The sequence below is a fragment of the Magnolia sinica genome, chromosome 14, assembly GCF_029962835.1.
Source record: "Magnolia sinica isolate HGM2019 chromosome 14, MsV1, whole genome shotgun sequence".
In the NCBI taxonomy this organism is placed as follows: domain Eukaryota; kingdom Viridiplantae; phylum Streptophyta; class Magnoliopsida; order Magnoliales; family Magnoliaceae; genus Magnolia; species Magnolia sinica.
Genome location: NC_080586.1, coordinates 51,951,955 through 52,024,043, shown reverse-complemented (window position 1 = coordinate 52,024,043; position 72,089 = coordinate 51,951,955). Strand labels below are relative to the sequence as shown.

Genomic DNA, 72,089 nt, shown 5'->3' with positions numbered 1-72,089 from the left:
CTCGACCAATTCAGCAGGCTTGACTCAAAGTCCAGCAACTAAATTGGGTACCACACGACTAGTCTTGAGCAGGACTCGACCGGTCGTGGAGGCCACTTTAATTAGCTTTTTTTACATTTGATTTTGTATTCTACATTCCAATCTTATTTGAAGAAGGGATTGAAGTTTTCACATTTCTTGGAATCAAAATCAAATCAAGCTAACCCAAAGTGATTTAATTTAAAAATCATTTAGAACTTAGAATTTTTTCATAAGTGTGGACATTGAACATCTACGCTAAACTTCTACTCCGAATTGGTTCTACTGGGCTGCATCAAAGGAGAATATCCAGATAAGTATTTTACAATTCTGTAAATCTATTCTTTTGGTTTCTTTGAGATTGTGCCAGGAAAAATCTCTTTCTTTTTAGATTATCGGAGGTGATTCAGAAAACTCAGAGTGTGGGGTTTTTGAATTGTGTAAGCCCACTTGAAAGACACAATTGTGAAGGTTTTAGGTGAACCTTGAAAAACCTATTTCTTACTGAACGCCAATATCCACTGTGTGAGGATATTGGGAGTGGAGTAGTTATGTGGCTATTTTTCTAAACAGTTGGTGTACACACAAGCGAACCACTATAATTTCTGGTCTTGTGCTGATTGTTTAATTGTGGAATTGTGTGGATGTTGTAATTTCCCTTTATACATTTGTGGAGAATGTTGTAATCCTTTTTATGCAAGTGTGAGAACGATGTAATAGCATAGTTATTTTCTGTGCTATTTTATTCTTTATTCCTCTGTATCAGTTTGGGATTTTGATACACAAACCGTTCTAGAAATCAGGTTGTCCTACCATAAGCCATTGATTTTTTGTATTAGGTTGTCCTTAGAACAACATTTGTATCAACCTCTCAATACTTGTACAATTGAGGTTGTTATTCATTTCTACATTATGGGATTGTTTAAGTGCTATCTTTATTTATATTTGTTTAATTCCATATTTAATTATTTAATTTGGCATAGTCCTATTCAGTCCCCCCTCTAGGACTCTTAGCTCTGCCTTTTCAAGTGGTATCAGAGCCTAATAGCTCGCTTTAATTATTTTTTGGATTAATTTCCTGAGCTAATCGATCTGAGATTTTTAAGAGGTCAAATTTTGATAGCCTTTTAGTCACTAGGCCTCCACCATTTGATGGCTCCAATTATGCCTATTGGAAAGCCAAAATGAAGATTTTCTTGAAATCCATGGATGAGAGTGTGTGGCATGCCACAGTGACCAATTGGACTCCTCCTACCACTGAAGTGACTGGTACCAATGGTTTTGTAACTGTAAAAGTAACACCTTATTTTACTTGGACCAGTCTTCAGAAAAGTAAAAGTAGAGCCAATACAAAGGCTCTAAACTATATAACTTGCGCACTGTCACTAGGTGAATTTAAGAGAATTATATCCTGTGATACTACGAAGCAAGCTTGGGATGTTTTGGAAATGACTCATGAGAGAACAAAAATTGTCAAGAAATCTAAAGTTCAAATCCTCACAATCAAATTTAAGAAAATTCATATGGAAGAAAGTGAAACTTTCATGGACTTCTATACAAGATTGAATGACATTGTCAACTTTATGTGGGGTTTCAGTGATAGAATCCCAAAAAGTAAAGTCTGTGTAAAGATACTATAATCATACCTGAACGATTCAATTCAAAGGTAACTGCGATCCAGGAACTTCGTGATACGGATAATATGAGGGTAGAAGAATTAGTTGGTTCCTTACAGACCTATGAGTTAAATGTTAAAGATCCTAAAGGTAAATCCATCGCCCTTAAATCTTCTAAATGTATTTCTCAAGAAAATAGTAATAATTCTGATTTGAAAAATTCTGAAGATGATATGGCCCTTTTAGCTAAAAAGTTTTATAAGATTTTCAAAAGTAAAAAGATGGTTGATTTGCAAAAACCTATTGAAAGGAAAAAAAATCTAAATCTAAAACCAGGAAATCTTTAAAAGACAGTCAATGTTACAATAGCAATGAATATGGGCATCTAGCAAACAAATGTCCTAAAAAGGACAAACCTAAAAAAGAAAGGTATGTTGGCTACTTGGGATGAATCTTCCTAATCTGAAACCTCTTCTAAGTCAGAAGATTCTGAAACCGAGTTGGGTAATGAAGTTAAAGCCCTTATGACTCTAGCCAAGTTCACATTTTCTGATAATGATGATTCAACTAGTGAAGAAATCTGAATAGTGATCATGAAAATGAAGAAGATCTTTAAGATGCTTATAATGCCCTATACAAGGAAAGTTGTAAAATTGCTGTAAAACTAAAACTTCAAAAAGAAAAGTTTTCAAAACTTAAAGAAAATTTTGATAATCTAGTCTTAGAAAAATCTCACATTTCAAACTGCTTTGAAAAAAATAAATGCGACTTAGATTTCAAAACTTCCCAAGTTGAAATATCTAAAATCTGAAAATGAAAAGCTAAAACTAGAAGTCTCTTCACTTTTGAGTTTAAAAGACACATAGAGGTATGCCCAAGGTGATCCTAAGTTAGAAAAACTCGTATCTGGATCTAAAAAATGTAGCGATTGATCTGGATTGGGCTACGACAAAAGTATTCCTTCCAAACATAAGAATACTCCACCCAAATTTGTAAAAGGGGAGTCCTCAAACTCAAAGGGGAAAAGTCTGACTCAAAATTATTCTAAAAATGCTAAAACTTTTCAAATCCTAAAACCTAAAAGCAACCATATCAACTATAAAAATCAGAATCATAATCATTTAGCTGAGAAAATTGTTGATTTACTTAAGGAGCTCTTAAAATCTAACTCAATGGGTCGGTCTTATAACAACTACAAATACAAGAAGACCAACTTTACTCATAAACCCAAACCTGTAATGAAATGGGTCCCTAAGGTTACGTGTTTGGTTGCCCACACCACTTTCAAAGCTTCGAGCCTTTCAAAGAGGTACTTAACAGTGGATGCTCCAGACATATGACAGGCGACAATGGTTTGTTCACCAATCTTAAAGACATGACTGATGGTTCAGTCACATTCAGTGATGGTAGCAACTGTAAAATTATTGGCCAAGGTACAGTTCAGCTCTTTAACCTTCCTCTGTTTGAGAATGTTTTATATGTTGAAGGGTCAAAACACAATTTATTAAGCATTTCTCAAATATGCGATAATAATCATAGTGTAAAATTTACTAACCAAGGTTGTGAAAATTTAAGTAAAATTGGTTCTGTAATATTAATTGGTCGCAGAACTTCTGAAAACTGCCATATTGTTTATGATTCAAGCTCATCTAATTTATCGTGCTACATAGTCCATACCATTGAGACCAAATTATGGTATAAATGCCTCAGACATGTATACCACCGCAACTTGTATAGATTGAGTAAAAGAGAGTTGGTAAGAGGTTTACCTAAATTACAGAAAGTAGAAAAAATATGTGGTGAATGTTAGATTGGTAAACAAACAAGGAGTACTCACAAAAAGGTGAAATCCAATGCCACATCTAAACCACTCGAATTTCTCCACATAGATCTCATCGGACCAACTAAAATAGAGAGTCGAGGTGGCAAGAAGTACATTCTGGTAATTATTGATGACTTTACCAGATACATATGGGTAGTCTTTTTAAGAGACAAATCAGAATCTCTCGATGAAGTAAAAAGGATACTTAAACATATCCAAATAGAAAAAGAATCACAAGTATCTAAGATCCGTAGTGATCATGGTTCAAAATTTGAAAATAGTAGTTTTGAGAAATTTTGCAGTGATTAGGGAAAATCACATGAATTTTCTACACCCAAAACACCACAAAAAAATGGTGTAGTAGAAGAAAAAATAGAGTGCTTCAAGAAATGGAAAATGTTATGCTAAATAGTATGAAGCTTCCTAAAAAGCTTTGGGCCGAAGACGTAAACTCTGCTTATTATATAATTAACCGCGTTTATACTAGAAAATCAAATGGTAAAACGACTTACAAAATTTGGTTTGATAAGAAGCCTACTGTCAAATACTTTCGAGTTTTTGGCAGCAAGTGTTACATTTTACGTGACCATGAAAATCTGAGAAAATTTGACACCAAAAGTGATGAAGGGATATTTTTAGGGTATGGTTAAAATAGTCGAGCGTATCAGGTTCTTAACAAAAGGACTGGTGTAATCCAAGAGTCTATTAATGTGGTTATAGACGATCACTTGAATACACCTGTCTCAAGTTCAGAAAATGATGAAGTTCTATTAATTGATAAACCAAACTCTTCATCAAGCCAAAACAACACTGAACTGAGGATAGTTAAAGACCATCCAACTAATCAAATCCTTGAAAACCCTCTCACTGGTGTGCACACTCATAAACAACTTGAAGAGATGTGTAACTACGTGTGCTTTACATCTCAGATAGAATTGGCAAACGTAAAAGCTCTTACTGACGAAAATTGGATTGTTCCGATGCAAGAAGAGCTCAATCAATTTGTTAGAAATGATGTTTGGTATTTAGTTCCAAGAATGAAAGATAAACATATTAACGGAACAAAATGGATTTTTAAAAATAACTCTAATGAACTTGGTAATATTATTAGAAATAAGGTTAAGATGGTTGTACAAGGGTACACTCAAATTGAAGGCATCGATTATGATAAAACCTTTGGCCTAGTAGCTCGTCTTCAATCAATTAGACTATTTATATCAATTACATGCTTTAGAAAGTTTAAAATATATCAAATGGATGTAAAGAGTGCATTCTTAAATAGCGATTTACATGAAGAAGTGTATGTTGAACAACCAACGGGTTTTGAAGACCCTAATAATGTTGATCATGTCTACCACCTAAAAGTGGCACTCTACGGTTTGAAACAAGCTCCCAGGGCATGGTACAAAAAGTTGACTAAGTTTCTTTTAAGTCATAACTTTATAATGGGAAGTGTTGATAAGACATTATTTGTAAAGAAACATAATGATCACACACTAATAGTACAAATCTATGTTGCTGATATTATCTATGGATCTACCTGTGCTAACATGACTGTTGAGTTTGCAGATCTTATAAAGTCTAAGTTTGAAATGAGCATGGTTGGAGAATTGAATTATTTCCTAGGGTTGCAAGTTAAACAACTACATGATGGTTTCTTTATCTATCAAACTAAATATGCTCTGAACTTAGTTAAAAAGTTCAGATTTGAGAGTGGGAAAAATTTTGATACTCCAATGAGTACTCTTTAAAACTCTCAAAGGACTCTACAGGTAAGAGTGTGGATCCTAACTTATATCGCAGTATGATAGGTAGTTTGCTTTATTTAACTGCAAGTCGACCTGATATTACATTTAATGTTAGAATTTACGTTAGATATCAATCTGACCCTAAAAAGTCACATTTAATTGTTGTTAAGCGGATTATGCGATATGTCGCTAGTTCAGCTAATCTTGGTCTCTGGTATCCACATGATACTAGTGTGTGATTAGCTGGTTACACGGATGCTGATTGGGCTAGTAACATTAATGATCGAAAATCAACCAGTGGTGGTTGTTTCTATGTAAGGAACTGTTTAGTTTCTTGATTAAGTAAGAAACAAAGTTTCGTATTGCTCTCAATAGTTGAGGCTGAATACATTGCTGTAGGTAATGCATGTACTGAGCTTGAATGGATGAAAATGTGCTAAGTGATTACGGAATTGCACAAGATACTATGATTTTATATTATGATAATTTAAGCGCAATTAATATCTCCAAAATTCTAATCCATTATTAGCAAAATAAACATATTGACATTAGATATCACTACATTCTTAAATTAGTGGAAGGCAAGACAATTTTTTTGGATTATATTCCAACTAAGACTAAACTTGCTGACATATTCATAAAACCGCTCGATAAAAGCAGGTTTGCTAAATTGAAATTAGATCTTGGTATGTGCAATATGAATTGATGCTTCATGTGTTTCTGTATCATAATGTATATATTAGTTATTTTAAATTTTATTAAAAATTGCACATTTTTAGTTGTGCACGACTAGTCGAGTACATACTCTCGACTCGTCGTGAAACTCGGGATTGCTCTTTTATTTGGTAAAAATCATTTTTTCTTCATTTGGGTTGTTGTCTCCAACGAGCCCTACGTCGACCAGTCGAACCTATCTTTGATTCCACCGTGGTTAGTGCATTGTTTTCGATTTTCTTGTAAATTCTAGTCCTTTGCACTTCATTATCTTCATTTGTGAAGTTTATTTCATGTTTTGTAATGGTTTTTGGGGTTTTCTACTCAAAAATCTGATCTACTAGAAATCTATTTTACCTCTTTTATAATCACTTTATTGTTTGATTTCTTTGTTGCAAATGGAAGGTAAAACCAAGAAGAAAGGATCTCGTGGTCCTTCTTCATCTCGTTCAACTCCTATCATCGTGTGCCACCTTCGGTCACCCGAGGATGATCCCCATTATGTGTGGGATTTTCGTTTGCGTAATGTGATAGTAGAACGGCCTGTTAACTTTGATCATTTGGCTTTGTTTGATCAGTATATAGGATGGGATAACATACTACATTAGGGTGGGTCAACATACCACTCCATTGCACAAACTATGTATGCGTGCATTACTGATTTTTCTACTGAAAATCAGAAATTTACTATTGCAACCAGAGAAGTCTAATTGATGTGGACCGTCATCTTATTTCTAGTCTAGTGGACCTTTTAATTAATGACGACGGTATTCCCATTAGTTCTCTAGTGGCAAAACCCTCTGAAACTGAGAAGTGAATGCTTTCAAGGGATTTATACAATATAGATGAAGAATGGAGTACTGGTAATGTGCTTGCCTCCAAGTTTCTATTACCTGATACAGAATCCTTCATAGGATTTTCATATCAAATGTTTATCCTCGATCTGGTAATAAAACTGACCTTATTACATTCATAGTTCGTATTCTTCATTCCATCATTTCTGAAATTTTTGTATGTCTTCCTTCTCTAATTTGTCATAGTATAATTCAATTCCATCTCCACTCTGGACACAGTGACATACCCTTTGCTTACCTTATGACCGTGTTACCCACCCATAGTTTAGTGGCTATACCTGTTGGAGAAGCTCTCATTCAACACCTAATGTTCAACAACTTTAATATTAACAAGATGAATTTAAAGTTGGCCCTAGGCCAAGTTAATGTAGGTGTTGGTGGAGCTGTTGTTGCAATGAAGAGGAGGGTGATTTGCCTCCAAATGACATCAATATGGATGATCTTTTTTATGAAATAGAATCCGATTCTGTCGCTGATCCTGATTATCAGCCATCTGACTTTGATGCACGTTTGCTCTCACTTGAGGAGAAGGTTGAAAGTATGAATGCGTCCCATGATATGCAATTTAAATATATGCGTAAGTATCTGAAGCACATTAACAAGGGACTTCATCAAATTGATCCTTCCATCCCTGCTCCTTCATCGGCTTCAGATTAGTATTTGAATGTGTTATGTAATAACTTTTAAACTACTTGAACTTCTCATGTTTTATGTGCTTAGACATGCTTGCTTATGAACTTGGTTAACTTGCTTATGAACGTCTCTTGATCATATATTCTCTTATTTCTCATTACTCTACTATTTACTTCCTCATTTATCTACTTCCATTATCCTTTATTTGTTCTTTCCTTTGTCATATTGTGACAAAAAGGAGGAGAATTTTTTATATCTTGGTTATTTCATTATGATAGTGTACGATTGTGGATAGGTAGGCAAATTTTTCAAGCAAATTTTTCCAAATTTTTCATTGTATGAAGTTGGTAGTGAGGGGGAGTAAGTAAGGGGGAGTATTGATGAGTATTGATTGATGATGCGTATTGATTTAATCAGGTTGTAACTGGTGCATAATTCTTTGTTCTGCATATATGGTGCATGATTCTTTATTAGGCGTGTTATGCTTATCTTATTTTAATGAAGTGTGTTTTGTCACAAATTTGACAAAAGGGGGGGATTGTAAGTTCTATGTTTTCTAGCTCCTATAATTGTCAAATTTTGTAGTAGTGCCAAAACCTCTTCGAATTTGTATCTTGTGTAGCTCATCTTCATGTTCAACATCATGCAATTCTTGTACAAGTTCAAGATGATCCATTTCAAGATTCCAGCATCACAAGTATAAGAGTTCAAGTACAACATCAACTGATATCAAAGCTTCCTATAAGTTAAGGCAATAGACTTTACTTTAGTACTCAAAGCTCAAGGTGAAATGCAACTCAAGTACCTCAAGTTCAAGCTCAAAGTATTTCAAGTTCAAGCTTCAAAATGTTTCAAGTTCAAGCTTCATCATTCGTCAAGATATCAAGCTTCGTGAATGTCAAAGATCAACTATCAACTGAAGCAAAAGATGTTTCAATGTTCAAACATCGCTTATAAGGTATGAATGACCCTAGATTGACCATAGGTTAGGTCATTGTTGATCACATACTTTAATTGGGTCACAACATAAGTCTATAGACTGTTTTTCAACTAGTCTTAGAATATGTTCGACTAGTCCTATTACTGGCTCGACCAGTCCAAGAAATTCCTCGACCAGTCCTACATTTGTTACTAATTTTTAAAATTTTCTATTATTACTTCGACCAGTCTTAGAGACTGCACGACCAGTCGGGTGAATAGTTCTCGACCAGTCAAGTAGGCTTGACTCAAAGTCCAGCAACCAAATTGGGTCTCACACGACCAGTCGTGGGTAGGACTCGACCAGTCGTGGAGGCCACTCGACCGGTCGTGCAGGCCCTTCGACCACTCGTCGAATGGACTTATCTTATCGTGTTCAAATTTTTAAAAGTTTGTTGGTCCTTCCACCAGTTGAGCTAACCTCTGGGCCAATCGATTGAGCAATTTCTGCACTTATAAATAGAGCACGATTTTCAGAGTTTGATATTCAATTCAAGCAAAATCAAGACACCACTCTGAGAGATAAGTTAGTGATATTCTTAAGCTTTTTAGTGCTCATTTAATATTCTCTTTAATTAGCTTTTTTGCATTTGATTTTTTATTCAACATTTCAATCTAATTTGAAGAAGTGATTGAAGTTTTCCCATTTCTTGGAATCAAAATCAAATCAAGCTAGCCTAAAGTGATTTAATTTAAAAATCATTTAAAACTTAGAACCTTTTCATAAGTGACCGTGGACATTGAACATCTACGCTAAACTTCTACTCCGAATTGGTTCTACTGGGCTACATCAAAGGAGAATATCCAGATAAGTATTTTACAATTCTGTAAATCTATTCTTTTGGTTTCTTTGAGATTGTGCGAGGAAAAATCTCTTTCTTTTTAGATTGTCAGAGGTGATTCAAAAAACTCAGAGTGTGGGGTTTTTGAATTGTGTAAGCCCACTTGAAAGACACAATTGTAAAGGTTTTAGTTGAACCTTGAAAAACCTATTTCTTAGTGAATGCCAATAGCCACTGTGTGATGATATTGGGAGTGGAGTAGTTGTGTGGATGTTTTTCTAAACAATTGGTGTACACACTAGCAAACCACTATAATTTCTGGTCTTGTGCTGATTGTTTAATTGTGGAATTGTGTGGATGTTGTAATTTCCCTTTATGCATTTGTGGAGAATGTTATAATCCTTTTTATGCAAGTGTGGGAATACTGTAATAGCTTAGTTATTTTCTTTGCTATTTTATTATTTACTCCTCTATATCAGTTTGGGATTTTGATACACAAACTGTTCTAGAAATCAGGTTGTCCTACCATAAGCCATTGGTTTTTGGTGTAACGTTGTCCTTAGAATAACATTTGTATCAACCTCTCAATACTTGTACATTTGAGGTTGTTGTTCATTTCTGTATTATGGGATTATTTAAGTGCTATCTTTATTTATATTTATTTAATTCTGCATTTAATTATTTAATTTGGCATAGTCTTATTCCCTCCCCCCCTCTAGGACTCTTAGCTCGGCCTTTTCAAGTGGTATCAGAGCCTAATAGCTTGCTTTAATTATTTTTTGGATTAATTTCCTGAGCAAATCGATCTGAGATTTTTAAGAGGTCAAATTTTGATAGTCTTTCAGTCACTAGGCCTCCACCATTTGATGGCTCCAATTATGCCTATTTGAAAGCCAAAATGAGGATTTTCTTAAAATCCATGGATGAGAGCGTGTGGCATGCCACAGTGACCAATTGGACTCCTCCTACCACTGAAGTGACTGGTACCAATGGTTTTGTAACTGTAAAAGTAACACATTATTTTACTTAGACCAGTCTTCAAAAAAGTAAAAGTAGTGCCAATGCAAAGGCTCTAAATGCTATTACTTGCACACTATCACCAGATGAATTCAAGAGAATTATATCCTGTGATACTTCAAAGTAAGCCTGGGATGTTTTGGAAATGACTCACGAGGGAACAAAAATTGTCAAGAAATCTAAAGTTCAAATCCTCACAACCAAATTTGAGGAAATTCGTATAGAAGAAAGTGAAACTTTCATGGACTTCTATACAAGATTGAATGACATTGTCAACTTTATGTGGGGTTTCAGTGATAGAATCCCAAAAAGTAAAGTCTGTGTAAAGATACTACAATCACTACCTGAACGGTTCAATTCAAAGGTAACTGCAATCCAGGAACTTCGTGATACAGATAATATGAGGGTAGAAGAATTAGTTGGTTCCTTACAAACCTATGATCTAAATGTTAAAGCTCCTAAAGGTAAATTTATCGCCCTTAAATCTTCTAAATGTATTTCTCAAGAAAATAGTAATAATTTTGATTTGGAAAATTCTGAAGATGATATGGCCCTTTTAGCTAGAACATTTTATAAGATTTTCAAAAGTAAAAAGAGGGTTGATTTGCAAAAACCTAATGAAAGAAAAAAAAAATCTAAATCTAAAACATGGAAATCTTTAAAAGACAGTCAATGTTACAACTGTCAAGAATATGGACATCTAGCAAACAAATGTCCTGAAAAGGAAAAACCTAAAAAAAAAGGTATGTTGGCTACTTGGGATGAATCTTCCTGCTCTGAAGCCTCTTCTGAGTCAGAAAATTCTGAAACCGAGTCAGGTAATGAAGTTAAAGCCATTATGACTCTAGCCAAGTTCACTTGTTTAGATAATGATGATTCAACTAGTGAAGAAAATCTGAATAATGATCATGAAAATGAAGAAGATCTTCAAGCTGCTTATAATGCCCTATACAAGGAAAGTTGCAAAATTGCTGTAAAACTAAAACTTTAGAAAGAAAAGTTTTCAAAACTTAAAGAAAATTTTGATAATCTAATCTTAGAAAAATCTCACATTTCAGACTGCTTTGAAAAAACTAAATGCGACTTAGATTTCAAAACTTCCCAAGTTGAAAATCTGAAATTTGAAAATGAAAAGCTAAAACTAGAAGTCTCTTCACTTTTGAGTTTAAAAGACACTTAGAGGTATGCCCAAGGTGATCCTAAGTTAGAAAAACTTTTATCCGAATCCAGAAAATGTGACGATCGATCTGGATTGGGTTACGACAAAAGTATTCCTCCCGAACATAAGAATACTCTACCCAAATTTGTAAAAGGGGAGTCTTCGAACTTAAAAGGGAAAAATCTTAATCAAAATTATTCTAAAATACTAAAACTTTTCAAACCCTAAAACCTAAAAGTAACCATATCAACTATAAAAATCAGAATCATAACCATTTAGCTGAGAAAATTGTTGATTTACTTAAGGAGCTCTTAAAATCTAATTCAGTGGGTCGGTCTTATAACTACTACAAATATAAGAAGACCAACTTTACTCCTAAATCCAAAACTGTAATGAAATGGGTCCCTAAGGTTACGTGTTTGGTTGCCCACACCGCTTTCAAAGCTTTGAGCCATTCAAAGTGGTACCTAAATAGTGGATGCTCCAGATATATGACGGGCGACAAGGGTTTCTTACCAATCTTAAAGATATGACTGATGGTTCAATCACATTCGGTGATGGTAGCAACTGCAAAATTATTGGCCAATGTACGGTTCAGCTCTTTAACCTTCCTCTGTTTGAGAATGTTTTATATGTTGAAGGGACAAAACACAATTTATTAAGCATTTCTCAAATATGCGATAATAATCATAATGTAAAATTTACTAACCAAGGTTGTGAAATTTTAAATAAAAATGGTTCTGTAATATTAACTGGTAGCAAAACTTTTGAAAACTGCCATATTGTTTGTGATTTAAGCTCATCTAATCTATCATGCTACATGGTCCATACCAATGAGAACGAATTATGCATAAACGCCTCAGACATGTTCACTACCACAACTTGTATAGATTGAGCAATAGAGAGTTGGTAAGAGGTCTACCTAAATTACAGAAAGTAAACAAAATATGTGGCGAATGTCAGATTGGTAAACAAACCAGGAGTACTCACAAAAAGGTGAACTCCAATGCCACATCTAAACCACTCAAACTTCTTCACATGGATCATGTCGGACCAACTAGAACAGAGAGTCAAGGTGGCAAGAAGTATATTTTGGTAATTATTGAAGACTTTAGTAGATACACATGAGTAGTCTTTTTAAGTGACAAATCAGAAACTCTCGATGAAGTAAAAAGGGTACTTAAATGTATCCAAATGGAAAAAGAATCACTAGTATCTAAGATCCATAGTGATCATGGTTCAAAATTTGCTAATAACAGTTTTGAGAAATTTTGCAGTGATCAGGGAATATCACATGAATTTTTTGACCCAAAACACCACAACAAAATGGTGTAGTAGAAAGAAAAAATAGATTTCTTCAAGAAATGACAAATGTTATGCTAAATAGTATGAAGCTTCCTAAAAACCTTTGGGCCGAAGACATAAATACTGCTTGTTATATAATTAACCACGTCTATACTAGAAAATCAAATGTTAAAATGGCTTATGAAATGTGGTTTGATAAGAAGCCTACTGTCAAATACTTTCAAGTTTTTAGCAGTAAGTGTTACATTTTACGTGACCATGAAAATCTGAAAAAATTTGACACTAAAAGTAATGAAGGGATATTTTTAGGGTATGCTCTAAATAGTCGAGCATATCGGGTTCTTAATAAGAGGACTAGTGTAATTCAATAATCCATTAATGTGGTTATAGACGATCACTTGAATACACCTGTCTCAAGTTCAGAAAATGATGAAGTTCTTTTAATTGATAAACCAGACTCTTCATCAAGTCGAAATAACACTGAACTGAGGATATTTAAAGAGCATCCAACTAATCAAATCCTTGAAAACCCTCTCACTGGTGTGCGCACTCGTAAATAACTTGAAGATATGTGTAACTACGTGTGCTTTACATTTCAAATAGAACCAGCTAACGTAAAAGAAGCTCTTACTGACGAAAACTGGATTGTTGCGATGCAAGAAGAGCTCAATCAATTTGTTAGAAATAATGTTTGGTATTTAGTTCCAAGACCGAAAGATAAACACATTATTGGAACAAAATGGATTTTTAAAAATAAGTTTGATGAACTTGGTAATATTATTAGAAACATGGCTAGGCTGGTTGTACAAGGGTACACTCAAATTGAAGCATCGATTATGATGAAACCTTTGCCCCAGTATCTCATCTTCAATCAATCAGACTATTTATATCCATTGCATGCTTTAGAAAGTTCAAAATATAACAAATGGATGTAAAGAGTGCATTCTTAAATGGCTATTTACATGAAGAAGTGTATGCTAAACAACCAACGGGTTTTGAAGACCCTAAGAATGTTGATCATGTCTACTGCCTAAAAAAGGAACTCTACGGTTTAAAACAAGCTCCCAGGGCATCGTACGAAAAGTTGACTAAGTTTCTTCTAAGTCATAACTTTATAATGGGAAGTGTTAATAAGACATTATTTATAAAGAAACATAATGATCACATACTAATAGTGCAAATCTATGTTGATGATATTATCTATGGATCTACCTGTGCTAACATGACTGTTGAGTTCGTTTGATCTTATGAAGTCTAAGTTTGAAATGAGCATGGTTGGAGAATTGAATTATTTCTTAAGGTTGCAAGTCAAATAGCTATCTGATGGTTTCTTTATCTCTAAAACTAAATATGCTATGAACTTAGTTAAAAAGTTCAGATTTGAGAGTGGGAAAATTTTTGATACTCCAATGAGTACTACATTAAAACTCTCAGAGGACTCTACAGGTCAGAGTATGGATCCTAAGTTATATCGTAGTATGATAGGTAGTTTGCTTTATTTAACTACGAGTCGACCTGATATTACATTTAGCGTTGGAATTTGCGCTAGATATCAATCTGACCCTAAAAAGTCACATTTAATTGCTATTAAGCGGATTATGCGATATGTCGCTAGTTCAGCTAATCTTGGTCTCTGGTATCCACATGATACTAGTGTGCGATTAGTTGGTTACACAGATGCTGATTGGGCTGGTAACATTGATGATCGAAAATCAACTAGTGGTGGTTGTTTCTATGTAGGGAACTATTTAGTTTCTTAGTTAAGTAAGAAACAAAGTTTCGTATCGCTCTCAATAGCTGAGGCTAAATACATTGTTGCAGGTAATGCATGTACTCAACTTATATGGATGAAAAGGATGCTAAGCGATTATGAAATTATGCAAGATACTATGGTTTTATATTGTGATAATTTAAGCGCAATTAATATCTCCAAAAATCCAATCCAACATTCACGAACTGAGCATGTTGACATTAGATATCACTACATTCGTGAATTAGTGGAAGACAAGACAATTTCTTTAGATTATATACCAACCGAGACTCAACTTGCTGACATATTCACAAATCCACTCGACAAAAGCAGGTTTGCTAAATTGAAATTTGATCTTGGTATGTACAATATGAATTGATACTTCATGTGTTTTTGTATCATAATGTATATATTAGTTATTTTAAATTTTTAAATTTTAAATTTTATGAAAAATTGCACATATTTGGCTGTGCACAACCAGTCGAGTACATACTGGACCAGTCGTGGCATGACCAGTCAAGCATGTACTCAACCCGTCATGAAACACAGGGTTGCTCTTTTATTTAAGAAAAAATCACTTTTTCTTCATTTGGGTTATCTTCTCCAACGAGCCCTACATCGACTGGTCAAACCCATCTTCGATTCCTTCGTGGTTAGTGCGTTGTTTTTTATTTTCTTGTAGATTCTAATCCTTTACACTTCATTTTCTTCATTTATGAAGTTTATTTCATGTTTTATGATGGTTTTTAGGGTTTTCTACTAAAAAATCTGATCTACTAGAAACCTATTTTACCTCTTATAAAATCACTTTATTGTTTGATTTCTTTGTTGCAAATGGAAGGTAGAACAAAGAAGAAATGATCTCGTGGTCCCTCTTCATCTCGTTCGACTCCTATCACAGTGCACCACCTTCGGTCGCTCGAGGATGATCCCCATTATGTGCGGGATTTTTTTTGCGCAATGTGATAGTAGAACAGCCTGTTAACATTGATCATTTGGCTCCATTTGATATCCTTCCTCTCCTTTAATTTTTAGAATGGGATAACATACTACATTGGGATGGGCTGGCATACCTCTCCATTGCATAAGCTATGTATGCATGCATTATTGATTTTTCAGCTGAAAATCTGACATTTACTATTATGACCAGAGAAGATCCAATTGATGTGGACTGTCATCTAATTTCTGGTCTATTGGACCTTCTAGTTAATGACGACAGTATTCCCATTAGTTCTCTAGTGGGAAAACCCTGTGAAACTGAGAAGTGAATGCTTACAAGGGATTTATGCAATATAAATGCGGAATGTAGTACTAGTAATGCGCTTGCATCCAAGTTTCTGTTACCCAGATACAGAATCCTTCATAGGATTTTCATATCAAATGTTTATCCTTGATCTGGTAACAAAACCGAGCTTACTACATTCATGGTTCGTATTCTTCATTCCATCATTTCTGAAATTTTTGTATGTCGTCCTTCTCTAATTTGTCATAGAATCATTCAATTCCATCTCCACCTAGGACAGTGATATACCCTTTGCTTATCTTATGACTGTGTTAGCCACCCATAGTTTAGTGGCTAAGCCTGTTGGAGAAGCTCCCATTCAACACCTAATCTTCAACAACTCTAGTATTAACAAGATGAATTTGAAGTTGGCCCCAGGCCAAGTTAATGTAGGTGCTGGTGGAGCTGCTGTTGCAATGAAGAGGAGGGTGATTTGCCTCCAGATGACATCAATATGGATGATTTTTTTTATGAAATAGAATCTGATTCTATCACTGATCCTGATTATCAGCCATCTGACTTTGATGTGCGTTTGCGCTCACTTGAAGAGAAGGTTGAAAGTATGAATGTGTCTCATGATATGCAATTTAAATATATGCGTAAGTATCTGAAGCGCATTAACAAGGGACTTCATCAAATTGATCCTTCCATCCCTGATCCTTCATCGACTTCAAATTAGTATTTGAATATGTGTTATGTAATAACTTTTAAACTACTTGAACTTCTCGTGTTTTATGTGCTTGGACATGCTTGCTTATGAACTTAGTTAACTTGCTTATGAACATCTCTTGATCATATATTCTCTTATTTCTCATTTCTCTTCTATTTACTTCCTTGTTTATCTACTTCCATTATCCTTTATTTGTTCTTTCCTTTGTCATATTATGAAAAAAGGGGGAGAATTTATTCTATCATGGTTATTTCATTATGATAATGTACGATTGTGGATAGGTAGAAAAATTTTTCAGGAAAAAATTTCCAAATTTTTCATTGTATGAAGTTGGTAGTAAGGGGGAGTATTGATGAGTATTGATTGATAATGCATATTGATTTAATCAGGTTGTAACCGGTGCATAATTCTTTGTTCTGCATATATTGTGCATGATGCTCTATTGTGCATGTTATGCTTATTTTATTTTAATGAATTGTGTTTTGTCACAAATTTGACAAAGGGGGGAGATTATAAGTGCTATGTTTTTTAGCTCCTGTAATTGTCAAATTTTGTAGTAGTGCCAAAACCTCTTGGAATCTGTATCTTGTGTAGCTCATCTTTATATTCAAGATCATGCAATTCTTATACAAGTTCAAGATGATCCATTTCAAGATTCTAGCATCACAAGTATAAGAGTTCAAGTACAACATCAACTGATAGTGCATGCTTCCAAAGCTTCATCTAAGTCAAGGCAATAGACTTTACTTTCATACTCAAAGCTCAAGGTGAAATGCAACTCAAGTACCTCAAGTTCAAGCTCAAAGTATTTCAAGTTCAAGCTTCAAAATGTTTCAAGTTCAAGCTTCATCATTCGTTAAGATATCCAGCTTCATGAACATCAATGATCAACTATCAACCAAGGCAAAAGATGTTTCAATGTTCAAACATCGCTTATAAGGTATGAATGACCCTAAATTGACCATAGGTTAGGTCATTGTTGATCGCATACTTTAATTGGGTCACTACATATGTGTATAGACTATTTTTCAACTAGTCTTATACTATGTTCGACTAGTCCTAGTACTAGCTGGACCAGTCCAAAAAATTTCTTAACCAGTCCTAGGTTTGTTACTAATTTTTAGGATTTTCTGTTATTGCTTCAACCAGTCTTAGAGACTGCTCGACTAGTCGAGTGAACAGTGCTCGACCAGTTGAGCAGGCTCGACTCAAAGTCCAACAATTAAATTGGGTCCCACGTGACTAGTCGTGGGCAAGAGTCGACCGGTCGTGGAGGCCACTTGACTGGTCGTGCGGGCCCTTCGACCAGTCATGGAACGACCTTATCTTATCGTGCCCAAATTTTTAAAAGTTTGTTGGTCCTTTGACCACTGAGCCAGTCGAATAAGAAATTTCTGCACTTATAAATAAAGCACGATTTTCAGAGTTTGGTATTCAATTTAAGCAAAATCAAGACACTACTTTGAGAGAAAGTTAGTGATATTCTTAAGCTTTTTAGTGCTTATTTAATATTCTCTTCAATTAGCTTTTTTGCATTTGATTTTGTATTCCACATTCCAATCTTATTTGAAGAAGGGATTAAAGTTTTCCCATTTCTTGGAATCAAAATCAAATCAAGCTAGCCTAAAGTGATTTAATCTAAAAATCATTTAGAATTTTGAACCTTTTCATAAGTGATTGTGGACATTAAACATCTACGCTGAACTTCTACTTGGAATTGGTTCTACCGGGCTGCATCAAAGGAGAATATCCAGATAAGTATTTTACAATTCTGTAAATTTATTCTTTTTGTTTCTTTGAGATTGTGCCAGGAAAAATCTCTTTCTTTTTATTTTGTCTAGGGTGATTCATTAAACTCAGAGTGTGGGGTTTTTGAATTGTGTAAGCCCACTTGAAAGACACAATTGTGAAGGTTTTAGGTTAACCTTGAAAAACCTATTTCTTAATGAACGCCAATATCCACTATGTGAGGATATTGGGAGTGGGGTAGTTGTGTAGCTGTTTTTCTAAACAGTTGGTGTACACACAAGTGAACCACTATAATTTCTGGTCTTGTGGTGATTATTTAATTGTGGAATTGTGTGGATGTTATAATTTCCCTTTATGCATTTGTGGAGAATGTTGTAATCCTTTTTATGCAAGTGTGGAAATGCTGTAATAGCTTAGTTATTTTCTTTGCTATTTTATTCTTTATTCCTCTATATCAGTTTGGGATTTTGATACATAAACCGTTCTAGAAATCAGGTTGTCCTCCCATAAGCCATTGGTTTTTGGTGTAAGGTTATCCTTAGAACAACATTTGTATCAACCTCTCAATACTTGTACATTTGAGGTTGTTATTCATTTATGCATTATGGGATTGTTTAAGTGCTATCTTTATTTATATTTTTTATTTCCTCATTTAATTATTTAATTTGGCATAGTCCTAATCACCCCCCCCCCCCCCCCCCTCTAGGACTCTTAGGTCGGCCTTTTCACCATACCTCTCCCATTCCCAAAGTCAACTCTCTCTCTCTCTCTCTCTCTCTCTCTCTCTCTCTCTCTCCACCCATCCCTTCCTTACACCTATCGCCCATCACTCCACATTTTCTTTCCATCACTTCTCTCTCTCTCTCTCTCATTTCTCTCTTCACTCCCAAGCAACTAAGAGACCCAATGTCCAAGCTACTCCAAAGAGCTAGGTGCGGCCCACTTCTTCCCCCCCACATCTGACCATCTACCCATCCAAATTTCATCATCCTCCATCAAAGAAGGAGCTTAGGAGATTGGCAGTCCATGAGCTAAAGAAGAAGGCCAATAGGTGAGTGATCCACCGTTGATTTTCATTTAAGGGCACACTTATGATGGGACCACTTTGATGTATGTGTTGTGATCTAAGAGGGTCCCATAGTGGTGGGGCCCCTCCACTACTCGATCTCTCTCTCTCTCTCTCTCTCTCTCTCTCTCTCTCTCTCTCACTCTCTCTCTCTTGTTTTCCCTGTTTGTGGCCCACCTTGGCGAATGGATTAGATCCACACCATCTGATCATGAGGCCCACCTTGCTGCTGCCCATTATGGGCAGACCCTGGATGAAGGGAAATAATATATATTAGCTTGATCCGTGTGGGGTGGCCATGTGTGGACCCCCCCTACCCTGACGTATGTGTTGTATATCCATGTCATCCATTCCTTGGACGATGGGACCCACCCCACGTGTGGGGCCAGCATTCATCTAGGCCGTCCTAGGCCTAGATGCTATGTAGTTAAAAATATATATATATATATATATATAATATAAATAATAATATAATATTATATTATACATATATATGTATGTGGTGGGCCCTATGTGGGACCCACCTGCTAGACGGATTGGTTGGGATCCCCATACCGGCTACGTCTGATGTATTGATCCACGCCAACCATCCATCTTGGGCCCTATCATGAGGTATGTGTTAAATCCATATCGTCTAACATCCTGGACGGGTGGGACCCACCCCATATGTATTGTATCATCATCGTCCAATCTCTGGACAGTGATTGGTTGGACCACCTCACACCAACTATAAAGCTGGTACATTGACATGGTCCTACCTAAAATTTGGATCTATCCCCATCTCTTGAATGTGTACGTGGGACCCCCCCCCCCCCCCCAATATAAAGGTTCTATCCTCACCGTCCAACTATATGGACGGTGGGATACACCATGATATATGGGTCTTATCTCCACCATCCAGTGGTCTGGATAGTGGAAGCCACCTGTGATGTAAGTGCTTTATCTACACCATCTATCCGTGGACCCCACTAGATGTATGTGTTGTATCTGCACATCATCCATCCACAGTGGGAGCCCACCTTAATGTGAGTATTGTATATCAGCACCGTCCTTCACTAGACGGTGCTGCATGGGGCACACTTTGATGTATGTGTTACATCCAAACGGCGAGCTCGTTTTAAGGCCTGAGATTAAAGATGAGGCAGATCTATCAGGTGGACCACATTGCAGAAAACAATGGAAAATTGAACGACTACCATTGAAATCCTTTTCGGGATTACAGAAGTTCTAGATCAATATGATATTGGTTTTTCCTCTTAATTCAGGACTTTGTGACCGTATGAACAGATTGGATGGAAAATAAATGTTATGGTGGGCCCTGTGAAGTTTAACAATGAAAGCCATTATCTCCACTGTTAATTGTGGTATGGCCCAGATGATCTTCTGACATGATCCATTTTTTGGGTAACACTTTAAAATGATCTCTAAAACAAATGAATGGTGTAGATGGTGCGGTCCACTTGATGTATACAAGGCCTATTGGTGCGGCCCACTTTGATATGTTTGTGGCCCATCCGTGAGGCCCACCTTGATGTATTTTGTGGCCCATCCATGAGGCCCACTTTGATGTATTTGTGGCCCATCTGTGAGGCCCAACTTAATGCATTTGAGGCCCATGAGTGAGGCCCATCGTGATGTGTATTAAGCCCAAGAGTGAGGCCCATGGCGATATATATTAGACCCTTGTGTGAGGCCATGGGCCCACTACATGTGTGGCTCTATGTGGGCCACTCCTTGGGAGCAATGTTGGTTAAATGTCCACATTGATGGGTAATGATGGAAAATGTCCACATTGTGACCTTCCCTTATGCCTTGATAAGCTCATTCTCATCATTCTCTTAGTGGGTTAACCCAAATTATTAGACTCCATTGATGTTGCATGGTTCATCCTCGCCGTAGACTCCATGTTACCGGAATTGATATATCCATGGCTGAGGGTCGATCTTTGTATTATGGTTTAGATCGGCTGTTCATCTATGGACCCTGCCTTGCATGTAGGACGATTGTCGATGCCGATTGTCGGTGCCGGTTATTAACACCGATTACGAGTGTGCTTAGCATATCATCATGATACATGCCCATACGCATCATCTGTATGCTTGATATGAGACGTGGTTGACCATTACATATGTCATTGGGCAGGTTGTTATGGGACTCCCTAATATACGAAGATTGTCTCACATGAGCATACAGATTGCGCAGGATTGATGCATGACTGGATTGTATGACTCATGCATCTTACATTATGTGTTGTGATTATTGTACGCCCTAACGACATCAGGGCCGTAACGTCCACAAGCACATCGTGGATGGCAGGATTGGACACCGGAAATACTATTATTAGCATTAGGGCGCTATAGATGTCCCTGGGTGAAAATTCCTAAACCTGATGGTACCGGAAGACGCTCCAATGTCGAGACCGAGTGGATACATGAGCGCACGAGGGCCGAATACCAGGAGGCCGCATCTCCCACTATCATGGTCGGTTGGAAGGGGGTGTGGCCTTACCCGCCTGAGGATAGGGGGAAATTGCTAGGCTGAGTATGACCAACTCATAAATGGATCCGCTATCGACACGTCGGATAGGTATTGACAAGTTATTGGCTAGGCTGATAGTGAGGTTTCTTATGCCCACTTGGATTGCGCGCCTGAGGAAGGGGCAGTGCCATTTGGAGTATACTAAACTCTAGTGATTATCCACTGAGAACTATGTTGATATAGGATGCTCTAAAGATGAGCTGGATTGATACGTGGATTGGTATGCTTGAGTTGCATCTTACACATGACATTGGCTATGTAGGCCTTGTATCATATGACCTTGGTGTGGCTGATATTATTCATGCCTTACATCACATAGCCTTGGTATGACTGGTTGCATTCATGAACTCATCAGCATGATTCCGCATTACTCTGATATTACATTCTAAACGTGCTCATATTGCGCATACACTTACACCATCCTCTAAGCTTTCTATAAGCTTATGCACGATTGATGCGTGTAGGTGACGTTAGGACACAACCGTAGCTTAGTAAGAGTAGGAGCGTGCAGTCGAGCTTCAAAAGCTTCTTTCATTATTATCATTGTATTTCCCTTTATACGTATTGTACCTTAAAGTTTTTTATCATAGTAGATTTTATGATGGTGTCTTGATTATTATTCGTGGGTTATGCTTATTACGAATCAAATTCATATTAATAATCCTCCTTATAGAATCCCAGGATCAGAACCTGGTATATGGGTGCCGGGAGCCGAGAATGGGGTACTACGGAGGTTCTCGGCACTGGATTTGGCGATCGAGAATTTTGTGAGCCTGGTTTCTGAGTTTGGGGCGTAACACCTTATCCTCATCCTTCTTAAGTTCTATGGCCTCGAGTTTCCTTATGAGACTAGCCACTTTAGCATTGATATCATCTTTCTCTTTCAAAAGATATATTTCACCTCTCTCCTTTGATTGAGTAGGCTTAGATGTGATGCTCGTTCTTGAGGAGATGTCCCATAATTGTGCAGTTTCAGCAAGTTTATCAAAATAATCCCACACTTCATCAATATCTTTGTTCAAAAATTTCTCATTACACATTGTCTCAACAAATTGGCGCATGGAAGATGTTAGTCCTTCATGGAAGAAATTTGTTATGCGCCATGTTTTAAAACCGTATTGTGGGCATGAATTGACAAGATCCTTGAACCACTCCCGACATTAGAAAAATGTTTCATCTTCCCTTTGGGTAAAGTTCATGATCGACTTTCTGATGGTGTTCGTTTTATGATATGGGAAGAATTTCTTTATGAACTCCCTTGTCATGTCATTCCATCTACTAATAGATCATGGACGTAGTGAGTGTAACCACGTCTTAACCTTTTCTTTTAAGGAGAAGGGAAAGAGTTTCAGCCTGACCGTGTCCTTAGACACATTAAGAAAGTCTAAAGTGGCTATTATCTCATCAAACTCTTTCAAGTGTAGATATGGATTTTCAGATTCGAGTCCATGGAATTTTGGAAAGATTGGATCACTCCCGGTTTGATATTCATATGTCCTGCATTCTCTGAAAAAACCATATAGGAAGGTAAGCTCAACCCGCTAGTTGTAAATAATCTCATAAAGTATGAGGTGGGGATGCTTGATGCACCTCATTCTTATCCTAGATTTCCTCAACCTTAGGTTGGGGTGGATTTGGCGGTTGATTGGCCAGTTGATTTACAGCTATAACTTTGGTTAACTCTGTGGATCTCAAGTGGTGTCTAATTCTGCGATGGATAGATAACCCTTCAACCATTCCTCCTTCACTCAAGAGACATCGAGTATTGTCATGGATCCACTTGGGCATGGACTCAACCCTCAATTTCAAAATCTAACCTAAACTTAAAAGGAAAAAGGGAAATAGAAATCTAGAAATAGAAAGTTAGAGAATTAGAAAGAAGTTACCAAATTAGAAGTTTATATATTAAGATCCTGCAAAAGAACTCCCCCCGCCCCCAAATATCTCAACCATCAGATCGACATGACTGATCTACACGCATCTCGACCATTAGATCAATATAATCGATCTGCAAATATAGCCAACATATGTCGTATGATCTACTAAATTAAAGACACAAAGCACAGTAAATAGGAATTAACCAAAAGGTCCCTTTTTATTGATATACAGAATATTACATAAGTTTAAAAAAAGGAGATAAAAAGAGGCTAATCGCGCAGGGGAGTTTGCTCGATGCCCATTGAGGTTAGTTGTTCAAATTTAACAAGAACTAGGCCCTTGGTTTCCGGAAGGATCAGGTCTTCAGTGGGGCTACCCTCGAGGGGGGTCAGATCAAGCTCGGGATATAACCCCCTCACATCCTCGAAGCATTTCTCGTACCCGAGGTTGTAGAGCAGGTCCTTCTCCTCTGTCAATTCCTTGGAAGCTTTGAACTCCTCCACCGCCGCCGCTCGAGCTACCAGGATAGATACCTCATCTTCCTTCAGTTTTACTTTAAAACTAATCTTCACCTCAACCAGCTCAATCTTCCCCTAAGCCTCCTTCAGAAGCAAACCTGTCGCTTCCAACTCGGCCTTCGTTTGAGCCTCCTTCTTTCGAGCCTCTTCTGCCTAAGCCTTCATTTGGATCTTCAGAGTTGTAAGCTCCTCTCCTATCTCCTTCAAAGTGGATCAGAGTTGTTCAGACTCGGCGGTCTTCTTCACAAGACTCGCATCTGCCTCCTTAAACTCCTCCGTGGCATGTAATATTTCGCGACGAGTAGATAAGACAACAAGGGCGAACTGAAAAGAAACTCACGTCAAAAAATCTAGGTACAAAAGGCAATTACTACGAAACAAAGGAAACATCTTACCTTGTAGAAGAGTGCATCCACCTGGCCAATAACAATAATTGAGTGCGTCTCCATCACCTTAGTGAACTCGGCATCAGGAACATGCCGAGCTATCCATTTTAGGAGGCCCTCTATCACAATGAATGCAGACCTAAGAACCGTTAGGCCTTACCCTCTTAACGATCAGTTGAACTACTCACCTAAGCTCGGGTTGTGGGGGATGAGCCTCAAAGATAGGCTCTGCCCGAACCTCGGAGGGTTGGGCTTTGACGACAAGGGCTGCCTCCCTTGTTGGGGCGACCTCAACCACTTCTGGGACCACTGGCGAGTCTGAAGTAATGGTGGCAAGAGTGGCAGCAAGGTTTGTAGCCAAGCTCGACTAACATGTCATGGATGAAGGGGCGGTTCCCCTCCTCTTCAGGGGCATTTTTTATTTTTTCTGAGCCAGTTCGGCCTCAAAAGGAGCACGACATTTGAAGCGAGGTTGGTCGGCCATCCCTACACAACAAAAGTAAACGATCAACAATAGAAAGAGATAAAATGATTTTCGACTAAGTCAACCTGGATATACCTGATATAGACGGGGTAAAGATTAGTAGAGCAGCTCGGACGTGATCAACTGCTTCCAAGATCTCGACCTAGTGTCCACAAATCTCACCTCGGCAATCCGATCGTGCTCCGACTCACTCACTACGGAAGGGTACTTGGGAAAAACTGCTAATGACCACTATAGTCAAAAATGAGATAACAAAAAATAAGCTAAGGGAAGTGTCAGTTCAGATATACCCAACCTGGATGAGCAAAATAGGTCAGAACCGAAGGTCATAGCTCGAAAGTCACTGAAGCCTCCCAGTCTCCTGACGCCCATAACCATTTACTCTTCTAGTTCTTATTCGAGGTCGGGGCATTCGTAATGATGGTCCTACCCATGTTCGCCCAAGCTGAAAAATAATATTAACCCTCATGGTGAGGGTTGGACTTCACCTAGTATAGGTGGGGGAATTCATTCACAGTCAGCTCAAGTTGTTCAATCTAGAACCATAGAATGAACGACCCCACCAAGGCTCTTGAGGCATTTAGAATTATCTTCCTAGGAGCCAGCCCCAGGTGCAAGAGAACCTCCCTGATTATGCGATAGAAAGAGAGTCTCAAGCTCTACTACAGGGCGACTAGAACATGGACACCTCACAATCCTGGGGATCACTTGGAATTTCTCCTAGTGCGGGAGCTTGGAGCACCACTAAGTCCGGAATGTGGTACTCCAACCTAATCCGCACCAGGTCGGATTCCTTCAGTGTTGACCCAATCGGGCCAATTTCTTCTGACTCCGCTGGATACTGGACAACCTCTTCCCTTACTGAGGCGGACCCCTCAACATCCATGGGTCGCTTAGCCAAGGACTGAGCATCCATCCTCGATCCGTGAGATGCCTGGAAATCCTTATCGCTCATCATCACAAGTGGAGATGGTGGATTCTCCAACAATTCCCAGTCCTCCAGCTCTCCATCGCACTGGAATGTCGCTGATTCCTCCAAATGGTTCGACGGATTTGACATGTTTGGCCGAGATTATGGTCAGAAGACGGGGACCCAAAAAGAAAAGTGAAAGAAGTAGGGTTGTTCACAAGTCAAGCTAACTTGAAAAGCTTACTCGACTTGGCTTGAGTCAGCTCGGATTGACTCGACTTGAATGGCTGATTCAAGCTGAGCCAAGCTAATTATTTGAAGCTCGAGTTGAGTTCAAGCCAAGTTCGACTAGGGGGCATTTTAACTCGACTCGACTCGAAGCTCGAACTCGAGCTCGACTCGGCTCAAGTAATAAATATATTAAATATTATATATATATATATTAATATAAGTTTTAAGTTTAAACTTAAAAATAAAAAATAAAAAACAAACCCTAGAGTCTCTACCCGACCGGACACACCCCCTTCCTTTTCCCTTTCTTCTCTTTCTCTGCCCACTGCCAGCCACACACCCGCCCTAACCACCACCACCAGTTTTCATTTCAGCTCCACAATAGTATGATTTCAATCTCTTGAGATCTACTTCTTAGGCGAGAAACCCAAAAATTTCGAGATGGGTTCTTCTCAGATTTGTTAGAGCTTTAAATCCAATGATCTAATTAGCTAGAGCTCTTTACTTGGATTTCTAATCTGTATTCTGCTCTGTTTCTTTTCTAGTACTTGAATTTCTGCTGGTGGAAGAAGATCAAGAACAGATCGGTTATTACAAGTTTCCTCATCCGATTCGAACCTTTGTTTGGTTTTTTCATCGGGTTTTGCTTTGATTCTCTTAAGATTTTTGAATTTTTCATCAATGGAGGAGGATCAAGAACAAAATCCATTACTCTCTCACCCAACAAGCTTGAGCTCGACATGAGGTAAACTCGACTCGACTCGAACCACTAGCTCAACTCGAACTCGACTCGATAGCTTTGGCAAACAAGCCAAGCTTCAATGTTGAGCTCGAGGCCAAGCTCGAGCTCGAGCTCGAACTCGAGTACATCATGGACAAGCCAAGCCAAGCTTGGCCCACCTTGACTCGACTCGGCTCGAAGCCCACCTCTAGAAAGAAGAGAGGAGATGAAGGAGATGAAACTCACTGGAAAGGAAGGGTTCTGGCTCATCGGGAATCATCAAGTCTGGTTGGGTAAAGAGAAGTAGAGGGGCGACAGAGCAAATACCCTGCACTTTTAGGGTTTCTACTTTTTATAGAAACCCGCCCGCGCAGCATCAATTGTTCGCATTCAATGCAGTGGCTAAAATGGCTCTTCGATGCCCGCGCTTGGCCATGTGGGGCTCTCCCACTCGCTGAATGACTCGACTCCCCAGAAGATGCCACGCATCAACGTCCCATAAGTCAGGAGCCGAAATGGCATCCTACTAGTGCTTGTGCCTTGAGCTAGCACACATTACCTCGAGCGTGTTGTATCATGATTGCAGATACGCTCCAATTCCTGCGACCACTGCCTTATTCAACAAAAATGACAAGCGCATGCCACCTTATTCTACATTAATGACAAGCAGGCTCAACACCCCATGCGTAAGATTGTCCAACCCAACTAAAATCAACTTACTTCCCTAGCCTGCGGTACGAGCTCAAAAGTTGGGGGCTTACTGTTATGAATAAAACTAGATTGGCTAAGGAGAAGGGGTCGGCTCGGACATCTGTGCTCGTCATATGATCAACCAGTGCTAGTCGTGACCAAGGAGTTTCTTAATGGCCAGAAAGAGCGTTCTGTTGTACTTCACCGTATCACCCCGAGCTCCTCCACGGTCCCATCCATTTCCAAGCTACTGCTCGGAACATCTCTTAGCAAGGGTCCCCGAGGCATGACCCTCCACGAGGCAATACTCCGAGCTTCCATACTTAGGGAAACCCCGCACCATACGATAAAATGAAGAGGATGGTCATTCCTGATATCTCGCCTATATTCTTCTAAGGAAAGGAGCTCAGTCTCAGTCCTTTGACACGACTTCTCAAGGTAGGTCGGTGGGTCGATGATTTGCCCAATGCTAAGGAAAAACTCGACCACTGCTCACTAAAGAATCCAGGTCGAAAGATTATTCCTCGGGATGGATATGTGAGTCACCTCGGACTTTCGAGCTCGGCCTCCTACCACATATTTTCTCTAATTCCGACTATTCAGCTCTTATTAAAGAGATCTGTCCGGGATCTTAGCCAAAGATCCCGAAAGATAACTGCGACACGGATCTGCCCGATATCTCACCCGAGGATCTCTGGAGATACCCGCGACATATTTGGGATGTGAATCCCTCTACAATACGCCCCTACTAAACAAGGAAATTGTCTTTTATGCCACCACCCCTCTTCAACTATAACTAGAAGCATCTCTAATGATGAAAAGTACACATACAACTCTACACACAAACACTATGCTTTACTAGACCCAGATTCCCTGTCTGACTTAGGCATCAGAGGGTCCCCTACTCTAGCCAGGGTCTCCTTTATCTTCTTCGTGTGCAGTTGCTCGAAGGTTTAAGAAGGGTTAGCCACATTTTTGCATCAGCAAGGGCTTTGGTTATAGAAAATGAAGGGGTTAGGCACCATTTTCCTTCCGTGTAATGCACGGTCTTTACTTTGCAAAAATATACAATTTTTTGGGAATTCAATTTCAAATATAATATATTTAAGTCATACTATAGTGGGTTGTAAGGCTAAGGTAGGCAAGATAATTTAAAAAAGATGCAGTAGCAGCATATGTATAGCACTAAGCCATACCACGCAGATTTTTTATGATCCCGGTAGCCGAAATATTAAAGAAAATACATACATAAAAGATGTACGTGGATATACATGTTATTGGTGTGTAGGGTACGTGCGGACTGGAATACGGATCGATTCAAAATGTGAGAAGGAAAATGAAAAAATAAAATAAAAATTAAATACCATTTTATGTCAAAATGGATTGTCAGATATCCCGAATTCTGACCCTATTCGTTGATTTCAATATTTTTTCGACGTTTTCATTTTTGAATTGACAGAGCATGGGTCAGATAGTGTTTTCTGATATGGCAGAGCAAATTCTGCTATTTGCAGCTTTAGAAGAAAAGGAAAATGTTGCAGGTAAATTGGCTTTAAGAATCTAGTTGGGCGGAGTTCTTATGGCTTTTCCGTTCCTCCAAATTTTCTGCCTATTTGGACCTTCTACTCCTGTACTCTCTGTCTATGACTTCCTTTTTTTTTTTTTTTCCGTCTGCTGGAGAATTGTTTAATTAGACGAGGAGGTTTGTGAACATTGCCATCGGAGGGCCATATTGAACCATCACACAGGGGTTGTGGCAGCCTCGGATTAGCAGGCATCACAGTCCAGACAGATATGTGTCAATGCCAGAATGGGTAGTGCGCGAATACAATGCTCAGCACACCCTTTTTGTGAAAAAGGGTTTACACACAACCCTAAAGAGGCATGGCACCTTTTTGCATTTCGATTGTATTCTGTTGGATCATTTTGGTTGGTACTTCCTTGCTTAGTCTGTAACTTGTGTGCTCTGATTTTTGGCTGATCCAATCAGATAATTGCTTCCTAAGTCTACTTTTAGTAGTACAATTATTTTAGTTGGTGATTAACAGTCGGCAAGTAAATTTGGTTTCTCTTAATGTGGGGTGTCTATATGAGTTCATGAAGTAATGGGGACCTTTCTTTAACCACGGGAAGGTGCCTATCTCAGTCTGTGGCCCAGCCTGTTGGTGAATCCAAACGGATGGATGGTCTATGTAATAAAAACCACATCTAGCCATCCAATTAATATGACTCTTCCATTTGAATATGGACCGTTGACACTAACATTATACTATCCGTCTAAAAGGCCACAGATCGTACAGCTAGCATTGCCCAATAGCCCACTCAAAGCAATAAAATGATCCTAACATTAATACACTGGCTTGTTGACTGTAGACCGTTGCCATTGATTTTATTAACTGCCCATCTGCAGTCAGCTATCCAGCAGCGTAGGGACAGCTGGGATCATTTGATTGGTGCATTTCTTAGATCACGCACTATTTGGACCATTTGATGGGTGAAGCTTTGGATCATGGGCGCCACTGTTGGGCCTATGATTCGGACAGCTACCAACTTAAAGATTTCCACGGTTGCGGAAATGATATTTGAACCAACTTTAGTTGGACCATTTAAACTGCTCATCAGATGTCACACAAACTCAATCGCTGCTATTTTTCGGGCCAAATCCATCAATGGGGCATCAGACAGCTGCAATCGCCAAACTGCTGGAAATGTTCAGATGCAGCCCGCCGGTTGTAGCAGTTAAGTCAGTCAGATCGTTGCAGGCCTACTCGCTGGTTCAACCCACAGGCCTTGAAATTCAAGCCTGTTTTTGTCATCCCAACCGTTGGTTTGCATCATCTCACCGTTGATTGACAGTAACCCAAATATATCTTTGATAGGACGATCTTAACCATGAAAAAAAAAAAAAAAAAAAAGACCCCAAGACTGGTTGTGGTCTGATCTTTTGATGTGGTGTATTTTTGGCACTCGGTCCATCCACAACAGACCAGTACAAACCAATACCAATGTTTGGATTACCAACCATGGGTCAACCGGTGTGCTGTGCAGAGAAGAAGAAGAAGAAGAAGAAGAAGAAGAATGCGTTTGGTTGCTTCAAATGAAAATTTGCTTAAATTAATCATGAAACTTCATGATAGTCGGTGCAAGAAAGAAAGAAAAACTTAGTTTCCATACCATGCCAGGGGGCACATTTGTAGAGGTACTGAAGAAAACCAATATAATCATTTGACTGATAGGGTAATAATCATAAACCCATAAACACTAGTAAAGAAACACTAAGGGACTGATGGTATGTGGTGGGGCACACAGGCAGCAAATTACCTTGCAGCCATTGGATGGGTGTGAGAAAGCATGGGTCCCATTTTCAGAGGCCAATTTAATAGTCACCTTCTGGCTATTGAGGGCATATAAACATGTATGAACTAGATTGTATCTATGTTTGGCACTTCTTCTGAACACCGAGCCGCACCCTGAAGTCATGTTCCATCAGCGGAAGGCCCTCTCGCAATGTGACCGTGGGCTCCCAACCTAGCAATTCCTTGGCTTTCGTGATGTCGGGCTTCCTCTGCCGCGGATCGTCTGGAGTGTTATCCACGACTTTGATTGGCACGGAGGGATTAATTAACTGCATTTACATACTAGTTTATGAGTTTCATATATCACCCTCAAAGAAACGTGTTTTTATTTTCCCAAAAATCAACCCAAAATTTGAAGTAACGTGAATGATGACAGATCCTTAACTTACATTCCCACTTTGTTCTATGATAGCTTTTGCCCACATATTGGAAATACTTATCTACATAGATAATACTTATTGAAAGTTTTAGTTTTATATTCTGGGATTTACCATTTATGTGATAGTACTCTGGGTAATAGTTTTTATCCCCTTTAAAACCATTTGGAGGTGTAGAAGGTCATCTGGTATGGTCTGTTGGTCATTCTAATCGTGGAGATGGTTCATGGATCATGTCGTAATGTACAGAACATTCATAGGACAATTCATTGTTGTATGATCTACGATAGAGAAAGCATATGATAGGGTCCTAGATAGTTAATTTAGTGGGAGTTAGGATGTAGGAAAGAAAGGAGGTTTCAATAGGATATATTGACATGATTAAGGATTTGTGTAAGGAAGCGGGTAACAAATAAAAGGACCACTAGTGGAAAGACAAGTGAGTTCCCATTTACTATAGGCTTATAGGCATCGGCATTGAGCCCATACCTCTCCGCATTGTCTATGAATGAGTTAACGAGGCATTTGCAGGAAGAGATCCCATGATGTATATTGTTTGCAGATGACATAGTTTAGGTTGACAAGATGACAGCATAAGCCCAATGTTAGATTTATGGAGAGGTGCTTTAGAATCTAACAGAATAAAAATTAGTCAGACTAAAACAGAGTATGTGGAGCACAATTTCAGTAACAATAGAAGTGGAATTGAGGAATTAGTTAAAATTGTTGATCAAGAAGTTTCCCAAAATGATCACTATCGGTATCTTGGGTCGATAATTCATGAGAGTGGAAAGATTGAGAAGGATGTTGCCTACAGAATTCAAGTAGAGTGGAAGAAATGGTGATGTGCCTCTGGAGTTTCTGTGATCATTGTGTACCCGCTCAAACTAAAATAGAAATTTTATAGATAGTTATAAGACCAGCCATTCTTTATGACACAAAATGTTGGGCAGTTGAAGAACAACATGTTCATAGGATGATTATAGCTGAAATGAGGATGTTGGTATATGGATGAGTGGCAAGATGAATGATTGAATTAGAAATGAATTAGGGAACTTAAAAGTAGCACCAACAGGTGGTAAGATAAAGTAGACTTAGATGGTCTGGTCATAAGCATTGGAGACCAAGAATTGTACCACTTAGGAGTGAGTTAGTATAAGTTGAAGACTTTAAAAAGGCAAGGGGAAGGCCCAAAAGGATGTGGGTGGAGATAACAAGAATATACTTGATAATCTATCATCTAACTGAAGTTATGGCCCTTAATAGAGTAGAATGGTGGAACAGGGTTCATGCAACCGACCCCAATTAATAGGGATGAGGCATAGACGATGATGATTGCAAATTCACGAGTATAGTTTTTTCCCTTTTTTTTAATGGTTTAAAGATCAATCATCAGGTACTTCTATGTTCATAGTTCTGATGGTATAGATGGTTTATAAACCAAGTTCTGATGTACAGTTCAGTTGACAGTGCCAAATACCATTTGTTTTAGAAAACCATCAATCAGAAAAAAAATAGAAAGCATAAACATGACTTGTTAATGAATCCTAACATAATAATTCAAAAATTATCAGTTATTCTAATTATCAGAGAGACTAGAGATGATGGTTCTAAAAAATCTGGAATTCACATACCATATGCATAAAAGTGCAGATTCAGAAGAAAGAGATGTCTTCAGAAAAAGAAAATATCAAATACCCACCTCCTGCACAGTTTCGGCAAGTTCCATCATTGTGAATTCACCTACATGACACAATTGAAGTCTTTTAGAGCATATTGAAGTCCAAACATGAATAATCAAACCATAGCAGAACACAATGCCTAATAACTTTCCTCTGTATAATGAAGCCTGATAGGAACTAACCTGGGTTTCCAATGTTAATTGGTCCAGTATGATCTCCTTCCATGAGTCGGATAAGGCCATCAACCTTTTTCAAGATAAGAAAAGGCATTACATGACAAATGTAACTATTATAGTTCAAACAAAAGTCATTTTTGCATAATATTGAAAGTCAAGGAGGAAGAAAGCATCTACAACATACCATGTCAGAAACATAACAGAAACTTCGGGTTTGCGTTCCTGGAGCTTGAACCGTCAGGGGCTCACCCCTGCATAAAATTGGAGCAGAACAATAAACTTAGATATGTGTGAAAATGAATACCAAATGACCACTGCATTCCAAATCGAGGATTAAAATAAAATAAATAAAAATAAAAATAAAAAACATGGAGATATCTGCACGGGATCCATACGGTTTAAACTAACAATCTATACTTTTGAGAAGTTCTTTTTTTTTTTTTTTTTTTCACTGCATTTTGAAAAACCTAACACGTGGTGTGACACGAACCTAGCCACTCAACTCCTAAGGAGGAGATTTTATTAAAAGTAAATGTGGGAGCCCCCGACCTCAACCAAAGGAGGCAACACCCTTAACTAGTGAGGTAACTATGTTTTTGGTGGTTTGAGTTACATTTTTTTATTACTTATACATAATTTTACTATTCTAAATATCTATTGACATTCCTAATATTTTCAATTTACATTGATTAGATGTTGAGTCGAGTTGACTCCTTCAGTCAACCCAACCCAGTTGAACATCAAGTCGAGTTTTTGAACTATGCTTTAAATATCAGGGTGGAAAGCGAGGCAAATGGATTGGTACATAACTAGCGAAATAAGGTGTTCATCAGTCTTCTCTGTGTCGGGAACTTGTTTCCCTATTTCTTGATTTATATCTTTCTTTTCTTTTTAAATATATAAATTTTTCCTTTCTATCAATCAACAAAATAAATAAATAAATCCTCGGATTACTCAAGTAAATAAAAAGTTAGGAACTACCTGAGTGCTTGAGCGATGAAATTGCTAACTACTCTCCCATCATCAATATTCATGCGCGGCCCGTAAGTATTGAAAATCCTAGCAATGCGGATTTCTGTCACAGGAAATATCCAAACATCAAGAGCATACATAAGGATTAATGTCATGTTCTTCACATGCCCAAATATATATTTTTTTATTTATCAACAGAGGAATATCATTTTTTATATGTCAACAGAGAAATATTGATCAATAGCAACATAGAAAAAGTATCACTGCTTCTTTTTTTTTCTTTTTTTTCTTTTTTTTAGAAATTCAATGGGTGGCATATTTTACCTATGCCATGCTGCCTGTGATAATCAAACATCAGCGTCTCAGCTACACGCTTTCCCTCATCATAGCAACTCCTGACTCCTGCAATACATGTAATGTCCTTCAATATGAAACCACTGTTACATATCTGAGTATGAACTCATGACTCCATTAAGTGGAGTCCTGCAAACCATGAACCATGGACAAAAATGATTGTCAGCATTTAATACACAAGCAACATTGCCACACACCTAAAAAAGCTCAATAAGCTGCATAGCTAAAAGTCTATAATAGATGAGATGGTGCTTTCATTACAGAAATCCAAACGTATCCCAGTTACCAATAGTTACGCATGATGTGGGGCCCATGGCCCAACATCAGGGTTTTAGTTGTCAATTTGTGTGGAGAAACCCTGCTAAATGAGATGTTCTTTATGTTTTGGCATGGCGCTGAAAAACAAACATTTCATTTGCTGGGTTCCACCTAAAAACACTTAAAAAAATGTAGAGCCCTGGGCCCCATGCTGTCAGGAAATTAATGGTTGTTGAAGTCCATTTAATATCTGTTTGCAAACTGGCCGTAATGTAAATGCTTGGTTAGAACTGTTTGCATACAAGAAAACTATCCCGAATCTAGTAACAAACCTAAACAAAATCAATAAGGAAAAGCATCCACATAAAAGAATAACCAGAAAACTATTTCCTAGGAGTGTAAAAGTACCAATCGGGTTAACATTGCCCCAATACTCTTCTGTTTGGGGATGTTCAAGAGGATCTCCATAGACCTCTGAAGTAGACGTCAGCAAAATCCTGTTAAAATTGAAAGTTCTGCTTTAAGGAACATGCATACGTAAAAATCACAAACATAAGTAAAGGGCAAACCCAATAAAAAAAGTCCAACCTTGCTCCAACTCGCTTAGCAAGACCCAACATATTCAGCGTGCCAATAACATTCGTCTTAATTGTCTGTTAAAAATCACATTTTCCAATCAGACCATCACTCAAGTTCAACAAGCATAGAAACAGATTAACCTTTAGGAAAACAGGAGGGATGCATGTGAGGATGACATGGCTTATAGTTCATCTGGACACACCATATGCGCAGAAGCTTCAGACAGGCGGTGAACAAACTAACAGTATCAGAGAAAAGAAGAGTACAAAATAGATCCCAATACCCCACATTTTCTGCAGAGAGGAGAAAAAAAATACTGAGGTGGAAAGCCAAGCTTGGAATCTGAGTCAAACAGGAGTCCCAGTTCAGTTATTTTTCATCAAAGAGACCATGCTTCTAGTTCTCGTTGCCATCTCACCAAATTGTCATTTACTCCCTTGTTCTGATACAATTTTTTCCTGATGGAGGTCCTTACACAAGTTTGAATTTCTTTCAGCATTATGTAAGGATAGATGGGGGCTAATAGGTCATGTTCAGATTGGATTTATCTTTGAATTGCAAAGCTACTGTTTCGGGTGAGGCCCTGAAGCTACTCTACAACTACAAATGTGTTAACAGTGCAAATGCACATGGCTTCTTGCAATACTTCATGGTCCTTGATTTCTCTAGTAGTATTTGAGAAAGGGTTCCAGATTCCTTGTTTGAACATGCAAGCAATTTAGGTGATCTCAGTTGGGTTTCAGGTGTCAACTTTGCTGCTTCGATATTTGTTGAGGCTGATGCTAGCCGAAAATAAATCTAAGTGGAACAAAATTACTGAATCTAACCCATTGAGAAGGAAAAGCAGGTAACAAAAGAACATGCCAATATTTTAGAATATGCAGGGATTCAACTATCTGTAAATGAACAACCAAAGCAGTAGAAATACATCCTGGATTCGTACTTTGTGTTGGTCATTATCATAAGCAACTATGCCTATTGTTCACTAGTGAAACACCAGTTAGTTGTCTGGCTCATGCCAAATCTCGGTAAAAGGAAAGCAAAAAAAACTGCATCCATAACTTTGAATGTCAAGAGATCCTCTAATGACCGGATTAAGATATTCAAAAAAGAAAAAGAAAATGATAACCATAACCACTTTGAAATTTGCTCAGCATGTTTCCACTTTGACCATGGATTCTCTTGCAGTTACCCTTTCCTTAATAGTCAACAGAAACCAATTTGGTGGTTACCAATACGTTCTATAATATACGGTTCCTAGAATTAAGTTCACGGAACAGGTGATACATGCTAAAGCAACTTCTGGAACTGGACAAAACAAGGTTTTCCTGGATCACAGGTCACTCTGGTACGTATACAGAAATGGGAAAGGGTAACATGGTATGCTACTCCCTCCAATGTGGGGGTATGCTAGGGTAGGATCATGTAGGTTGCTCAGTTCATACATTATGTATGATCTTGTTTTACATACGAATTGATACTATAATTTATATATGAAATAATGTCATTTTTATAGTCCCTCATTCATAGTAGTGTATATATGCATGCTATTGCATTAATCACAGTATAAATTTCTGTGTTCTAAGTTTCTAATTATAGATTTACATAACAACTTAAATTAAGATCACAATTTCCGAGCATCCAAACTAGCAATCAGGATTGTAAATGACCCATAATTAGATCGTGCGATTTGGTATCAAAACATGGGAGAGTTGGCAGTTTAGGTAACATCGGGACAGAATGCTGACAATATGAGAAGTAGCTCGAATATGCATAAATATACTAAGATGCCATGCATAAGCACTCCAAAGTACCAACATGATCCACTTGGAAAGGTAAACTTACATATACAGTGATAAAATAAATTCATAAATGAGATAACTAATTCACCTTTACAGGATTATATTTGTAGAAAATCGGGGAAGCTGGGCAAGCTAAATGATAGATTTGATCAACCTCGATTAGCAGTGTTTCTGTTACATCTGGATGGAAGTGAATGTCATATGTTTAGGGATTCATATAAATCAATACCAATATGAAGTTACAAAACTATTGATAGATCCAAAGAATGTTATGCTAAAAAAGTGAAGAAAAATCATGCTTGTTATTTAAAAAGTAATTCTTTTATTCCACAACTGATGAGAACAACCTTTTTCATTTATGCATTCTTCTCACATAGACAATGGAAGCGATAAATAGGGACCTTGTTTAAGTTCTCACACACACGCACGCACGCACACGCGCACGCGCACACACGTCCAAACATGATTCAGCCAAATAGCGGTAAATTGATTAATATGCGCAACAGATGACATATTAACATTCATATATATAAACTTCTTAGCCTGTGGGAATGATGAAAAGAATCTGAACTTTAAAAGTATGAAAATATACCCATTAAAGCTCAATTTCTTAATCAATATGCCACATGTTTCAAATAATTACCTAGACAATAGACTATTTGCATACATAAAACAGTCTTTACTAGTATTCATCCAGGTTTGAATGCATTAGTTTCATCAAGTAAAAAAATCCAAAGGAAAATACCATGACATATTAACATTCATATATAAAACTTCCTAGCTTGTGGGAATGATGAAAAAAATTCGAACTTTCAGAGTATGAAAATGTACCAGTTAAAGCTCAATTTCTTAATCAATATACCACATTTTTCAAATAATTACCTAGATAATGGATTGTTTGCATACACAAAACAGTCTTTAGTAGTATCCATATAGGTTCGAATGCATTAGTTTCATCAAGTAAAAAAATAAAAATCCGAAGGAAGATACCATGACGTATAAGCTCAAATCTTGGATGACCAATCCATTTTCTAAGATTGTCCTTTGACCCAGTGAAGAAGTTATCAACAACAATCACCTGGGTAACAAAAAACATGTCAATCAAAGAGAGATACATCTTTCTAACTAAAAAGGACAACTTTATTTCTATACTTGAACTCAAAATTTTGGCTCATTCATTAGTAGCATCAAGAAGACATCTGTAAAGCCAGGTCCGCAGTAATTTTACCTAGGGTTAGCAAAAGGTCGGGCTAGCCCATCAGGTCCCAACCCTATATGGGTCAGGCTCCGAACTATAATAGAGGTCAGCAGTTCATGTTACGGCATATTAGGGCCTGATTTTGATGCCCAATTAATAAACAGGCCAGAACGGTGCCTATGTTTTGAAAAAATTTCTATTGAGGCCCAATTAAAGAAACAGAACCATTTATGATGTTAGTGTGAGGGCTTGCACATGAAATCAATGGGCAAAGTTATTCAACGGGCCTGATTCAGGCCTGATTCGTAAGCTTGATTAATTATCGGATCACATACGGCTGTAAGGCCCACTTGGATGGTGGATATGAGCCTAGCCCTTCTTTTCTCTTAATTAAAGTCAAATTAGAGTTTTAGATTGATTCATTATTTTTGTTTGATTAGAATTCTTGTTTAAGATATTGGTGGAATTTTTTCCTTTGTTACTGAGGGTATTTATGTCCTTTCAACACTTTATTAATATAAATAGAGAAAGGACTGAAAGGAGGTTACCTCATTTTTTTCATTTTCCATCAATTTGTCCACTAGGTGAGAACCAATGAATCCAGCTCCCCCAGAAATCAAAATCCGCATATTGGCCTATCAGAGGCAATGGAAAAAAACAAATGCTTTAGATATATAACTGAAAGAAATAGCAAAGACACCAATCAACATGTTCTACATCAAAGAGCATTGTGAAATCCCATCTCTCCACCAAGTGATTTTAAGAAATAAATTTCATCTTCTTACATATAAGCTAAGCAACAGTTAGGAGCAAGAAAGAGTTGTATCATCTGTTAATGATTTGTGAAACTAATTACCGCATTCGCAAAGCATAATGATACATAATATCATGGCCAATGCACAATGGATGCTTTTCAGAAAGCATCTTCGGTGCCAAACAAAGGTTTTCAAAGAATTCCACCAACAAAGAACTGATTGGAATCCCTTACATTTTAATCAAACAGCACCATCTCAATATCTCTCCATCCAACCATTTTGCACAAAGAAAATGATCATATTGTAAGACCTTGAGTATGCAATAGCTTTCTAACAAACTATTCTATGAAATAAAGCAATTTGCATATTGATTTACAAGGCAAAAGACGTGCATTCCAAATTTTAAATTTTCTGGCAATATTAGTAGACAAAACACGATGAAACAACTAAAAGTTCTACTGTTCAAGCACATTCTCAACTTGATATCTGTAAGGAAAAAGAATGCCTGCATCTAGGGAGTACTAGTGCAGCATTCTACATAATAACCAAAAAAAAAAAGGAGCTATTTCAAGAGAATGTATTTGCCATACAGGTTTTAGGTCAGTCACCCAAATCTGAAATTGCATAAAGATGTTGTTAAGTTGATCGGATTTTAGTTATTCATTAACAGTGGCTGTGTTTCATTTATTGGAAAACTGTGGACATCTTGATGCCAACGTGGAGGAAGAAAAAAAGAAAGAAAAGAGAAGAAAAGACTAACACCTTTTTGTATTTATTTCTTATCTCATGTCTAAGTCATCTTATTGAAAATTATGAATACGACATTCCTTCATTTGGATCCCAAACCTTGGAACATATTGTAAACCACAGGCAGTAGATAAATGAAAAACAGAAGCAGATTTCTTCCAAATGAAGTACGCAACCCCTACAACTAGCCGCAAGATCTCGAATTTATAAAAATATTAATTGAATGCAACTTTTCACTTGTTTAAGCAGTCTTTTTCAATGATATGATGTCCACAATATTTTTCACACAGGCAAGTTTCTTAGAGGGAACTAATCACCTATAGGTGACAAACATGTTAAGAACCTAACTAATATATACTAAAATCCCCTGGACTGATGGAACGTGTCAAGCTAGATCCTTAAACCGCTAGGATTGTATCATTGCACAGCAGCACTCACTCCGACCTTTATTGAAGTAACCTTATTCACCCTATGTTGGCTCTCACTCTAGCCTCCCAGGTAGCCCTTTTCACCTTGTGGCAGCTGAGCTCTGGCCAAGTTGCCTTTCCACAGGTTGCCCCTTCCATGACTTGAATGCATGATGTGGTGTTGACTTTAATATTGATTGCTAAGCCCTAATCCATGCACTCAGAGCCCTACGACTGATGGAACACATCAAGCTAGGCCCTTAAACCACTAGGAATAATAATCACTATGATAAATATGGATGAAATTTTGAAATTATTGCGATATTTTCATGAGAAATCAGCTACGCGTTATTATCACCATAATATTGTGAGCTTTTCACGACTTTATCACAAAATTATCTCAGTTTACATGTGAAACTCATTTAAATGTTCAATAATTCCTCGTATGTATGTATGTATGTGTGTGTGTCTATATATATATATATATATATATATATATATAAAGAGAGAGAGAGAGAGAGAGAGAGAGGAATGCTCACCTGCGCACCAGTTCTCACGAACTCGTGAGAACTTTTTCAGAACTCATCACACGTGATGTGGGCCCAAAATCTGAACCGTCCATGTGTTGCAGCACCCCATGAAACCTGCAACGCCTTACTTTAACCCTAATCCAAAACTTTGGTGGGCCATGGAAAAAGGAAACAATTTTGGATAAGGGTAAAAATCGGGGGTTTCATGGGGACTGATGCACCATTCCATAGTCGGCCACAAGCTTAAAAATCAAGTCAATCCATGACTTGGGTGGGACACACCACATACAACAGTTGAGAGGGGTTACCCTCCCATTGAAACATTAATAATCATTTATTGGGCCCACTGAGATGTGGTTCACAGATCCAGCCCATTAATTGTGTGTATCCCACTTGGATGAGAGGTCAGACCAAGTTTCAGCCACATCCAAAAATCAAGTGGGCCCCACCAAGTGCTTTTATAATCAGGTGGACCCCACCAAATGCTTTTATATGTTTTAGGCATGGTTTTAGATGGTATGACCCACCTGAGTTCCATATACGGCTGATTTTTGACATATCTCATAACCTAAAGGGGACCCATCAAATGCACGGTGTTGATGTTCGACACACATCACGGTGGGGCCCACACAGCTTGACCTCATGGGAAGTTCCCATGAGGCCAACCTCGGAGGACTATATATATATATATAGCCAAAGTATTAATTTATAATATTTAATTTTTACTTTTTATTTTTAGCAAAATTTTCCTCATAATATCCAGGGAAAAACCTCAAAATTTGAAAATCTCTAGAGAAATTCCTAAGAATGAGATTTGTCATGCCACTCGTGTAGGACATCCTTACCATGCAAACAGTAGGCCCCATCATCAAGATCGCCTATTTGTGCAGGACTTCGCAGGACATCCATACCATGTAGACAGTTCGACGCAACATATGGGTGTGGTATGGCCCACCTGAATTACTAAATGGCTAATTTTTGGGATATACCACAACCTAAAGGGGACCCATTAAATGCACGGTGTTGATGTTTGACACACATTACGGAGGGGCCCACACAGCTTGACCTCATGGGAAGTTCCCTCGAAGATATATATATATATATATATAATTGATTTATTAATTTATAATATTTAATTTTTACTTTTTATTTTTAGCAAAATTTTCCTCATAATATCCAGGGAAAAACCTCAAAATTTGAAAATCTCTAGAGAAATTCCTAAGAATGAGATTTGTCATGCCACTCGTGTAGGACATCCTTACCATGCAAACAGTAGGCCCCATCATCAAGATCGCCTATTTGTGCAGGACTTCGCAGGACATCCATACCATGTAGACAGTTCGACGCAACATATGGGTGTGGACCTTGATTTTTTATAGGAGTAATCTTCAAGATGGAGACTGCCGTTTGAATGGCATGGATGTCCTACGAAAACAGTGGGTTGACCGGAAAAACATGCCTGGGTGACTAATTAAGGAGCCATCCCCTGTTTCATGGCTGACAAAACGTCTAAACGGACTCTGAAGAACATCACTCGTAGTCCTTAATTCTATTTTCATTCAACTCATGAACAACGAATAATTTCAAAATTCGAAAATGGAATACCCAAAAAAAAAAAAAAAGCAATGATAATCTCACCATTGCAGATATAACAAGAAGCTGTAATTGAATTAGATTCATCTATAGAAATTTTAGGAATTACCTGAAAGAATTTGGAAGTTCGTAAGGGAGAGGGCGTTGGAGGCGGCTTCGTTGCCGAATGCTTCCCGTTGCTGGCCATGATTCTTCTCCTGAAACCTTTTCCAAAACAAAAGCTTTCGAGATCTCAGATATTCAAAATCCAACGGTCATATTCCCGACGCAAAGGATGTAGCGTGGCAAGAGTTCATTTTTTGCCTCTATCACGGCTCATGATCCCAGCATGCCCAGCTGGGGCACAATGATCGGAAACAGATTGGCTACTCCCCCCTGCCACCAGCCAATGGCTGGTGGTCGGTGCTCTGTGGGCCCCACCATGATGTATGTGTTTCATCCATGCCGTCCATCTATTTTTCGAGATCATTTTATGATATGAGACCAAAATTGAGTATATATCAATCTCAAGTGAACCACGTTACAGGAACAGTGTTGAATGAACATCGACCATTAAAAACTTCTTAAGGGCCATAAAAGTTTTGGATCTAGCTGATCCTTGTTTTTCTTCCTTCGTCTGTATGACCTAATCAACAGATTGGATGTCAAATAAACGGCCTTAGGAGGATTTTACCGGTGGATATCCAATCACTATTGTTTCCTATGGTGTGGTACATCTGAGAATTATATCCCTCTTATTTTTGGGATCAAGCCCTAAAATTAAAATTATCTGTAAAAATGGATGAAAGACATACATCATCGTCGGGCCCACGGAGTACCAACCATCAGCCACCGGGCTGGTGGCAGGGGGAGTAGCCAATCCGTTTCCCCGATGATCGGAACTGTCCACGTTCTGAATTCCAACATTTACATACCACCGTAAGAAAATGTAACTGATCAGATGTCTTTGACCGTCATTATCTGTATATGAACTTGAAAAGGATTTTCAATGGCTGACATTCAACTCCAAAAATCAAAGGTCAGGATGATAATTGTGGAGTGATTTTTGAGTGAAGCTACCCATGACGTGAACTTAACTGGACACCTTTGCGACAAATATCGCCGAGATTTGATATATTCGCGAATATTAATTTAATATCGAGATATTTAAAGAATTTCCGCCTATTTTGAACTTATCGTGAATTATCGCCGTTGTAATATAAAAATATTTAGGAGTTAAAATAATTCATTTTTATCTACATAGTTAAAAATCTAAAATATTTATTAATGATAATGAATACTTTTTAACATTTTTTCAAAAAGATTTCCCCGGTGATATCACGGGAAAGACGTAAAACTATGATAATCTCCCAAGAAATTTTCGAGAACGAGATTTGTCCCTATTCTCGGAAAAGAGGCAAAACGAAAACGCCTGCGTGACTTTCGTGGTGTGATTTGGCGGACGTGGACGGAACGACTTCCTACAGATGAGATCGACTCCGTTCATTAGGTGTGCGCCACCCTGTGACCACGTTACTAGAAACAGTGTTGAATGAGCTTAGACCATTAAAAGCTTTCTAGGGTCATAAAAGTTTTGGATCAAGCTGATATTTGTTTTTTCCCTTCATCTTCGTTTGGATCAGCATTACCTAATCAACGATTGGATGTCAAATAAATGGTACAGTGGGCCTCAGGTGAATTTTAATGGTGGATATCCAATCACTATTATTTTCCTGTGACGTGGTCATGAGATTTATACCAATCTCATTTTTAGATCAAACCCTAATGATCTGTAAAAATGGATGAATGGCATGCATGAAATACGTACATCATTGTGAGGCCCACGTAGCACCGACCACCACCCAACGGGCTAGTGGCAGTGGGTGTAGCCAATCCGTTTCCGATTCAATTCTCAGGAGGGCTAAACCATGGGAAACAGTTGAGATGGAAAAGTCTCACCGTTACAGTACTCCGATTGAGTGGTTCCCCGCTGGTGTGTATTTTGGAAGCGGATTGGCCAGTGTACCATACCACCAATATAGCTCGTGTTGACGTCAGCAAGTTACGTGGGTCCCATCATGAGGTACGTGTTCATCCATGCGGACCACACTGCAAAAAGGAGTGGGGAATGAACATCTACCATTGAAATCCTTTCGGGGCTGCGGAAGTTTTGGATCATATGATATTTGCTTTCTTTTTTATTTATGTCTTTGTAACATCATGAATAGGTTGGATGGAAAATAAACGTTGTGGTGGGTCCTACGAATGTTTTAACGGTAAAAATCATTATCCTTATTTGCATATGATTCGTGCTATTTTTTTCTTATAGATAAAACTCTAAATGATATCAAGGAACTGATAAAAGGTGTGAATGCGATAAATACATTATTTTGCAGTCATTTAACTTTCATCTACTTTGAACCGTCCGTACAACTCGGATATCGAGGAGTGTTAGCGCTCGTATTCGCGGAGACGGATTGGCTACTCCCCTTGATACGTGGCTGATGGTCGGTACTCTGTGGACCCCACCATGATGCATGTGTTTCATCCATTCCGTTCATCCATTTTTACGAATTCTTTTAGGGCTTGATACAAAAAATGATAGGGATAAAAATCTTATGTGGACCACACCACAGGAAAAAAAAATAATGATCAGATATCCACCATTAAAATCCTCCTAAGGCCCACTGTACCGTTTATTTGACATCCAATCTGTTGATTAGGTCATACGGACCCGATGATGGGAAACATTAAATATCAGCTTGATCCAAAACTTTTATGGCCCCATAACGTTTTTAATGGTCAACGTTCATTCAACACTGTTTCCTGTAATGTGGTCCACTTGAGATTGAGATATATCTCATTTTTTCTTTCGTACCATAAAATGATCTATAAAAATAGATGGACAGAATGGATGAAACACATACATCATGGCAGGGCCAGGCAGGGCCATAGAGCACCGACCACCGGCCAATGGCTGGTGGCAGGGGGAGCAGCCAATCCGTTTCCCGTCTTCGCACGACACGTACCCACATCAGCTATATCGCTGGTGTGTGGTACACCAGCGAATCTGCTTCCTGCGAAAGCCATCCGAGAGTGAAGAGAGAGAGAATGTAATCCAGGGGGTGACCATAAGCAGTAGTCCGCAGGACCGTCCGCAGCATGGACCGTCCGGCCAACATGTATTGAGGGACGAACCACGGATCACGGTTTCCTGTGGCCCTGCGGACTACATAACCGGTCTTTCTTACGTTACCTTCAAGGACTCTCTCCGCCTGATGGAGACTGCTTTCGGAAGCGCTCGACCGAAGATACGGCGAAAGGTGTCAGGCTTCCGGCGGAATGGAGTCAGATTTCCGGCGTATGGATTGCTTTTTTGGTGGAGTCTACCAAACAGAGGAGTTCTGGTGTTTTTTAGATAGAAAAGAGATGATGAAGCGTTTTGTATCTTCCCATCTTGCCGCGATCACCCATCGAGCCACGGTGTATTGTCGCTAGTCTGACGTGTACTGATATCTTTTCCACGATCTGACGTGGTATTATTATCAAAATCTTGGGAAATGATGCCATAGATCCGCCTCTGTGATAATATCGTAGACCTCCTCTCCCACGTACTGCAGAGAGAGAGGTCAAAAGTGGACAGGAACTCTTTAAATATTGTGGAGCTTAAAATGGATGGATCATGTCTGCAGATTTACTCAAAGCGGTTAAAATTTCTGATCCGATTTGAGGACAATAATTGGACGGCAAGCGTCGAAAGTTAATTGTCGACTGTCAGAGGGAGAGGTGAGGAAAAAGAACGCGGATTAGGTTGTGATGCCAGCACACCCCCACCGGTGGTGTGTTAATGTGTTGGGCGCGGTCGAGTGTATGTTTTATATCCACGCCGTACATCCGTTATTCCAGCTCATTTTAGGAATAACATCTTAAACTCAGGTGGACCACACCACAAGGAAACAGTGGGAATACTGACACACCGTTGAAACTTTTCTAGGCCCACCATAATATTTACTTGTCATGTAACCGGTTGATGAGATCACTCGGAACTTGATGAAGATATATATATATATATATATCATCGTTATCCAAAACTTTTGTGCCCCCAGTAAGCTTTTAACTATGGATGTCCAATCATCACTATTTCCTATAAGTTGTCCACTTGAGCTTAAGGTATTTTTCATTTTTATCCAAACATATAGAGGTTCGATTTCAAAATTGGTCATGTAATTATTGTGGCATGTTAAATTTGAATGTGCGGCTTAATTCAAATTAAACAACTACAGTCTCAAGTAAAAATATAGGCAGATATAACGGAAATCGTTCGTATATGATTGAGTTCTAATAAGATCGGTCACATATTCAACCACTTACACAGTGTTGTTTAAGATAATTAGGTGATGGTCAAAGGGTGTGGGGTATTGGAATATTTGGTTGAATTAAATATACTATTTAAAATCGAAAACTAAAAAGAAAATTAAATATGAGATAGAAGACTTATAGATTTGAATCGAGGCGTGACGTGAGTTACTCTGCTTGAAATCGAACTTGCTCCCCTTGGATAGCGTCCGAAGTGCAATAGGTTTCCAGAGCAATCGACCTCCAAGATACAACGATTATAACCCAATCCTAGCGGTGTACTCACTGTAGACGGGCTTAAAACTACCTGTAGTTTAACCCGAAAGTGTTAAGTTAACTTAGTGACGAACTCAACAACCAAAACTCATAAACCAAAAGACAATGAGAGTTTTCACAATTGAAGAAAAGATTTTTCGTATTTTTGAAACTGGAATGAAAATCCTTATATAGACTTCGAGGTGGTGCATTAGGCATCCTTTTGAAAGGGTTTGATCGGTTGGGTTTAAGTGAGAGTACACTCTCACATAAATAAAGTTCCGAGAGTACCCACACACACACACACACACCCACGCGAGTACACCCGCACCCGCACTCGCAGTGCGTCCCATCACATCGTGCACATGCACACGCACACGGACTCGGACTCGACTTGGCTTGGCTTGGCATAAGCGTGCATGTGGTAAATGACATAGATTAGAACTATTGGCATGACCAAATTCAAATGCCTCTTGAATGAGGCTTAAGCCCTAAGGTAAAAGGCATATTTTATATATAAGAAAATTTTCTTTGGTAAATCTGATGTGGGATAAAACCCACAACTCAAAAGCATCATAAATTTCAAATATTGAGGGAAACCAAAATATTTGAAATTCCAATTTTAATATAAAATTTGAAACAAAATATAACATGGGGTTCGTCCTCTGAAAATGGGTCCCACATTTAACCTTCGTACGAAATGAATTTTTTTCTTTAATACAGATAAAACAAAAAGAAAATTCTTATAGTCAGCTGTAGAAAACAACTACAATTCTCTCTCTAAATGGAGATCTTTGCCTGATAATCAATCTGAATCCAACCTATGAGTATAGGCTCATGTTACAGCTAAAGTTATTTAATTACTGCTATTTATTACACTAAAGAATATAAACAACAGGTAAAAGTAAATATTACACTAAGTAGTGTAAATGACCGATAATTAAAAGTAGATTTAGTTTAATTTGGTTTGGTTGGTATGAAACGATTTCTTCTACTGAATTCATTTATTATTTATAGCCTTAACCTAACTATCTAGATTCTTACCATGTTCTGATGGTTTCTATAACCATTTCAGTACTATTGACATTCTGGATGCTTCCCAAGTTCTAACAGTTGCTATAACAATTTCAGCATTACATGGCCTTCTAGAAACTTCCTTCTAAACTCGTCACATATACTAGTAACCGCTCCAGGCTTCCTTGCCTACCCGACCCTATTCCACTCAACTACTCGGTCGACTTTCTGAATGACTCTCGGCTACTTGGTATGCTTTTGAATTTCTTTCAACTGTTCTCTATCTTCTCATCTTGTAATTGTGATTTTGTAAAAAGTAATCCAAGCATCCTTAAAAATCTTTAACATACTATATCTTTTGCTTATTATAACACGTCCTTTTCAATTAAGTTTACAAAGAATTTTTAGAAATAGGGTAGATCTCCTTCAAATTTAGGTTCACATCATAATTTAAAATGGACGGACTGCGTGGATAAATAAAAAAACATACATCACATTTTCCCATGGCGTCCAAAACATTGCCACACCACCCGTGGGGGTAGTGTTACCTGATCGGTGCCTGTGGAAAAAGGGAACACGAACACTACTCTCTTTAGGAGCTATGGAGTTCCTATATTCCAAAGCTTTGTGGGGTCCAGTGCAATGTCTAAATAACATCCACACCTCCCATCAGCTTTGACCATTCATATTACAATGATACGAAAAAAATAAATAAAAATAGAGGCAAATTCATGACTTAAGGAGGCAAGAAAACAATAAATAGTTTGGATTGAATTGAATAAATACTGTTGGAACATCTTTAAGGCCTATGTAAGTTTGGACCATGTTAATATTAGTGTTTTCCCTTCATCCCTCTTGGGATCATCTTATGAATGGATTGGATGGAATATAAGTATCACTGTGGGCATTAAGAAGGTTTTAGTGGTGGGCATTGAGTCTTGGATCGACTTGGAACAATTATACTATCATTCCTGATCCTCTGCCTGCCATAAACAAGAATTTTTTATGATACATTAAATACAATGGATAATGATGTGACCCAATAAGACTGTAACATACCTGAATCTCCTGATCGTGGCATGCAAAGATTTCCGGATGGAGGGATGAAGGGAATGGATTTTACATTAAGTTACAGGTGCTCCCTTACACTGGGGATGCCAGAAACTCGTGCCCTTTTCAACCTGGCACCTAAAAAGGACTTTTACCTCGGATTAGAAAAGACTCACCAGGTGGACGGTCTAAATCAATCGTTTTCATCTCGGACTCACCCAAGATGGTGCAACCCTTATAGTGGAGCCACCTTGATGTATTCATTCTGTATCCATATTGTTCATCCATTTTTCCATATTATTTTAGCACATTATCCCAAAAATGAAACAGAACCATTTATCAGGTGGACCATGACATAAAAACATTGGTGATTGACTGTTAATGGGTTATAAGAGTTTTGGATTAAGCTGATATTTGTTTTTTTACCTTTATCCAGGCTTATGTAACCTTATCAACATATTACATGGCAAATAAATACTACGAAATAATTAAAATGTTCCTTAAAAAGTTTTTAATTGTAGGACATTAAATCACCACTCTTTCCTATGGCTTGATCCACCTGATAGCTGGATCTGCTTATTTTTTTTTATTAATGCCCTTAAATAATCTGAAAAAGTGGATGAACAGCGTGGATATAGAATACATACATCTAAGGGGGACCCACAGTAAGGTCCGCACCATCTTATGTGAGGTCGGGGTCTCACCTGATCTGCACCGGAAGTTTCGATGGAAAGGTTTGTTGGCTCCACGTGGAACGTCTACACATTTGCATCGAAAGGTTTGCCCGCTCCACCCACTTCAATGGTGTCCATGTCACTAAGTTTTGTAGAAGTGTTATATCCACGCCATTCATAAATTTTCTGAGATCAATTTAGGGCATAAACCTACGAATGAGTCAGATTCCAAGGGAAGATTAAGTTTGTGAGTGGTATGACTAGAAACCTTCCCAAACGGTTTGGAGAGCACCGAATTAGAATGATAGATTCACCACCACATCATTGTGAAAGGAAATGGATGAAAGAAAAAAAAAGAAGAAGAAGAAGAAAAGATATATATTGTTATTAGTAAAAATAGATTAATCACTAAGGAATTTTGGCCTCAGACATTCACAGTGCGAAGAACTCGGACAACACTAGTCATAATCGAGAAGCTTCTTAATGGCCAAAGAAGGACAATCTGTTACGTTTCACAGAATGACCCTGGATTCGACCATCGGTAAAAAGAATCTCTCCATCTCTGACATACGTCGAGCCCTTCCTGACATCGGGCCCTTCCATGGACCTATACAATTCCGAGCTGATGCTCATAACATCTCTTAGAAAAGAGGCCTAAAGTATGTCCCCATATCACACAACAAAATGAAGATGATGGTTGTTCGCTCGGGCTTGAAATTGTGGCAATGACCGCTCTAGTAGAAGTAGGAATAGGTCAAAGTGTCCTAGAGGGGAGTGAATAGGACTTTATAACATTTTATGACTATTTAAAATCTTATTGCCATTATCTTGATCTAATATAACAATTTATCAAGATATCTTCAACTTGACTCTAATGGCTTCCAAGCCAAATAGAGGATCCAATTACAAGACTATTCAATGTCTAAACAGTATATAAATTTAGTCTATGATGGATGCACTAAGTAACTGTGTGTGAGATGTCATACTTATCAGTTCTAAACAATCATGCATCATGTGATCATTTAAACATAATAAGAGAATATGCAAATAACAATCTCAAACACAATCGTTTTATAGTAATTCGGCTATATGCCTACTCCACTCCCGGTGGACGCACTCAACCCTTAATTGTACTGGATTTCACTAACAGAGGTTTCAAATCGCTTTACTTCAAACCAGTACAACCTACACAAGGCTAACTCTAGGACCTACACAAGGTACCTAACATGTCTCCATGAGACATAAGTTTATGCCCCACACAGGAGCAAGAGTCAACACACAGCACCTAGGTATTATGCCTTACACAAGAGCAAAAGATCCACACAAGGAACCTAGGGTTTTAGGCTACACAGGCCAAGGATCTACACAAGGACCCTAGAGTTTATTCCCTACACAAGAGTAAATGTCAACACACAACACCTAAGTTTTATGCCCTACACAAGAGCAAAGGATCCACACAAGGAACCTAACTTTTAGGCAAGACAGGGCAAAGACCTACACTAAAGACCTAAGTTTATGCCCTACACAAGAGCAAGAATCAACACATAACACCCACATGTACTCTCCCGTCGGAGGCCTCCTATGAGGACTTGAAAGGGGTGAGAAGCACCTTTGACCTAAACCTTCAAAAGGAATGATCAAAAGGGTCTCTAGACTCTAATAACTTACAAATAAGTAGGTGAGCCCCATTCAGCACGTTGATGAAGATCTTCTCCTTGCTAATGAAGATTCTTCAGCTCCCTTGATCCGCAACACTCGAAGATGTACCAATAAAGGTGATGGGTTGGGTCAAAGTTATCTTGGAATCTACTCTAATAAATATTACCTATTAAAGCAATGGAGAGATTCCAAGGTCTTAGGCATTCAAGGGATCCTAACTCAATGATTTGCCATTAAGGTAGTAGTTGAATGATCCTTGAATACGGAAGTTCACTCCCCAATCCACTCTATTAAATATCAATGATGAGGGTCGATTGAAGGATGAACTCCCATGAGAAAAAGGGTTTAGGGTAGATGATGTATAGTTACTCTCTCAAAGCTCTCTCTCTTTTTTCTCAATACAACAACCAAGAACAAGCTCTCCTTAAATAGACAAAAAGTTCCAACGGTAGTAAAGATGTTAGATTCTGACTGAGTTCAATATCATCGGGCCTGCTTCGATGTCATCGAACGTATACTTTCGATGCTACCAAAGCAAGGTTCGATGATATAAACTCCACTGAAGTATATACCTAAAACTTTTTGCTTGAGGATCGATGTCATCGAGCACGCGTCGATGTCATCGGAGTTTGAATTTCGATTTCATCGACAATCTGTTCGATAAATCGATAATTTCTACATGATTTTCAAAAGAGCTTGTTGGACAGTCTTTGATCCATTTCAATGATATCGAGTAGATATCGATTTCATCGATATTTGAATTTCGATCATATCGAGACATTCTCGATTCCTCGATCATTTGTAGAGGATTTTCCTATTGAACTCACTAGACTAGTTTGGTCTGAATTTGATAACATCGAAGCTCCCTCGATATCATCGGAATTTGAGTTCCGATGGAATTGAGGCTCGCTTCGAGTTATCGATAAATATGAGATTTTCCTTAACAGCATGCTAAACACAAACTAGCCAGAATTCGATTATATCGAGCTGTCTTGATGTTATCGGAATTTGAATTCCGATGATATCGAAGAGTCCATCAATTTATCGAGAATTTTGTCCAAGGATCAAGTTGGTTATTGGACACAAGATGTCCTCAATTTGATGATATCGAGTGCTTTCTGAGGACATCGATAAAAGGTGTTCGATCACATCAATGTGCTATCGATATATCAAGAATGGCTGAAAACTTAGAAATTTTCCTGTTTTACTAAATAAGTTTTCATACTAAAACACCTATGTTGTTCTACTCATTTTAAGGGTTTATATACCTGGGTGTTTTGGGACATGGGATTAAGGCTTAGTTTACCTTTGATGAGTTTGGAGTACACATCCAGTTGAGGCAGATGTTTGATGATTTTCATATGGGGCCCACTTGTCTTACCAACTCAACTCTCATGTTAATTGACAAATCAGGGCACTTTCAATCTCCCCCTTTGTCAATTACGTGACAAAACACCTAAAACATACCTAGAACAGCATCCTAAATTGTGTGTACATGAACTTTACATAATTTTACAAAGATACTATGGAGTTCACACACAATCTTGATTCAAGTAGATGCTCCCCCTATCTTCTTGCAGCTGCTCCCCCTATCACCTGCATCACCATACTTAAAAACATATATCCAATGTGTTCTTATGGTGGGATTTGTTCTCCCCCTTTTTGTCAGTCATTGACAAAGGTTAATATACCAATAACAGATCAAATGACTAAAGTTGACATTAAAGAAACTGGGAGAATTAAGGCAATCGAAGGACTGATAATTCCCATGTGAGCATATAATCAGTGAAACACTTCAAGATAGACATGCATTGTAAAGCATGGAATCACCAAATCACACACAATAAACCACTTCTATGGACATTCAATAATCAACAGAGAATCAATTATCAGTTGTCACATAACATGCATCCCATGGACAGTTCTTATAAAGCTCAAAAAGATCATCATTAAATAATATGAGCAAATAGGCTTGGCAGGAAGTAAGCACAAAATATACATAGCATCATTCATTTACCAAAATATCCAAAAGAACTGCCCAAGCTTGGCATTATTTAAATCATTTAACAACAACCATCCATTAAAGTATTCAGCCCATTCATGGGTGAAAAGGCTGAGCTAAAAGTCTTGGGGGGGGGGGGGAATAGGACTATGCCAAATTAAAATTTAAAGGCGGAGTTAATGAAAGAACTAAAACAAGATAGCACTTATCAATCCCAAATAGCAGAAGTAAAAGCAACCTCAAATGCAAAAGTATTAAGAGGTTGATACAGATGTTGTTCTAAGGACAACCTTACACCAAAAACCAATAGCTTATAGTAGGACAACCTAATTTCTAGAACGGTCTATGTATCAAAGTCCCAAACCAATACAAAGGAATAAAGAATAAAACAGAAATAAATATCTACTGTTATTACAACATTCACCACATGTGTAGAAAATAAATTACAATCATTCACCACAAATGCACAAAAATAAACATTCACCACAACTCCAGCAATTCTAGTGGTTTGCTTGTGTGTACACTAATTGTTAGAAAATAGCCACACAACTACTCCACTCTCAATATCCTCACCCACGGGATATTGTCTTTCACTATGCAATAGGTTTTCCAAGGTTCACTTAAAACCTTCACAATTGTATTTTCAAAGGGATACCACAATTAAAAATCCTACTCACTGAGATTTTCTGGCTATCTCAGTTAAAACTAAAAATGAAAGATTTTCTGGCAATCTTACAAACCAAATACACAAAATTAAAATGTACTTATCTGAAGATTCTTCTTCTGATGAAGCCCGGTAGAACCAATTCGATGTAGATGTTCAATGTCTAATCTCACATATGAAAGGGTTCTTAGGTTTAAATGATTTTTAGAATAAATCAACCTGGGTTAGCTTAATTTGATTTTGATCTCAAAAAGGGTAAAATCAATATTTCCTTTCCAAAAGAAATAGAATTAAATAGAGATCACAAAATCAAATGCAAAAAATTGTATTAAAAGAATCTTAAATACTAACCAATTAGCTTCTAGAATGTGGGGACAAGTTTCTCAGAGTTGTGACTTGAATAGCTTTGAATGAATTGAAAAACTCTAAAAATCATTCTCAATTGATAGGAAAAAATACTGTTCACTCGACTGGCCTAGTGGTCAGTTCGACTGGTCAAAGGACCAATAATATTTCAAACTTTCTGGCGCGATAAGATAAGATTGCTACTCGACTGGTCAAGTGGCTTGCTCGATTGGTCGAGTGGCCTGCTCGACTGGTCAAGCCCTACACTCAACTGATTGAGTGGGACCCAGAATGTTACTGGACTTTGAGTCGAGCTTTCTCAAATGGTTGAGCACTATTCACTCGAATGGTCGAGTAGTCTCCAGGATTGGTCGAGGGTCCAACTGAAAATATTAAAAATTCACAACAAACCTTGGACTAGTTGAGGGGATTCTTGGACTGGTCGAGCCAATGTCTGGACTAGTCGGACCATGACTAGGACTAGTCGAAAAATGACGTATAAAATTATCAAATGACTTATGATATAAGTGCAAATTGTATGACCTATCCTAAGGTTAATCCAGGGTCAAACAAACCTTACTTGTGAGATTGTTTTATCACATATTATTCTCTTGAAGTAGTTGAAGCTTAAAGACTTGATTTATTATTTGAACTTCTTGTTCTTGAACCTCTTGATCTTGTACTTGAATGTAGACAAGATTGGCAAGGATGACATGAAGTTGATCTTACAATAACTACTAAACAAGATACAAATTCCAAGAGATTTTGGCACTACAAAATTTGACAAACCTACGAGCTAGATAAGATAGCATTTACAATGGCCCACCATCATCATAGTTAAGCTAATATTTGAGTTTCTGAAAAGGCCTAGCTATATGTCCTAGAGGGGAAGGGGGGGCGGGGGAATAGGACAATGCCAAATAAAACTTATAATACATTACTCCATAGAATCCAAGCGAAGAGAAGAAATTACTTGCAGTACTTGTATATGAAAAAAAAAAAAACCACCACTTCTCTCCACATATTCTCCACAACTTTCACTTCATAGAATAGACATACCAACACAAATTCTCCCCCTTTTTGTCACAATATGACAAAGGAAAGAGCATATAAATGATGAAAATATAAGAGTAGAATAAGAGCATTGAGTAATGAGAATAAGAAGTAAGTTTAAGATAACATAAATAATGTCAAGATAACCATTAAAAACATGTCCACATAAACAAGAAAACATGTCCAAGCAAATGGAGTCAAGAGAAATCTAAGTATGAAAGTTATTACATATCAGAAATTCAAAACTAATCTAAATCAGAGGAAGGAGCAGGTATGGAAGGATTTATTTAATGTAGTCCTTTGTTAACATACCTAAAATATTTACGCATGTATTTAAATTATGTTTCTTGGGACACATGCATACTCTCTACCTTCTCCTCAAGAGATCGCAAACACGCATCAAAGTCAGAAGGCTGATAATCAGGATCAGCTGCAGAGTCTGACTCAAGCTTATCAAATATGTCATCCATATTGACATCATCTGGAGGTTAAGCATCTTCCTCTTCAGTTGCTTTAGATGCTCCTCTAGTACCTACATCAACTTGGTTGGAGCCAATCTTAAATTTATCTTATTTATGTTCGAGTTGTTGAATGGTAGATGGTTAATTAGAGCTTCTCCAACAAGCATAGCCACAAGACTATGGGTGGATAGTGCAGTTATAAGATAGGCAAAAGGTATATCACTATGACCTGGGTGGAGACAGAACTGAATAATGATGTAACAAATAAGGGATGGAAGACAAGCTGAAACACCAGTAATAATTAAATGAAGAATACGAGCCATGAAAGTAGTATGCTCGGTTTTGTTACCAGATCTAAGGTAGACATTAGAAATGAAAATTTGATGGAGAGCCCTGTATCTGGGTAACATAAACTTAGAAGCAAGCGCATTCCCATAACTCCATTTCGTATTCATGTTACATAGTACTATAGTGAGCATTCTTTTCTCAGATTCAGACGGTTTTGCTATAAGAGTATGAATGAGAATACCGTCATCATTGACTGAAAGATCCATCAATCCAGAAATTAAGTGACGGTCCACATCAATTGGACCTTCTCTAGTTGTAATTTTAAACATTAGATTCTCAGAAGAGAAGTCACTAATGCAAGCATACATGGCCTGCGCAATGGAACGGTATGCAGGACAGCCCCAATGTAAAATGTTATCCCATCCTACAAATTGAAGGTGTGGAATAATATCAAATGGTGCCAAATGATTAGTGGTAACTGTTTGTTCAACTATCACGTTGCGTAAGCAAATATCCCGCATATACACGGGATCTTCTTCGGGTGATCGAAGATGACGCACTGTGATAGGAGCGGAACGAGAAGAAGAGGGACCACGAGATCCTTTCTTCATATTTTTACTCTCCATTGCAGCAAGAAAATTAAGGAATACAAGGATTGCAAAAGAAGAAAGAAGGGTTTCAAGTAAATCAGATTTTTAGCTAGAAAACCTACCAAACAACCATAAACCTTGAATAACACAAACAAAAAAATGGAAGTGTAAAGAACTCAAATATACAAGGAAATTAAAAATAATGCACTAACCATAAAAGAATCGAAGATGGGTTCGACCGGTCGTGGTAGGGCTTGTTGGAGAAGAAGAACCAAGTGAAGAAAAATGTGTTTTTCCTTGAATAAAAGGCAAAACTCGAGATTCATGACTGGTCGTGTACATACTCGACCGATCGAGCCATGATTGGTCGAGTGTGTACTCGACTGGTCGTGCACCACTGAAAGTATACAATTTTGCATATATTTAAATTTTAAAAATTTTAAATAATAAATATATACATTATGATACAAATAGGCACATATCATTAGTTCATATTGCACATACCAATATCAAATTTCAATTTTGCATACCTATTTTTGTCGAGTGGTTTTGTGAATATGTCTGCAAGTTGATTCTCGGTCTGAATATATTCTAATGAAATTATCTTATCTTCCACCAATTCACGAATATAATGATATCTAATGTTAATGTGCTTGGTTCGTGAATGCTGAATTGGATTTTTAGAAATATCAATTGCGCTTGAATTGTCACAATATAAAACCATAGATTCTTGCACAATTTCGTAATCGCTTAGCATTCTCTTCATCCACACAAGTTGAGTGCATGCATTACCAATAACAATATATTCAGCCTCAGCTGTAGAGAGCGATACAGAACTTCGTTTCTTACTTAGCAAAGAAACCAAACAGTTCCCGACATAGAAACAACCACCGCTGGTCGATTTACGATCATCAATGTTACTAGCCCAATTAGCATCCGTGTAACCAGCTAATTGCACAGTAGTATCATGTGGATACTAGAGACCAAGATTAGCTGAACTAGCGACATATCGCAAAATGCGCTTAACGGCAATCAGGTGTGACTCTTTAAGGTCCGATTGATATCTAGTATAAATTCCTACGCTAAAAGAAATATTAGGTCGGCTCGCAGTTAAATAAAGTAAACTACCTATCATACTGTGATACAACCTCGGATCTACACACTTACTTGTTGAATCCTTAGAGAGTTTAAGTGTCGTACTCATAAGAGTATTGAAGTTCTTACCACTCTCAAATTCAAATTTTTTTACCAAGTTTAGAGCATACTTGGTTTGAGAGATAAATATCCCATCAGCAAGCTGTTTCATTTGTAGACTTAGAAAATAGTTCAATTCTCCTACCATGTTTATTTCAAACTTGGACTTCACTAATTCTGCAAACTCAACAGACATGTTAACACAAGTAGATCCATAGATAATGTCATCAACATATATCTGTACTATTAGAATGTGATCATTGCATTTCTTTACAAACAGTGTCTTATTAACACTCCCCATTACAAAGTTATGACTTAGTAGAAACTTAGTCAACGTATTCTAGCCCGTACTGTTCCGTAGGCTTCTGTGGTCCTCTCGCTAGAATTTCGGTGACCCGCGATCTTTTACTGGCATTTGCGCATGACTCTGCTTCACATGCCGTCAACCCGAGTCGACTCGACCCAAGACTTATACCATTGCGACCGCACCGACGCCGCGATTCCAACGCCGCGTCTCGTGCGTCAATGCGACGCTTAGATCATGAGATGTAACTCGTGCATTATAATAGCTATGGACCACACATTTGCGGGGCCCACATATCACAATGACACCATTTCCTAGGTTATCATGGGGTGATGTCATCACCCCATGCCAAGTAATAAATGCTTACAAGCAATTATGGCATTTATTCTCCCCATGGGTCAACCCTAGCATTTATGGCCATACATGAATTAATTACTCTCTCTCTCTTCTTCTTCTTCTTCTCCATTTTTCTCCCCTAGCAAGAGAAAAGGTGAAAACGTCCATGGCAACCCTCCCATTTTCTAGCCACATCCACCTTAGATCCCCTTCAATCCAACCACTAGAAGTCCATCTCCACCGTTGAAGGAGCCTCATTGGAGCTTTGGAGCACTATAGAGGAGAAAGAAGGAATGTGGGTGCATCTTTAGGGAAGATTTCCATTTTTATGATGTGGGTGCTCCTCCTTCTCTCTCTCTCTCTCTCTCTCTCTCTCTCTCTCTCCCTTTATTTTTCTGGTTCGACAGCCCACCATGGATGTATATTTAAGATCCACGCTGTCAATGGGACAGCCTTGCTGGACCGTCTAAGGCCACCTTGCTGCCATTTTAGACTGGCTTGGATGGTGGGGAAAAACATCAACATTGGCTTGATCTCCAGCCGTGTGGACCCCACATGGACCCAAGGTGATGTATGGGCTTTATCTACACCGTCCAGCCCCTCTCCCTGATCGCCCAGACCATGGGATAGGCGGCCCATTTCCAGCTGACCTGCCACTGTCCAGCAGCAGGCGCTGGCGGAGAAGGAAGGATAAATATCATCTTGATCCAAGACTGGTGGGCTGGTGGGCCCACATTGACGTGGACCCCACCTTACTGGAAGTGTAGAGCATCCACACTGTCCAGATCCAGCCGTTTGGTGGGCCGCACCACATCAGCAGTAGCAGGACCGTCCACCTGCTGACTGCTTCCCTGTTTGAAGGGAAACCATAAATATCAGCTTGATCCTTTCTGTGGAGTGGCCCATCTGTGTAGAACCTGCTATGAAGTATGTACTGTATCCACCCTGTCCACGAGGAGAGATCATTTCAAGCTTGGGCCCACGGTCTGATCAGATCCAGTAATGCAGACCGTTCAGCCAGCTAGCCCTGTTTAAAGGGAAAGACACAAATATCAGCACCCTTCCGGAGCTGTGGTCCACACGTGTGGACTCCACATGAGATATGTATTTCATCCACACTGTCACTGCACGTGGGACGGAGTGACCCACCATGATATAGGTGTTTTATCTGAGCCGTCCATCGGTGCAGGGCCCACCTGCATATGTCCAGGGACGTTAGTTGCTTTCAAAAAAAAAGTACATATAATATATATATATATATATATATTATATAATATATACATGTATATGGAGGTGGCCACGTACGTGGGACCCATCCCACATGGCAGCAGCTTGGCTGCTGTAACATGGAATAATCCATACCGTCCACCGATCTCGTGGGATCCACCTATTGAACTGAGTGGATGGCATATATACAGCAGGTGGGCCACGTACTTGGGACCCACCTGATGAGCGGATTGGATGGCGCACCACTCACAGCAACGCCTGCTGTGAGTTGACGTCAGTGGGCTCTGCGGGATCCACCTCCCTGGATGTATGCGATACATCCAAACCGTCAATGCATCTGACGAGTTCATCTCAAGGCTTGAAAAAAAATGAAGCAGATTCAATCCCATGGTGGGCCACGCTCATGGACCCCACCTTGTTCTAAGTGTTTCGTCTACACTGTCCATTTGGACGGTGCCAAGTACGGCCTCACCATGATGGATGTTTTCCATCCAAACTGTCCATCCATCTGGGAGAATCAGGGCCATCCATCTGCTGGACGGTCAGCGCCCCGCTATGATGGACGTTTTTCCATCCAAACCGTTCACCCATCTGTTGTACTTGTGGACCCCACCCTGATGTATAAGGTTCACCCCAACTGTCTATACATTTGGTGAGCTTGTCCTTGGGCTCGAGAAGAAAAAAATAAGATTGATCTAGCTATTAAGTGGACCACACTGTCATAACAGTGGGGATTGAACGGCTACCCTGAAACCCCTTTTTAGGTGCACAAAAGCTTTGGAATAATATGATATTTGTCTTTCCACTTGAGTCAGGTCTATGTGACCATATGGACGGATTGGATGGAAAATAAACACTATGGTAGGCCTTGTGGGGTTTTAATGGTAGAAATCGTTATCACCACTGTTATTTGTGCTGTGGTTCAGGTGATCTTTGGATATGATTCGTTGTTTGGATAATGCTCTAAAGTGATCTCTATAGATGGACGAACGGTGTATTTGTTGTGGCCCGTTTGATACGACCCGTTAAAGTATTTAGGGCCCATTGATAAGGCCCGATGTGATGTATTTGGGGTCCATTTGGAAGGGCCCGATGTGATGTATATGAGGCCCTTGTATAAGGCACAATAGGATGTATTTTGGGGCCCATAGATTGAAGCCCATTGTGATGTATTGAAGGCCCATGGGCGAAGCCCATTGTGATGTATTCAAGGCCCATGGGCGAAGCCCATTGTGATTTGTTTGAGGCCCTTGTATGAGGCCCAACATGAAATATGAGAGGCCCATATGAGGGCCCAACGTGATGTACGTGTGGCCGTTACATTGTGTATGAATCCCCTATGTGGGCCACTCCTTGGGAACAGTGTTGGTTAGAGGTCTATATTGATGGACAATGACGGTTAGATGTCTGCATTGCGACTTTTCCTTAGGCCCTGGTTAGGCCAATCTTAATTGTCATGACTGATTGTCGATTTCGATTAACGTGACTGATTTGCCAATTCTGATTATCGATCGATCTCGATTGTCGATTTCGATTGAGGTGACCGATTTGCCGATTTTGATTATCGACCGATCCCAATTGTCGTGACCGATTTACCGATTCTGAGTATCGATCGATTCTGATTGTTATGACCGATTGTCGATTTCGATTAACGCGACTGATTTGCCAATTCTAATTATTGATCGATCCCGATTGTTGATTTCGATTGAGGTGACCGACTTGCCGATTTTGATTATCGACTGATCCCAATTGTCGTGACCGATTTACCGATTCTGATTATCGATCAATTCCGATTGTCGTGACCGATTGCCTATCCCGATTGACATGATTGATTTACCGATTTCGATTGTCGGGGTCAAGTATCGAGGCCGATTCCGATTCTCGAGGTCAATTGTATAGGCCGATTGCGATCGTCAAGGCTGATTGTTGAGACTTATATGATGCATATGCGGCCTGTATTTGAGGCCCATTGTGATGTTATTCAGCCCGTGTGTAAGGCCTAATGTGATGAATATGAGGTCTATGTGTGAGGCCCATTGTGATGTATTTGAGGGCCAGGCAATGGAGTCTATTGTGATGTATGTTAGGCCCATGTGAAAGGCCCATCGTGATATGTATTAAGCCCTTGAATGAGGCCCATGGTATGGTATATTTGGCCCTTATGTGAGGTTATGGGCCCACTATACACTAGGCTCTATGTGGGCCATTCCTTGGGGGCAATGTTGGTTAAATGTCCACATTATTAAGGTTGATTGTCGATACCGATTGTTGATACCGGTTATGAGTATGTGACAGCATAGCATCATGATACATGCCCATACGCATCATCTGCATGTTTGTTATGAGATGTGGTTGATCATTGCATATGTCATTGAGCATGTTGTTATGAGACTCCCTGATAGGCGGAGGTTATCTCACATGAGCACGCGGTATGCGCAGGATTGATGCATGACTGGATTGTATGACTCATGCATCTCGCATTATGATTACTGTACGCCCTAGCGACATCAGGGATGTAGCCTCCCCAGGCATATCGTGGATGGCCAGATGGGACACCGAAAATGTTTGGTTCTAGCATACGGGCGCCATAGATGTCCCTGGGTGAAAATCCCTAAACCTCCGTGGCCAGGAGACGCCCCAACGTCGAGACCGAGTGGATACATGAGCGCCCGAGTGCCGAATACCAGGAGGCCGCGTCTCCCACTGTGTCTTGGTCGGTTGGGAGGGGGTGTGGCCTTACCCGCCCGAGGGTAGGGGGCAATACTAGGCTGAGTTTGACCAGCTCGTGAATGGGTCCGCTATCGACATGCCGGATAGGTATTGGCAGACTATTGGCCAGGCGGATAGTGAGGTTTCTTACGCTCACTTGGACTGTGCTGCTGGGAGAGAGACAGTGCCATTTGGAGTGTACTAAACCCCGGTGATGATCCCAGAGATGAACCATACTGATATGTGGATTTAGTGAGCAGGAGTTGCATACTCATTCATGCATTCATTCATTCACTATCTACTCGGGTTGGTGGTGTGCAACTAGTTGTTACGTGTGCCTTCGCAATGGCCAGGATTTCGGTTGGGGCGCGCGACTAACCTGAGATCAGGAGTTTACCACATTGAGTCTGACTATCCAAATTTAGGTATGGGACTGGTTTGGATAGAAGTCCCTTGTGATGGACCCCATAGCCTGCGATACTACGTACTACTATCCCAACTTCACACTCCAGCATGGTCATTCCATTCGCACCGCATATTGCATTAAATCCGCAGCATACGACATTTTAGGTAACTGTGTTTCTGCATTTATATGGTCTAGATATGGCTGACGTATTTGTGAACACATAAGGAATTATATACCTCATTGCATTCTCGGCATTTGATATTTGACTCTTTATGACTCCTCATTTGCGTAGCTGTTATATATTGCGTATTCTGATATTGATTGGCTCATGGACTTTCTCATATTTCCGCTTACTCTATTATCGTATGATCTATGATCTTGTGAGTATTTCTGTTTACTCTGATAATTCCTGCTCTTGTTAGTATTTCTGCTTACTCAGATAATTCATGATCTTGCTAGTATCTTTGCTTATTCCGATATTGTACGATTTATGGGTTACCAGTACTTCCAGTTTGTATGATAATGGCATTGTATTGAATACTTGGCACTTACCTTGTGCACACACTTACATCACCCCCTAAGCTTTCTATAAGCTTATGCATGATAGATGCGTGCAGGTGTTATTAGGTTGCTGCAAGTTGAGCTTGGAGCGTGCGTTGTGCTTCTAGAGTTTTCTTTGATATCTCTATATTGTATTTCCCTTTCAGCATTGTACTCAAATGATTATATTAGTGGATATGTGATGATGATGTTGCCTTTGTCAATTGGGTAATCTTGTGGTTATGCTTATTATGAGTTAAATGTACAAAAATTTTTTTTTTTTTAAAATCCTCCTTGTAGGATCCCAGGATCGGAATCTGGCGTATGGACGCTAGGACCCAAGAATGGGGTACTACGGAGGCTGTCGGCACCGGATTCGGTGATCGGGATTCCTGCGAATCCGATTTGCAGGTTTGGGGCATTAGTAGAAACTTAGTCAACTTTTTGTACCATGCCCTGGGAGCTTGTTTTAAACCATAGAGTGCCTTTTTCAGATGATAAACATGGTTAAAATATTTAGGGTCTTCAAAACCCTTAGGCTATTCTACATATACTTCCTCATGCAGATCACCATTTAAGAAAGCACTCTTAACATCCATTTGATAGATTTAAAATTTTTTGTAACAAGTAATGGATATAAACAGTCTAATAGATTCAAGACAAACTACTGGGGCAAAGGTTTCATCATAATTGAGGCCTTCTATCTGAGTGTACCCTTGTACAACCAGTCTCGCCTTATTTCTTATAATGTTACTTAATTCATCAGACTTATTTTTAAAGATCCACTTGGTTCCAATTATATGTTTATCATTAGGTCTAGAAATCAAATGCCATACATCATTTCAAACAAATTGATTAAGTTCATCTTGCATAGCTATAATCCAGTTTTCATTAGTAAGTGCTTCTTTTACATTGGTCGACACAATCTAGGAAGTGAAGCATAGTAGTTACATATGTTTTCAAGTTGTTTACGAGTGCACACACCAGTGAGAGGATTCCCAAGTATTTGATCAGTTGGATGATCTTTGACTGATCATAGTTCAGTGTCATTATTTCAACTAGATGAAGAATCTGGTTTATCAATTAATGAGACTTCATCATCTTCTGAACTAGTGGTAGATGTATTCAGATGATCATTTATGACAACATTAATGGATTCCTAAATTACACCGGTCCTCTTATTGAGAACACGATATGCTCGACTATTTAGAGCATATCCAAGGAAAATACCTTCATCACTTTTAGTGTCGAATTTTTCTAAATTTTTTCAGTCACGTAGAATATAGCATTTGCTACCAAAAACTCAAAAATATTTGACCGTTGGCTTCTTATTGAACCATAGTTCATATGCAGTCTTATTATTCTATTTTCTAGTATATACATGATTAATAATGTAACAAGCAACGTTAATAGCTTCAGCCTAAAGATTTTTAGGAAGATTCATGCTATTTAACATAACATTAGCCATCTCTTGAAGTACCTAATTTTTTCTTTCAACAACCCCATTCTGTTGAGGTGTCTTAGGAGTAGAAAATTCATGTGATATTCCATGGTCATTGCAAAATTTCTCAAAATTGATATTTTCAAACTCAGAACCATGATCACTACAGATCTTAGTGACTTTTGATTCTTTTTCAGTTTGGATACATTTAAGTACCATTTTTTACTTCGTTAAGAGTTTTTGATTTCTCTCTTAAGAAGACTACCCAAGTATACCGGTAAAGTCATCTAAAATGACCAAGATATACTTCTTGCGACCTTGACTCTCCGTTCTAATTGGTCCAATGAGATCCATGTGGAGAAGTTCGAGTGGTTTAGATGTGGCATTGGAGTTCACCTTTTTATAAACACTCCTGTTTTGTTTACCACTCTGGCACTTGCCACATATTTTATCCACTTTCTTTACTTTGGGTAGACCTCTTACCAATTCACTTTTGCTCAATCTATACAAGTTGCAGTAGTGTATATGTCCTAGGCGCTTATGCCATAATTCGGTCTCCATGGTTTGAACAGTCACTACCAGAAAAAGGGGCAAAGGCTACGAATAAAATCCGTAGCCTTAGACTTATGGCTACGGTTCTAGTTCGTAGCACGACCGTAGTTGTAGGTGCTGTAACAATAGGTCTGGAACCTAAATCTGTAGCTATAGGTTACAACAGCTACGGATATAATCCGTAGCAATTATATCTGTAGCGATAAGTAAAAATAGCTACAGATATTATTTGTAGCTAAAAGTCCGTAGCAATATGCCAAATTTAATAATGGCTACAACTGTCGGATTTCCGGCTATGGTCAATATCTGTAGCTATTTCGTACATTAAAAAATATATATAATCATTTGTTCATTCAATTACCACCTGCATAATCATTCATTCATTCCATTACAATCAATTACAATCATTCATTCATTCAACTACAATCAATTACAATCCTTCATTCAATCAATTACAATTACAATCAATTACAATCCTTCATTCAATCAATTACAATTACAATTATAATAATGCTGAAAATACAAATCTTTGGCTTCATTAGAGAAATTTGCTTGACTTCACCCTGAAATTTCAATGATAAAGAATTGAAAGAGAAGATATATTTTGACGGTATGATATTTTTTTCACAAGTAAATAGGCCTTTTTCAGCCATCACCCACCTGAAGAAATAAAAACTGATTGTTGTCCAAGTCCAATCCTTTTCCTTTTAATTTCTTAGTGACCTCTGTAAAATTACTTCCACGGTCATTTATATAGTACTTTGAAGAGTTGTCTCGAAATGTAACTCTAGTAATGACAAAGTCACTTCCTACAACAGCTTCGTATATTCCATCATCCTACAAATAGTCAAGGCATTCATAAATCAGAATGACCATTGGGGGAAAGAAAAATAAAGTGAAAGAAGTGCATCATGTATAACCATTTTTTTCTTAATAAATTAATAAAAACTCAAAGAGGAATGAAATTGACACAAAAGGAATGGTCTCATCATATGGTTTGTAGGGCCAAAATAAACGTCTGGACGATTTTCGCAAGGAGGACCATCGGTAGCCATAAGTACCCACTTTCCAAGGAATGGTCTCACCATATGGTTTAAATTATAAGTTTTTGTTAATGTTATAGGTTATAGGTTTAGGTTATAGGTTATAGGTTTAGGTTTAGGTTTAGGGATTTGAGAATACATTTATGTTTTAGGTTTAGGTTTAGGTTTTACGTTTAGGTTAAAGTTACAAGTTTAGGTTTAGGTTTAGGTTTATGTTATAAGTGTAGGTTATAGGTTTAGGTTTAGGTTAGGTTATATGTTATGGTTTAGGGAATTGAGTTTAAGTTATAGGTTATAGGTTATAGGTTAAGGTTTAGGTTTAGGTTATAGTTTTGGGATTTAAGAATAGGTTTAGGTTAATGTTGTAGGTTATAGGTTTAGGTTATAAGTTTATGTTAATGTTATAGGTTATAGGTTTAGGTTTAGGGATTTGAGAGTACATTTAGGTTTTAGGTTTAGGTTTAGGTTTTAGGTTTTAGGTTTAGGTTAGGGTTATAGGTTATAGGTTTAGGTTATAGGTTACAGCTTTAAGGAATTGAGAATAGGTTAATGTTTAGGTTTAGGAAATTAGGTTCGGGTTCAGGTTCGGGTTTAGGTTTGGGTTTTCAAGTTTAGGTTTAGGTTTAGGTTAGGGAGTTGAGATTAGGATTAGGTGTAGGTCTAGGTTTAGGGATTTGAGAATACATTTAGGTTTTAGGTTTAGGTTTAGGTTATAGGTTTAGGTTAATGTTAGGTTATAGATTATAAGTTTAGGTTATAGGTTATAGGTTATAGGTTAAGGTTTAGGTTATAGGTTTTGGTTTAGGTTAAGGTTATAAGTTTAGGTTTAGGTTAATTAAGGTTTAGATTTAGGATATAGGTTTAGATTATGGTTTAGGTTATAGGTTATAGGTTATATGTTATAGGTTATAGTTTTTGAGAATTGAGAATAGGTTTAGGTTTAGGTTTAGGAATTCGTGTTCGGGTTCGAGATCGGGTTTATGTTTAGGTTTTCAAGTTTAGGTTTAGGTTTAGGTTAGGGAGTTTAGATTGGGATTTGGTGTGGGATTAGGTTTAGGGATTTGTGAATACATTTAGGTTATAGGTTTAGATTCTAGGTTTAGGTTTAGGTTAAGGTTTGGTTATAGGTTATAAGTTTAGCTTATAGGTTATAGGTTATAGGTTATAGGTTATATGTTAAGGTTTAGGTTATAGGTTTTGGTTTAGGTTAAGGTTATAGGTTTAGGTTTAGGTTTAGGTTATAGGTTATAGCTTTAGGGAATTGAGAATAGGTTAAGGTTTAGGTTTAGGAAATCGGGTTCGGGTTCGGGATCGGGTTTAGGTTTGGATTTTCAACTTGAGGTTTAGGTTAGGGAGTTGAGATTAGGATTAGGTGTAGGTTTAGGTTTAGGGATTTGAGAATACATTTAGGTTTAGGTTTTAGGTTTAGGTTTAGGTTTAGGTTAATGTTAGGTTATAGGTTATAGGTTAAGGTTTAGGTAATAAGTTTTGGTTTAGGTTAAGGTTATAGTTTTAGGTTTAGGTTAAGGTTTAAGTTTAGGTTATAGGTTTAGGTTTAGGTTATAGGTTATATGTTATAGGTTATAGCTTTTGGGAATTAAGAATAGGTTAAGGTTTAGGTTTAAGAAATCGGGTTTGGGTTCGGGATTGGGTTTAAGTTTGGGTTTTCAAGTTTAGGTTTAGGTTTAGGTTAGGGAGTTGAGATTAGAATTAGGTGTAGGTTTAGGTTTAGGGTTCGGGTCTACTCCATCAATTTTGAGCAAATACAGATATAAACACGGCCTATCCAAATGGCCAAGCCACTCCAATGTTGTCCATAGGAAATGGACAGCTTCATCATGGTCATAACAGCGGTTCCCACCTTCCAAGGACCTCCGCTCAGCATCCGGATAGCTCCGACACACATCTGGGTCTGTTCCATCAATTTTTACAGAATTATGCATGTCCTGCTCATGAGCATGCCTAATATTGCCAATGCATGGGATTTAGTACAAATACCTTTTCATGATTCAAAGAAAGGAACTCGAGGGTTTTTCTTACCTTCCATTGTATGCTTCCAAGGTGCAGATGGCCCCTGAAACATACATAATGAATAACTGTAACCATAATGATAAATATTGTGAATGCACTATAATGAACAAATTATTATTATAGATAACTATAATTACAATACAGATATCATGCACACGATATCACGAACATATTGTTGCAACAAATAAATGTAATTATTATCACATAATGTATTGTTTGATGAACTACACATGTGAAGCATATTTAATGCGATGAACTTTCATTATGTCTTTGGTTGGCATCACCAATGGTTTTATCTGCACTAGCAGGACAGATTAAGAAACAACACTAATAAAACAAAAATTTTCTCTTATATATAAAAGAATAAGGGAAAATTCTGGTAGTATAACTAGCTAATCTTTGGGTATCCTCGTCACCTTTTCTAATTGAAGTATCCTTGCCACGTTGAATGCCAACAAGAGACCTTCATGCTCTTTTTCTTTTCTAATTGATGTTTTCACTTTCTTAGGCAATTTGATTGGAAAAAGAAAATGCAATCTAAGAAAAAAGCACATACTGGATTAGATAACTAAATCTGGATTGCTGTCATAGTTTCCAATGCTCACAGGTCTTATAATTACCTCACAAAGCCAATCAAAGGCAAAATTCTTTAAAGCGAAAAATGATAGCCTGCTAGTTGTATATTGAATTCTGTGCAACCCCAAATGCTCAGTAGAGATGAATTTAGGTGTAAATAAATTCCCAGTGAGTAGAATGCCCACTTGCCTCTATTACCATTGTTCCCGATCCTTTGAATAAAGAAACTAGCTCACTCTGCCATTGCAGGCTGGTTCAACAGAGGAAATCCATTCCACCCAATGCAGAATGTGAGTGCTGCATTTTCCAAACGACACACCCTTGAATATTTAGGTGGAATTGATTGGCTGGGCTTCTTGGGTTGGGTGGGTCTACACGAGATATTGATTTTACATGGCCCAGGCCACCCTAACTACTTGAGATGTTTCCATGAGCAATGAATCTGATACCAACAAATGCATGCAGGGAAAACAATCATCAGATGCTAAGATTTCTTTTCTTTAAGTATTAAATCAGGAAACAAAAGTAACTCCTCAACTATCATACTTTGAAGGATCACTAGTAGTTCTGAATTTTGTAGTACATGCAACTGTAGAAATTATTAAAAACAAATTAAAATAAGTAAAAGAGGAGAACAAACCACAAGCATGAAGCATTAGAAAAGAACACTCCCACAACAACGTAAGAATGTCAATTAAGATGGCTGAAAGAGAACTACTAATAAAAAAAAAACTACTAATCAGAATTTTCAACAAAATGATCAAATAGAGCTTCTTCAAGAGTGACAAGGTCTTTTGCATACCTGGTAGATCATTATGTAAACTGTGGCCTACTAAAATAGTCTCATGTGACAACTTCTTCTTCAAAGATTTCTACACAATGCAGAGACCAGTCAATAAAAGAAAATGCAGGAGCCAACAATTAATAGGTACAACTTACAATACCTGTATATCTACCAAAGAAGAGGTAACTATCTGCAGTTTCTAGTAGAAGGATCTCCTTTTCCTCCTCTGACCGGAAAAAATACAAAGCAGATGGACCATAGGAGAAGGTATCTTTTATGATAAGGTCCAATAACTAAGGGACCAAAAATGAGAACTGAAGAACCAACATCATTTGAACTAGGTTCCTCTACTAGAACATGTATGACCAATCTAGAGAAAAGCCCACATGTTATAAATAAGCAGACGTAAAATGACAAAGAAGTATGGTTCAAATTGTTGATGTGATGCAACCAAAAAAAAAAAAAACCCATGACTGCCAAATCCTAGTCATTGATATTTGGCCAGTTTTCTATTGAGTTCGAACTATCACTATTTTTTCTTTCTTAAATGTGTACTTCTTGGCTGGTTATTGAAGGGTTGGAATATTTCAATCTTGACTCTTGAGGAACTTTGGTGTGTGGGTCATCAATAGCGAAACCCATCATATTATTGGTTTGGATAACTGAACCTCCATAGTTTTCTATTTTCACTTCTTGGCCGTTGCAGCCCAAAAAGTGACTATTATGAACTATGGAACTATTCTCTTCTAATATACAGAACATCGAACTATGAACCATGATTTTTTTTAGATGAACTATATTTTTTATTTTTTATTTTTGAAAAATAAATGAAACAAAGTATGGAACTGCTCCAAAACATATTCATCGGAGGAAAAAAAAAATAGAACTATAATCTTTTGTAATTTTGAGATGACGTGCTCCCAACAACACATCAGCAATCTATATGGAAAAAAGAATTAATGAATTATGAAGATTTTGTCCCTTTTTGAAAGATTATGGAGAAAAGTAAAAGAAAAAAAAGGGAATAGCTCAAACCAACAAACCTAGAGTGTAAAGATTCATCTAAATCATCATCCTATTGAACAGAAATGCAATGATTAGTATCCATGAGAACATCCAAAACCAGACAGAATGACTTGATAATGAGTTCTTCAAGGAGCCATCATCAACGTGTCTACAAAACTATGTGTGAAACAAGACATTTTTAAATATTTGTGGTAGCATTTATGTGACTGTGTGCAACAAATGCAAGAAATAGGAGGCATGAAAGTAGGTACTTCCAAGGCAAAGGAGACTGGCTTTCCAGTAGTCCTCTAATCTAACCCAAGAAATAGGAAGCAAGAAAGTAATTCTTTTAGGATGTGAAAGAGAAAAACAGAGGCATTAAAAAAAGAGCTTCCTATAACTAATGAAATTCACTATGATAGTATAAAAACTAACTCCAATTGCCTACATTCTTTAAGGACACTTCTGGACACTCACCCGTAGAACCTGGGGCTTTGAGTATAGACAGCAAATTCTCTTTTGGTTGGGGCTCATCACTCAATGATGACAATGGTGAAGTCATTGATGCATCCTCACCTATTGCAGGAAAAAGAAAAAGTATAGAACAGTATCAACAAATAAGCAACTTTAATAAGAAACAATAGTAAAATCTCCTTGACATGAGTGGTGAAAACAATTGAAAACTTCATAGATTTAACAGGACCACCATAATAATAATTTAAGGTAAAAAATGGTAAGAGTTACATGGCATCTGTGTGATATATAGATGCAATTTCCAGCTCGGTCTCATTTTGCATTTTCCTTGGCCAGGAAAATCTGTCCCTGAGAGAAAAAACAAGCTTGTAGAATCATCGACTTGCAATTGTTCGTATCCACTGCATCTATGGCTATTGTGAATGTTCTGAAGACGTCCAATCTCTGTATATAAGAACCTGCAATGATGAGGAGCAACAATTACAAGCATAATATTAGATTCAGCTACTAAATAATGTTCTTGTTGTAATATTCTGGAACATTAAAAAATGAACTTCCATTACTAAAATTTAATAGCAGATCTGAACAGTAGATGCTATATGATTAAGAACTGGCACAGTATGTACTAATGATGTGAACTGAAATAATTAGTTCTTGAAGTGGAAGTGACAAAATTGCAATTACCTTGGTATTCATATTGAGGAACCAGTCTCCAAATTTCAATTATATTACCATCATGTCAGATACAAATGGAAGTTAACTACAACTTGAG

At 38.2% G+C, this 72,089-nt stretch overlaps 1 protein-coding gene and 1 long non-coding RNA gene across 3 annotated transcripts in view; both read right to left on the bottom strand.

The window, feature by feature from the left end:
* Nucleotides 1–30,722: 30,722 nt before the first annotated feature.
* On the bottom strand, nucleotides 30,723–45,697 carry LOC131225596 (UDP-glucuronic acid decarboxylase 5). The gene is made up of 13 exons (XM_058221148.1): nucleotides 45,541–45,697; nucleotides 42,415–42,502; nucleotides 38,822–38,908; nucleotides 38,066–38,153; nucleotides 37,164–37,255; nucleotides 35,283–35,347; nucleotides 35,103–35,191; nucleotides 34,407–34,484; nucleotides 34,092–34,185; nucleotides 33,295–33,361; nucleotides 33,117–33,180; nucleotides 32,955–32,995; nucleotides 30,723–31,144 (listed from the first exon to the last, which is right to left on the bottom strand). Exons 2-13 carry the CDS (start codon nucleotides 42,490–42,492, stop codon nucleotides 30,953–30,955), a joined length of 1,035 nt encoding a protein of 344 aa, XP_058077131.1. The 5' UTR covers nucleotides 42,493–42,502; nucleotides 45,541–45,697; the 3' UTR covers nucleotides 30,723–30,952.
* Nucleotides 45,698–70,893: 25,196 nt separating this feature from the next.
* LOC131225459 (uncharacterized) overlaps nucleotides 70,894–72,089 on the bottom strand; it is a 2,335-nt gene continuing 1,139 nt past the window's right edge. The window contains exons 2-4 of one of the 2 annotated variants that reach the window (XR_009161362.1): nucleotides 71,588–71,775; nucleotides 71,321–71,419; nucleotides 70,894–71,012 (exon numbers count right to left, since the gene is read on the bottom strand). This is a non-coding gene — a long non-coding RNA (uncharacterized LOC131225459). Of the gene's footprint in view, nucleotides 71,013–71,032; nucleotides 71,420–71,587; nucleotides 71,776–72,089 lie in introns of those variants that run through there. The other variant, XR_009161361.1, reaches the window with a different exon arrangement.

Excerpts from the sequence above, each read along its gene's own strand:
- LOC131225596 (XM_058221148.1), bottom strand. The coding sequence starts at position 42,492 with ATGGCCAGCAACGGGAAGCATTCGGCAACGAAGCCGCCTCCAACGCCC. Across the intron at positions 38,909-42,414 it reads GAACTTCCAAATTCTTTCAG|GCCAATATGCGGATTTTGAT; the intron begins GTAATTCCTAAA and ends TGCCTCTGATAG. Across the intron at positions 31,145-32,954 it reads TTGCCGAAACTGTGCAGGAG|TTAATTAATCCCTCCGTGCC; the intron begins GTGGGTATTTGA and ends ATGTAAATGCAG.